Raw genomic sequence first — 72,089 nt, forward strand, 5'->3', positions numbered from 1 at the left:
TACTTACAAAGTCTATTTCAAGGCCCATAAATCTGGGAGCTCAGAGATCCTTATGAGTTTAAGAACTCCCGAACCTGGGCTGCAAGACATAACAGGCAGGCATGTGAGCTTTTTCTTGGGAGATTTGCTAACTTTCTTTAGATCAGAAAAGATGGCCAACCCCCTCACCCACCTACCTGATAAAGTTTGAATGTGTTTCCACCCAAATCTCATGTTGAAATGTAATCTCCAATGTTGGAGGTGGGGCCTGGTGGGAGGTGACTGGATCATGGGGGAGGATTTCTCATGAATAGTTTAGCACCATCCTCTTGGTGCTGTCCTCACAATAGTAAGTGCGTTTTCATGAGATCTGATCTTTTAAAAGTGTGTGGCACCTCCCCGCCTCTCTCTTGCTCCTGCTTTTGCCATGTAATGTGCAAGCTCCCTCTTCGCTTTCCACCATCATTGGAAGCTTCCAGAGGCCTAGCCAGAAGCAGATGTCATTATGCTTCCTGTGCAGCCTGCAAAACCATGAATCAATTAAACTTCTTTTCTTTATAAATTACCCAGTCTCAGATATTTCTTTATAGCAAGAAAGAATGGCCTAACACACCAACCCTACCTCAGAGTTTAATAAAAGATGCCCATTTAGACACGATATTTACTAGCTGCTGAATCTACCAGACTTCTCAGTAGCCTCTTTCTTCTTCAGACTTTCCCAGGAAGAGAAGAAAGGCTCCATCCTCTCCATAACAGCTTTCCCAACCTTTGTGAAGCCAGTATGTCAAGAGACGTTTGGAAGTGTCTGTCCTTCTAGAATTTGTCAATTAGTCTGGTCCATGTCAAAGGTAGGAAAATCAGAAATGATCTCTTGCTCAAAACAAAAAAACAACTTTCTTTTGTATGGCAGAATGTTATCCTTTTGAGGACCAGGACATTGCCATAGGCCTGCTTCTGTGAACACAAGAACCTCAGAGAGGCTTTGGGGAAGATGTGCACAGGGAACATGGGGCCTCTATCTTTCAGCAGAGGCCGTGGCTTCTGGGCCACAGTGATCAGGCAGTGAATGTGTCCTAAAACCTTAGGCCAAAGAAGAGAACATCAGTCGTCATTCAAATGTCTTCTGTCTTCCTGCTCTTCTTCACTTTCTGCAAGATCCTTCTTAAGCAAAAGTGAAATGTGTTGCCTCCTGTAAATAGAAAATTCTGTAAGTGGGCAGCGTCAGACATTGTGTACAAACAAGTCACCAACGCTCTTTCTCTGGCCCTCTCCCATTGCTTTCCTTTCTCCTGGTGTCATTTGCAGGCATGTACTCTGTACATGATAGTTCTGAGCAGTTCTGGATTTGCATGGTCCTTAATGAGGGTGACCACATAGCACAGTTTGTCCAGAATAGGTCCAGTTTACATCTATCATGCCAGCATGTGTATGGATAGCAATCCCTTTCACTCTCAAAAATGTCCTAGTTTGCATGATAAATCATTCACTCATTATATTTTTAATTTTCGTGATCTTAGAAGGAGATATTAAGGTGAACTCTTACTAAAAAGAGTTGCAAAAAGTCTCTAGCCCTGCTAATGTCACTTGATCACCACTGAACCAATTACCATCTCCCAGGGGATGAGGTTTTCTGGTTGGTCAGTTGGTCATGTGCTCATCTCTGAAGTTAACAAGTCATGTCTTTGTAAGTGATGGCCCTGTCAGAAAGGGAGGACTTGTTCTGGAAAAGCAAAGAGACTAATAAGCGAATATGAAATTAACATGTGACCATTATACAATACACACCTGAGGTTCTGCTCATGTTTCATGTAACTAGTTGGCTGGTTTTTTATTTCACATTTTCCCTTTTCCTCCTCTCCTCATCCCCATGATTTTGTATTGCCACCCTCCCAGCCCCATCTCTTTTCTCTGACGTGGTCCTAATTGTTATTTTCTACCTCTAATGAGCTGCAAACTCTCAGAAATCAAAGCTTAGACATAGAAACAGATCTAGATGGCATAGATATTGATATAACTATAGATATAAATATAGATCCCCATCACAGGTAGAAGGCCCTTATGCCCAGAGGAAATGCTCTCCAAATGTCTTCAAAATGAATTAAACTTGGCCAGGCGCGGTGGCTCATGCCTGTAATCCCAGCACTTCGGGCAGCCGAGGCGGGCGAATCACGAGGTCAGGACATCGAGACCATCCTGGCTAACACGGTGAAACCCTGTCTCTACTAAAAATAGAAAAAAATTAGTCAGGCATGATGAAAATTACAGGCACCCTTCTGTAGTCCCAGCTACTTGGGAGGCTGAGGCAAGAGAATCACTTGAACCCGGGAGCTGGAGGTTGCAGTGAGCCGAGATCGCACCACTGTACTCCAGCCTAGGCGACAGAGCAAGACTCTGTCTCAAAAAAAAAAAAAAAAAAAAAAAAGAATTAAACTTTTGAAATGAAAACTAAAACTAGTGTTCAGGTTGCAAAATAATTTTTATATATATCATCTAGTTTGTTTCTCACAGAGATTTCATGAGATGAATATTCTTTTCGTCCCTTTGTTGCACTTCTGGAAACTAAAGCATAAGGTTACATACCTTTTTTAACCAAAATAATGTTACTCAGATTCCAGTTTTATGATTTTAACTTTCATGATTTTCCCCACGTCTATAAAACTGAGTACTGTTTTATTTTTCCCATTTGTTTACCTTTCCCCCCTGCTGTAATACATGATCACTGTAAAAATAAAACAAACCAAAAACAAGGAGGGGATGGAGAGAGAAGAGGACAAGGAAAACCATAAAGTTAAAAGGTTTGCATTCCCATTACTCAGGGATAATCAATATTAAGACTCTATTGTCTGTCTTTCTTCTTCTTTCGCTTTCTTTCTTTTTCCTTCCTTCCTTCCTTCCATCTTTCGTTCTCATCCTTCTCTTTCTTTTCTCCCTTTCTTTCTCTTTCTTTCTTTCTTTCTTTCTTTCTTTCTTTCTTTCTTTCTTTCTTTCTTTCTTTCTTTCTTTCTCTCTCTCTCTCTCTCTCTCTCTCTTTCTTTCTTTCTTTCTTTCTTTCTTTCTTTCTTTCTTTCTTTCTTTCTTTCTTTCTTTCTTTCTTTCTCTCTCTCTCTCTGTCTCTCTTTCTTTTCCCTCCCTCCCTTCCTTCCTTCTTTCTTTTGTTTTCTTTTTTTTTTCTTTCTTTTTCCTTCTTTTTAAGTTGGAGTGCAGTAGCACAATCTTGGCTCACCGCAACCTCTGCCTCCTGGAATCAAGCTGTCCTCCTACCTCAGCCTCCCCAGTAGTTGGGATTACAGGCACACACCACCATGCCTGGCTAATTTTTTGTATTTTTCTTGGAGAAGGGGTTTCACCACGTTGCCCAAGCTAGTCTTAAACTCTTGAGCTCAAGCAATCTGCTTGCCTCAACCTCCCAAGATGCTAGGATTACAGTTGTGAGCCACCACACCTGGCCTCTAGGCTTTCCTTTATGGATATGAAATATGTTGTAGACTGAATTGTGTGCCCCCAAATTGAAGTCCCAATTCCAATGTGACTATATTTGGAGGTAGAGCCTCTAAGGATGATAAAAGAAAAAACATCAGCCAAATTAAATTTAAAGGAGTTTAATTGAGCAATGAATGATTCACAAGTCAGGTGGCCTTCTGAGCCACAGCAGGCTCACAGATTCCAGCACAGCCACATGGTGGAAGAAGATTTATGGACAGACAAAGGAAAGTGACATGCAGAAAACGGAAATGAGGTGCAGAAACAGCTGGATAGGTTACAGCTCAGCTTTTGCCTTATTTCAACACGGTCCCAACAGTTGGCTACATTTGATTGGCCAAAACTCAGTGATTGGCACAAGTGTAGGCTGTGGTTTGTTTATACCTCCACTTATTTTAGTTCACGATGTACAGGAAAACCTTTAGGCCGAACTTAAAATATGTAAGGAGGCAGCTTTAGGCTAAACTTTATTTAACAAGGAGGTAGTTGAAGTTAAATGAGGTCATAGGGATGGGACCCTAACCCAATAGGACTAATGTCCCTATAAGAAAAGGAAAAAACATGGGGCATGTGCCCTACACAGAGAAAAGGTCATGCGAGGACACAGCAAGAAGGCAGTCATCTGCAAACCAGGAAGTGAGGCCTCACCAAAAACCAATGCGGCTGTCACCTTGATCTTGGACTTCTAACCTCCAAAGCTGTAAGAAAATAAATGTCTATTTGTTTAATCCACCAGTCTCTGATATTCTCTTATGGCAGCCCAAGTAGACTAATACAGAACATATATTTTAAAGAAAAGTAAGGTTATTCTACAGATTCTATTTTGTATCCTTCCTTTTTCACCCATTAAAATTTTTCCAAAAAGTTAAATATTCTTGGCATGCTGATGTTTGAAATGAATGCATGATATTTCATCATATGGATATGTCCTTGCGATACTGTAAAATATATATTTGGTCTTTCTTCCTGTTTCCTGATATGTAGCTCCTAAAATGATTAAAATATATGGAATGATGAGTGTCTTTTTTATGCTAATAAGATGACTGGTGGCTGGGGTCCCCTAGATAGCTTCAGGATGGGGGCTTGTTACTGAGAAGACCAAGAGATGAGTGGAGAGTTGGGATTTTCAGCCTTAACCCCAACCTCTGAAGAGGAGAAAGGGGCTGAAGGTTGAGTTAATCACCAAAGGCCAATGATGTAATCAATTGTGCCTAGTAATGAAACCTCTATAAATACCAAAAGGACTAGGATCAGGGAGCTTTCAGATAGCAGAATATTTGTAGGTGCCTGGAGGGTGTTATTCTAGTTGTACATGGTTGGAAGCTTCATGTCCCTTCTCACATGCTTTGTCCTGTGCATCTCTTCCATCTGGCTGCTCTATCCTTCATAACAAATAGATCAACACAAGTAAAGTGTTTCCCTGGGTTCTGTGAGGACCCGTAGCAAATTAATCAAACCCAAAAAGGGGTTTGTTAGAACCTTGAATTCATAGCCAGTCCATCAGAAGCAGAGGTGACAACTACCACTTGCAACGGGCATCTAAAGCAGGGTACAGTCTTGTAGGACTGAGCCCTCAACTTGTGGGATCTGTTGCTAACTCCAGGTAGATAGTGTAAGAATTGACTTGAATGAGAAAACACCCAGATGGTGTCTGCTGGATAACTGGTTGGTGCGTGGAGAGACTCCCCCCAACATATACACATCTAGTACCAGAATTGCTTGGTTGATGTAAAAGAGAGTAGGAAACACGTTTTGGTTTTTCCTTATCTAAATAGCCCTGGACTGTTTAACCAATCCTCTTATTGGACATTTGAGGATCATCCAATTTTCTGTTATAAAAAAATTACAATAAAACTATAATAAATACACCTTATTAGAAACCAATATTGGACTGCACTTCTAATATTTTACTTTTAATATGTTTGTACAGGTAAGGAAACATTTACCATTTTGATATAATGTGCCAAATAGATTTCCAGAATTATTGTATGAAATTTCACTTTCACACGCATTATTTCAGAATCCTTGTTTCACTGCACACTTTCCACTTTTAAGTATCATTTAAAAAATATTTACCAATTTGATAGGTGACAATTTTTGTCTTGTTTCTGTTTTAATGTGCATTTGTTTTGTTCTTAGTAAAAGAATTTTTTATGTGTTTTATGCATTTATTGGGTGTTTGATTTCTTCTTTTGTAAATTGTTAATATCCTTTTACCATCTTTGTAGTTGGTTTTTAATTTTTATTGATTTTTAAGCACTCTTTACGTATTATAGACAATAACTTAGTTTCTCTCTCCTTTGATATAAAATTTTCCTTATTTTAATGTTATTTTAATGTACTTTTATAAGTAACCTCATTTAATTGGGTAAGAATTAAAACCACAAGTATGTCCCCATATAACCAGAAGGGGCTGTATTTCTCTCTCCTCCTTTGAGCAGTTCTAATGTCCAAAAAAAGGTCTTCAATGTACTGTAAAACCTTGTTATAACTTGGTTCATTATCACACAGATTTTAGGTTAAGGTAGGTCAAGGCGTGTTCCCTGAACCAAGCTTTGTTTTGTGAAAGACTGATATCACACAGTTAACCTCTAACCTAGTCCTAATTCTATTCTCAAACTCCAGCATCATATATAAATACTACAAGGGTTTGAAGTGTTGAGTGAGATAGGTCCAGAATTTCCAATTACTGAGAGAGGGACTCAGCCCAGCACTTTCAAAGCCTGACATGAAATAACCACCTTATTTGAAAAGTGCTGTTTTAATCTGTGTCATGGCAACAGTCAGAATCTTTGGCCAAGATAAATAATTAACTTTCTAACTATTGTGGGGACTTTGTCTTTTGTTTTACTAAGGAACTGTGAATCTGTGCCAAACATATTTTGTGTTTCTAAATCATCCAACTGTAATATGAGAATAATATATTTTAACTTTATTGGATAAAATGAAGAAAACTATGCAAACTGGGTCAATCTTCAAGAGGCTTGTAGTCATTTTACATAATGATGTGCCAGGCTTTGTATCACAATTTGAAATCCTGAAGATTCTGCTTGCTTTGCGTGCTTTCCACATATTTAAAAAATTACAGCTAGGCTTTTTTTTTTCTGCCCTATTTATGATTGAACAGACATAATCACATTTGAAAGGAATGTTGTTTATGCAGGCCACATGACAGAGAGGAGTTAAAAAAATAAAGAGGGGTGCATTAGTTGGGTGTATTGCAATGTACCTCAGTTTAGAAATTAGATTTGTGTTCAAATTTGGCAGATGCCATGAAGCCTTGGGGGAGTTCTAAACCTCCCCCTTTTTATTCATGAAGGCATGTTCATAATAATTTTTTTCCCATCTTAGAAGTTGATTGAGTGATAAAATTCATGTGAAAGCACTAACAGCACTCACAACCTATAGAATCTATGAGAACAAAACTTGTCCTGCAATAGGGTTTTCTTTAGGCTGCAGGGTGCTTGAAAACAGATGGAGTCCGAGTATCCTTAGACAGTACACGTGCTTCCCAACTCACCATCCTCACTTCTTTTCGTTTTCTTATCCTCTCCTGGCTTTACTCACATGACCTCTCTGGTCTCTGCAAACACTCCAGTGTGGGACTACACTGTTGTTCAAAATGCATTGCACAGACCAATAGTATACAGGTACTTGTGTGAAAAAGCAGCTTCCTGGGTCTTAACCCAAACATATTGAATCAGAAGCTCTGGAATATGAGGCCTAGAAAGTGGTGCTTTTTGTTTTTTATTTTTTTGAGAGACGGAGTTTCTGTTGTCCAGGCTGGAGTGCAGTGGCGTGATCTTGGCTCACTGCAACCTCCGCCTCCCAGGTTTAAGCGATTCTCCTGCCTCAGCTTCCCTAGTAGCTAGACTACAGTCGTGCGCCACCACACCCAGCTAATTTTTGTATTTTTTTAGTAGAGATGGGGTTTCACTATATATTGGCCAAGCTGGTCTCGAACTCCTGACCTCAGGTGATCTGCCCGCCTTGGCCTCCCAAAGTGCTGGGATTACAGGTGTGAGCCACCATGCTCGGCCAATGGTGCTTTTTAAGTAAGAACTCCTGGACAAATGTGAGATACTGTTATTTTTCATCTTTAAAAGAGCAACATTGACGCATGCACAGAGTCTTCAGGGAAATTAAAAAACACTCACTTTCACAACCACAGGCAGGATACCCTAGACGAAGGGTCCAGCTTGGACTCTTATCTGATTGTACACTTTTTATGAATAACATTGAACATGAATAGGAAAAGTCTTGGGAAAGTTATTCAGTCATCCTTCATTTCCTCCCCTGTAAAAGAGGGGGTTGTATTTTTAAGTTTTTCCTGCCCCAATGCCTATGACTAGATAAGCATTCTCCTTTGGGGATTTTAAGAGATTGTATGCGCAGTCCCATGATCAATATGTGACAAACCCTGTTTGAGTCTCTAGATGCATTGTTTAAAAAATATTGATTATTATTCTCCATAGTGGACATCTGCTATTTTTATCCTCCTAGCATCTATTCTTCCTTCTTGTGGCAATAAAATTCCAGGTAGACTTTGGGGAACCATCAATCAAGGTGGGACTGTTAATTAAGGTCTTGAGGCCCATGCTTGGCCAATCAGATGTTCTCTTCTTGGATGTGGCACATTGGATGGTGGGACTCTAGAGCAGGAAGTAGGCAGAGTTCCCACAGAGAAGGCAGCCCCATGAAGAGACCTTGCACAGCTCCTATTACAAAGGCTCAGATCCACTATGGTTCCGTCCTTCCCAAGACCAGTTATTTACCCTCTCCTTTTATTGTCTGGGCCACCACAGATCTTTTCAGCTAACTTTTTTTTTTTTTTTTTCACTTGACATACCCAGTGACTGCTTCTGCTACTTGCAACCAAAGAAATTTAATTCATCTTCTTGCAAAAGTCTCAGCTCACTCTCTCAGCATTTCCACAGCAGCATTAGTGAAGGCTCTGGTCAGGGAAGGGGCTAAAGAAAGTGCACCTGCAGGAGAATTTTGCCCTCCTAGCTGATGCCTTGATTTAGCCTGGCTTTATAATTCTTGTTTAACTCCCCTGATGCAGTCTGACAGTTTGAGGAGAACTGTTTCTCCATGATAAGAAAGCATTTGCCTTAGGGAGGAGGGAGAAGATTGAATGAAAGTGTTTTATATTCACTTGAACCACAATTATTTTGCTGACACAGGGCAAGGTATTAACAGGGTTTTGCTGTTGGGGAATTAAAAGCCATTTGGCCTATTCCTTGTTCAGACGTTTCTCATTTTTAATATTATGGTTTAAATGCAGTAACGTGTGGTTAAGAAAAAAACGAAAATGTGTGCCCTGACCTGTATGGATATTCAAATCCCCACAGGATTGTGGTGCTTGGGGAACATCCCAATTTGAAAGGCCTCTACCTTCAGGCTTCTAGCCGCCTTTCCTACTGAATCTCCCTTGAACCTCTCATCCCCTCTTTCTTTCTCAGGCCATCTATTCTGTTCTGTAGTGTCTGGTCTCATCCCTTGCTGTGCATTCCAGAGAGAGTTTAAAACACTTGGAGAGTTTCTAAAAATATCGATCCCTCAGCCAACCATAGAGATGCTGGTTAATTGGTGTGGGATAGGGTCTGAATACCAAGATTTAGGAAGCTTTCCAAGTGATTCTAACACACATGCAAGTTTGAAAATCTGTCCTCTAGCAAAAGGGTTGGCAAATATGACCCATGGACCAAATCAAGTCCTCCAGCGTTTTGCAAATAAAGTTTCAATGGAGTAGAGCCATGCTCATTCTTTTACAGATTGCCTGTTGGTACTTTCTGGCTACACTGGCAGAGTTGAGAAGTTATGACAGAGACCTTATTGCCCACAAAGCCCGCTTAAAATATTTAGTATCTGGTCCTTTTCCATAAAGCCTTTTTCGACTCTGCTTTGGAGTGGTGGTTGTCAACTTTGTACATGTATCAGAATCACTTTGTAAGAATTGTTAAAGTGCACTGCTGGGCCTTCCCTCCAGAGATACTCATTCAGTAGGTCTGAGATAGGGCTCAAGAATTCGCATTTCTTTTTCTTTTTCCTAAAAGACAGGGTCTCACTCTGCTACCTATGCTGGAGTGCAGTGGCATGATCATGCTCACTGCAGCCTCCGACTCCTGGCCTCAAGAGATCCTCCTGCTTCAGCCTCCAGAGTAGGTGGGACTACAGTTACATGCCACCATGCCTGGTTTTTAAAAAAATTTGTTTTGTAGAGATGGGGTCTTGTATGTTGCCCAGGCTGCTCTCAAACTCCTGGGCTCAAGAGGTCTTCAGGTTCCCAGGGGGAGGTGATACTGCTGATCTGGGAATCACACTTTGAGAACCACAAATGTAAAGCTGAGCTGCTCAAACGGTAACTGCCTACAAATCACCGCAGTTCTGTCACAATGAAGATTCTGATTCAGTCAGCCTGGAGCAAGTCCTAAGAGTCTGCATTTCTAACAAGCTGCTAGGTCACACCTGTGCTGCTGGTCCATAGACCGAACTTTTAGCAGCAAGGCTTTTAACAAACACACTTCCGATTTCCCACTTTTGTGCCTTTGTTCATCCCTCTGTTCTCTGCTTGAAATGTTTAATATTTACCTATTCTCAAGCTTTATTTTTTTCCTCTGTGAGTGGATGCCCTGAGTTCTTTTAATTTCATTAGACTCTATCCATGCCTTTTATATGGTATCTTTCACCTTTTTACCTTCTATCTATTTCTCTAGTCAGAAATCACCTTGGCAAGTGTTTTAGACATTACGGGAGGACATATTAGAAACGTATAAAGAAGAGGATCACAGGTAATTTGACTGGTGGTATTCTTATATATTTTCTCTTCCTCATTTTCAAGAAGGTGGCAAAACCTTAAGATTCCTTTGTCCCAAGAGAAGTTTGTTATACATTGGAAAGCTGAAGCTGCTTAGAGTCAAGAATGTGTCCTATCTCATATAAAAGCCTAAAATCATCCCAGAGAGAAATGGAGAGAAAAGGGCTCTTGGAGAACATGCAAAGGTAGAGATAGGGATTTTCTTTCCCAGACTGGGTAGGGAGGCAGTGGTCACTGACCCATGTTCTCATCTTGGCAGCACTCAGGTGATGGCAGCAACCCAGAGAGGACCAGTTGTGTGGTGTCCCTGGAGAGACTGGATGATGGGCACTGAGGTCTCAGGCTTGGAAAGTCATCCTGTCCCACAAGTGGTATAGAAGCCGAGAGTTACATGACTTTGAGAGACAACAGGAGTTTGACCACTGCTGTTGTCCATGCTGACTATAGATGCTTAGAGTGATTGCATCCTTCCTCTTCATTCCAGGCACCATCTAAGCTTCTCAGATTCTTAAAAAGTCTTAAGGGTTTAAGAAAAGGGAAGTTGGGATCAAATTTGAATTGATCTAAGGAAACTACACAGGTGAGATATATTTTGCAAACCTGAGTTTATGAACTATGGTCACACACACTTTTAGAAATGTTACATCAGGAAATAATAATCAGAAGTGTGGCAAAGATTTATCTATAAATATTCTTATCATGTAGTATCTGAAATACTTAAAAAGTAAGTATGATACAACTTTAAAATGAACTACTGCTAAAAAATCATGTGCAAAAGAAATTTTAATGACAAGGAAAGTTGTTCTCAATATTTTGTTTAGGGCAAATAGGTTATAAAACAGCATATACAGTCTAATCTCAACTTTGTTTAATTGTAATATCTCTCTACAGGCTCAAAAATGCTGGAAGGATAAAATAAAATATTAATAGTGGTTATCTCTGGGTAGTGAGATTAAGGGTGATTTTTATCCCTTATATCAGAGATAAAATATATCCCTTTCTATGACAGGAAAAAATTTAAGTTTTTTTAAAAAAACAGCTTTAAGTCTTAAAATTAAAAATAATTATCATTTGGGTGCCAGGAGTACTCAAATCTTTATGGCATAATTAAGCCTAATCTCAATTCATATGACATTTTGCTTTTTTTTCCCTAAGGCCTTAGCTAACAAGCTTTAAAGCTATACCTGTATGCCTCACTCACCCTCTGAACATTTTCATCAAACACTGTACTACAGGTTCCTGCCTGCTCTTGCTACCATTAGTAACTCCTATCTCTAGACTCGTATCCACATGGCTGTTACAGTTAGCTTCTTAAAGCAAAGGGGACTCAGTGCTGAGAATTTCAAGCCTGGTTCAAATCTCAGCTTTGCTATTGACTAGCTGTATGTCTTCATTAAAACTAAAACTTCCCCATCTGTAAAATGGGGGTGATTATAATAGAGTACCTAAATCAAGATTGTTACGAGAATTACCACTCTATGAAACATTGAGTGCAGCTATGTTACTTTCAGTCTCAGCTTGTAAATGACTCTGTAGTGTTTGTTTTTTCTTATATAAAAAAATGATGCTTAACTTCTAATCAGGGAAATGAGAATTAAAACCAAAATGAGATAACATTCCATATTCAACAGATTGGTAAAGGACATGAAAAAATGAGAACACTAATAAACTGCTAATAAACTGTAATAAACATCTGGTTGTTATAAATTGATACAACCTCTTTGGAAACAGCTTGGCATTATGTAATAACATCAAAGATAGGCAGCCTTATTAGCCATCACATCAGTTCTACTTCTAATTATATGCTATAAACTTGTGTACCTGTGAATCAGAGCATGTATTGTGTATGTTTACAGTAGCAATATTCTGAAATAGCACTGAACTAGAAACAACACAAATGTTCATTGATGGGAGAATAAACAAAGATATGTGGCATATCCATTCAATGGAATACTCTACAGCAAATAAAAAGGAATGAGCTATAGACGGGTGAATAAATATTATAAGCAAACATAAAAGAATACATACTATGATACCATATATATAAAGTTTAAAAACGAGCAAAACACAAAAGAGTACATACTATATGATGCTATATATATAAAGTTCAAAAGTAAAAACTAAACTACATTTTTTGAGCATACACGAATAAGTGTAAGACCTTTTTAGAGAGACAAGAAAACTAATTACTATAAAAGACAGAATAGCGATTTACGTTTAGAAGGGCAAAGAGGGTATTGTGTTTAATGAGGAAGACACAGGCATTTTCTGGGTTGCTGCGAATATTCTATGTCTTGACTTTGGTACTAGTTACACAAGTATTTATTTTATAATCATTTATTATACTGATATTTATGATTTATGCACATTTCTATATGAGTGTTATATTTCACATTTTAAAACATTTTAAAAGTATTTAGGGGACTGTTGGGAATATGGCACGCTGAATGTGTCACTGCTGTTCTCTAATCTCAATTCCTAACAGCAGTCTTCCTCTCCTGAGTCTATCTGGCAAGCACACAGGGCACTGAAGGGTAAGAATATGACTTTGGGTTCTGTAGATCCAGACACAGAAAGTTGAGGTCAGACTTTTTCTTTTGGCTTTGGACACAGTCTGGAGTTGTAGAGAATTTTGGAGCAAAAATCAGTGTACCATGGTCTTGAAGAGAACATAGGTTTTGGAAATCTGTGGCATTCCAAGAAGAAGAGTGGTGCCGAGAAAAGTATTTCAAGGGGATTTCCTTTTCTCCTTCCTTTCAGAGCCTCAATCAGGTACTTACTACCACCTATCAGCTGGTACTGAACTCGCCACACTGGCAGAGATATATTTGCATCTCACCGGCTTCAAGAGTGAGTACCCCATAAACTCAGCCTTAGTCCGCAGAGTAGTCAAAGGAAAACTATAATCCATGTAAGGGATCCTAGCAGCCAGAGAAAGAACACTCAGAACATCTGGAAAAGATGGTTCTTGATTAAATAAAGCTGTTAAAAGTGGCAGGTAAATACTAAAACAATACAACAAAAGTAATACAAATACCTAGGAGATTCTATGTTTGAAACAAAAGTTTAATTTGTAAATTGAATGAGAGAATTCATTAGTATCCAAGAATATCAAACGGAATGTGTATTTCAAAACCTTGCAAAAAATACAAAAAGATGGGAATCATGAAGGACAAGGTAGAAGACTTGGAAGATAACTAAACGTGAGTAATAGAAGATCTAGAAGGAGAAAAATAAAAAGGTGGCAATATTTAAATTATCTATGCTAAAAAAACTTGATTTTGGAGAGTAAAATACCTTATTTAATTCTAAGTATTATTTGAGAGGAAATGACAATGATCTGCAAAGGAAAACAGTCATTCTGACTATGGAATGACATCTACAGAAGATTGATAGGGAAGGACTGAAAATCACTCAACCACCAGCAGGTTGGAAAGATGTTCGTATATAAGAAAAAGTTCAAAGAATCAAGTTTCCATTAGCCTTTTCTGAGGAAAGGACTTTCATTAAAAAAAAAAAAAAAATGAGTCAGAACAGAGATCTTAAGATAGGAGAAATGGAAGAGGAGAAGAAACCATAAAACTTGCAAAATATCTAGATAGAAAAATTGCCTGAGAGCATAATGTGTGAGCTATATAAGTATTCTTAAAAGAGCCATATTTCAAGGGAAGACCTAATGATGGAATGAAACCAAAAGTTTTTAACTATCTTAGCAAAACCTGAGTTGTCAAAGTGGTAGAGATGGGGGAAAGAATAAGTAATAGCAGACAAACCATTGAGGCAATAAATCTTGAGGGAGATTGGGAAGAGAAGAGTTGTATTTTATTTTCATATAATAATAGAAAAATATGAGTTTGATCAGGAATTTAGGAAAGGAAAATTAACCACTAATGAAATGGTAAATACATTTAATTGCCCTTCTAAATTAATTGATGTGGTGAGAGTACAGGGATTGGAATATTTTGCTTGATCAAATCAGCAGAAACAAAGAACAAGAGAGGCATATGGATACAGTCAGTCAGTCATTAATCTTGTTTTTAGTTTTGCAATGACTGAAATACAAAGGACAGTAAAATTTGAAAAAAGGAAATATTAATTAATAAAAATAAATACAAAATGTGTGCCATAAAATTTGCATTTTAGCATTTTAGAGTTGAGCAAACATTTTGGCTTGGAACTTTCTTTCTTTTTTTTTTTTTTTTTTTGAGACACAGTCTTGCTCTGTCACCCAGGCTGGAGTGCAGTGGCACGATCTCAGCTCACTGCAACCTCCACCTCCCAAGTTCAAGTAGTTCTCCTGCCTCAGCTTCCTGAGTAGCTGGGACTACAGGCGCCTGCCACCATGCTGGGCTAATTTTGTATTTTTAGTAAAGATGGGGTTTCACCACGTTGGCCAGGCTGGTCTTGAACTCCTGACCTCAGATGATCCACCCGCCTTGGCCTCCCAAAGTGCTGGGATTACAGGCATGAGCCACCGTGCCCGACAGAACTTTTTTTTTTATTTCCACCAGCACTTATTTTTCCACCTATCTTATTTTATTTTTTTGAGAGTCCATATAGTTTGTAAATTGCCTCAAATATGTTTTATAACAAGATATAGTGTATGTTTTCAAAAAATCTTTTATACAAGAAACAGCATACATTTTCTTTTAAAAAGCCTACATACAAATATATTTTGAAGAAAAATATGACCCCCAAAAATGAAAAGAAATTTACAAGTGAATGAATGGGCAAAGAGATAGCAGGCAAAGCCAAACAATAAGAAAAAAAGAATGATAATATTAAAATCAGATAATGAATTTGGATTAAAAAGTTCTAAGAAGAATAAGATATAATTGTTGCACACCTTTTTGTATCAAAATACATAGCAGCTGAACAGAAAGCAAAAATGCACAGATATATAAGTAGAGTTTAATAAAAATACAATATAGTGGTACTCTTTAATATGACTATTTCAGTTAAATAGTTGAATTGGACAGTTGAATTAGACCAAAAAATAAGGATATACATAAAATAATTGAAGAATATAATTCTATAACTTTTAAATAGAAAAATACATTGTGTACATGTCTGTGGAATATTTATAAGAATTAATTACATACTTGACCAAAGAAACCATGTAGGGCATGCTCTCTAATCAAAATATAATGAAGTTAGGAATAAGCAATTTTTAAAATAGTCTCTAATAATAATTTATAAAAGACCTTAGGTCAAAAAAAGAAATCAAATCTGAAATTATAAATGATTTATAGAAATAAGTGAAAATAAAAATACTTCATCAAAAATCTAAGCATCACAATAAAAACTGTGTTTACGATAAAATGTATGTTCTTAATGCCTTTATTATTAAGAAAGAAAGACCAAAGAAGGGAAAAGGGGGAAAATGGAATTAAACACTTATTAAGGAACTTTTAACTTATTGAGGCAATAGGAAAAAAACAAACAACGGCCAGGCGCAGTGGCTCATGCCTGTAATCCCAGGACTTTGGGAGGCCTAGGTGAGTGGATCACGAGGTCAGGACATCAAGACCATCCTGGCCAACAAACCCCGTCTCTACTAAAAATACAAAAAATTAGCCTGATGTGGTGGCAGGCGCCTGTAGTCCCACCTACTCAGAAGGCTGAGGCAGGAGAATCACTTGAACCCAGGAGGTGGAGGTTGCAGTGAGCCGAGCTTGCACCACTGCACTCCAGCTGGGTGACAGAGCAAGACTGTCTAGACAGACAGACAGACAGACAGAAGGAAAGAAAGAAAGAAAGAAAGAAAGAAAGAAAGAAAGAAAGAAAGAAAGAAAGAAAGAAAGAAAGAAAGAAAGAGAGAGAGAGAGAGAGAAAGAAAGAAAAGAAAGAAAGACAAGAAACAGCAAATGAAATTTTTAAAATAAAAGCTAAATTTGAGTCAATGAAGATAAAAACAAAGAATGTGTATATTCAAAGCTGGTTCTTTGAAAATACCTGAAAAACAAGAACAAGCAACAACAACAACAAAAACAAAAAATCAGAAAGCCAAATTATGTTAGAAAAAAAAGGAACAAAAATATAAAAGAATTAGAAACGAGATGGAAGACACAATCCTAGATGCAAAAGATAAAGAAAATGCTGAGAGCCACTTGCAACTCTGGCAACAAACAGAGGGACAGGGTGATTTCCTTGTAAAACACAGGTCTTCAGCACAATGTTTGACATATGAGTTTAATAAATATCATCTACCATTATTATTGTTATTAGCATGTCACATTCAAGTTCTTTTGCCAGTTCATCATAAGACAAAGCTCAAACCTCCCTCGCTGAAAAAAATTGCCAGCAACTATCAAAGGATATGTTATTCCCTCATTGCAAACAACATTTATGGAGCACCCATTGTTTCTGGGGCGTGTTCAGATTCAGTGAAATATAAGATATGCCCTCTGCCTGATAAGAACTTAAAATGTTTAGGAACTAATGTGTACATGTGAGTAATTATTTCAGATTTTGGGGAACAAGAGCCGATTGACAGCTGAGATCATACCAGCTACCAGAGGGCAGGGGAAGGAGAGATCTTTTGTGAGGGTTGATGACGGAAGTACTTTATGGTGATGGAATTCCAGTGGAATTCTTAAGAATGGGCTGGATTGAAATAAATTTCTAAGAGGAAAAAGGAGTGCGGGCTGGAAAGCAAATAAGGGACTCAAAGTTTGTAAATTGGCCAGTGTGGCTGAAAGAAAGAAGTACATCTCATAGGGAGCTAAGAGGCAAAGGAAGGAAAAGTATGTTGGGCTAGATGATGAAGAGCTCTGGATTTAAATCTATGGAGTTAAGAATTTGTCCTGTACACAGTGCATAGTCATTACAGAGTCCTGAGCAGGTCGGTGACACCATAAGGTGCAGTCTTGGGAAGGCTGTGTTAGCAGCAATATGCTTAGTGGAAGGGGAGTAGACCTGGCCAGGAGCAGCAGAGCAGCCTCAAGGCAGAGGGACTATTGCTGTTATTTTAGGCCTTGATGAAATCTTGAAATGTCAGTATCCCATTCTGTAGATGGAAAAAACACAAAATGACTTCTGAGCCAAACAGAACAAGGAGGTGTGTAGGCAATAAAACTAAGATGCCTTCAGCAATCCTGGTACAGAATTAGCCACGCTTACCCAACTGCCTGCTGTCCTCCTTTTGACGTTAGAGTGACTCTTATTCTTTGGCAACAATACTCAGTTCCTCCAGAGGTGGCAGCTTGGGAGAGAGAACCTCTTTGTCACCGATAGATACACATTCATTTATCCACCATGAATGGGACAAATTTTCTAAAGGAGTTTCCTCGAGTTTAGCCTGTTGGGGTTTGACTCTCCATAAAGCCGGGTATCTTCTGCCTCTCCCCCACACACCCCTCCTCTGTGGTCTGTATCCTCTCCAGGAACACAGAGAGTTAACCTTTGCAATCGGATTTGCTCTGTGCAACATGAAGTGTCACCCACAAACACAGTGTACAAGGCGTCTGTGAAACGTATGAAAAGAAGTCCAGGAATTCAGTTAATTAACCACATCAGTTTCTTAACGTGATCAATTTTAATTAAACTGAATTTTAATAGAGATCTGTGTAGTCTGTAGAGACCAATTGCTAATTCTACAAAGCATGTGCTGCTTTTCAGTTCAGATTTGCTCCCATCTAATTAATATGGATAGAGCATTAAGCCTTTTTGGACTCTGGTGGTTTTCATTTCATGACTATTAATGATTTTAATGAACTGGACTAATTCAGTAGTTTTCATCCCAGTGTTTCAGGGCTTTGTTCATCACAAATTTCAGGTTTATAATTGGTTTCCAGGTCTTAACAGTGGTCATTGATCAGCTTCAGCAGTTCCTTTTACAACTCGGTAGGCACTGGAGACTCTGTTAACCCTTTGCTGCCTGGAGCTGAGAACAGTGCAGTGCTTCAGGGCAGAGTCCTGGCTTAACCATCAACCTAACACAGCCACAGGGGCAGGGGAGAACTTAAAATTCATATGGTGATGTTAGCACAGGACGGAACAGAAAAGGTCACCCCAGCAATATGGAAGCTTTAAAAAAAAAAAAAAAGAAAGAAAAGACTGGGGATTAGCTTTATTTTTCAGCTTTAATTTTCAATACTCCAAGTGAGATATGCATAATGAAATTATCATTCTCATTTTGGCAAATCACATTTTCTAACCACTCATTGGCCCCTGCCAATCCCTACTGGGCATCTTTATAGACAGCAAAAGAGCTAAGACTAAGGAGTAAGAAAAAAGAACTATGAAGAGCTAATAAAAAATAGAAGGAGGGAGACTGGGCTGAGGAGGGGCATAGCTTAGGAAAACTAACACAGATAAAGAAATGTACACATTGATGAATACGTACTTATTTTTACATGACCGGGGTTGATTTTCACCATTGGAGACTTGCTCATGGTCCTTTGCTGCCCTGAAAATAAACAATGATATTTGAGCCTCTCATTTAAAATAAAAGACAAAACTTCTAAATATTCTGTATCCAAAATGACTATTACATCTTTATGTTGCTGGTGCTGCCTTACTCAGTTCTGAAAAGTGACAGGCAGGATGAATATACAGGAGAGTCAAGGTCACACCACCCAAATAAAGCAAGGTAGAAAAGAGTAGATTCTCTGAAACAGACACCTACCTCTTTAATTATCCAAGAAACAGCGATGTAAACACCCAAACTGCAGTCCACAAATGTAGCTCAGAATCATCAGAAGCTCTTAAAAAGCTTGTTTTTGTAAGCCTACCCAGAAAATTTCCCCCTGCCCCCTCACCCACCAATGGAAGAACATAAAAATCTTTGCAGAGGTACAGAACTGTAATTCACAAATGTTCCAGGGTTGTTTTTTTTCCTGAAAATATTCTGCCAGAGATTGAGTTGATCTAGATTCCAAACTCAGTTGAAATCTCTTCAGCAGTTTAATTTGTAAAAAGATCTTTCTTATTCAGTAATATTCTTACAAAGATGGTGACTTTTTTTTTTTAACATATCATCTCTGTATTTTCAAGCACAGAGGATCTGAAGAATAAATTAAATGAAGATCATTACCAAGGTAGCATTTGAAATGACCCAGGAGAAAAAATATGTATAAAGTTGAGAACGTTCGTTTATTTTATATTTTCTCACTCCACTCCCCTTGACTCACTCATGCTTGGTTTCTTTGATAACGTTGGTTGACAAATTATGTCTCTGGCCAGTTGAATTTATTTCTTCTCCTATAGGTTAATATATTTAAACAAGCTGCTGGTTATAATAGAGTTGATTGTATATCTTTAATTCCCGTTCATCTCTCAATCCTTTTCAGTCTTACTTCTGTCCCATAGAGCTGCAGATATGCTCTCCATCTATAAAATGGCGATAATAATGGCTTCCTTGAAGGGCCATTGTATAGATTAGCACACTTAGCAAGGTGGCTCAGTAAATTATGGCTATTACTAGTGTTCAAATCACCAATGACCTTTTGATTGACAAACAGCTTATGTCCTTATCTGCCAAGCTGTCTGAAGCATTTGACACTGTAAACCACACTTTTTAAAATCCTTCCAAGAAAGCACTCATTTATACCTTTGTTCTTTTAGCAAATATATGTGGAACATCAGGCATTGGCCTAGGCACTGGGGATACCATGTATTTCAGCAAGGCAGAAAGTTCTGTCTTCTGGGATTTTTTTATTTTTTTCTAATGAGGAAAATAGACAAATATGAATCAAAAAGTAATAGCTAACATTTATTGAGAACTTAAATTGTACCAGACAACATTCTTAGCTTTTTGCATATTTTAACTTATTTAACTTAGATGAGTGTATTATCATGATCCCCACTTTACAGATGAGGACACCAAGGCACTGGTAGTTAACTATCTTGGTCAGGGTCACAAAGTTTGTAAATGATGGAGTCTGAATTTAAACCAAAGCAGTCTGCTCCAAAATCCAAGTTTCTAAACCCAATGCTCTACTAAAAATCAGAAAACAAGAATGACATCACACAAAGAAAGACACTGTAAATGGTGTGGTCAGGGAAATCCTCTTTGAGGGGATGATGTGTGAGCAGAAACTCCAATACTGAGAAAGAATAAAGAAAGTGTGGTATCCTGGAAGTCAAGTTACATGAACTGAGTTGAGTCTCCCACAACAAATTCATGTGTTGATGCCTTCATCCCCAGTGTGACTGCATTTGGAGATAGGGCTTTTAGGAGGTAATTTGGAATAAGTGAGATCATAAAGGTGAGGGTCTTACTTTAACAGTACTTTAGAAGGTGGCTTTAGAAGAGAAGGAAAAGAAAGAGCTCTCTCACTCCACATACATGCACTGAGGAAAGATCAAGAGAGGACACAGTAAAAATGCAGTCATCTCTACACCAGGAAGAAAGTCCTCACCAGAAAAAGAAGTGGCCAGCACTTTGATCTTGGACTTCCCAGTCTTCAGAACTGTGAGAAAATAAATTTCTGTTGTGTAAGCACCCAGTTGTTGGTGTTTGTTTTGGCAGCCCAAGCTGACTAAGACACCAAATGAAGTCTAGAAGCCTGGAAGAATAATGTCTCTGATATGTTTAATGAAGAAGGCCAGAGTCCTTGAGAGTTTAGAAAGATGAACTTTGACAAGAGGTATTGCAATGGGTTCAAAAGAGTGATGAAACGGCTAGGTGTGGTGGCTCACATCTGTAATCCCATCGACTCAGGAGGCTGAGGTAGGAGTTTTGCTTGAGGCCAGGAGTTCAAGACCAACCTGGGCAATATCATGAGACCACCCCCATCTCTAAAAATAAAAATAAGAACTCTTAGCCAGGTGTCATGGTACATGCCTGTAGTTCCAACTACTTGGGGGACTGAGATGTGAGGACTGCCTGGGAGTTCAAGGCTGCAGTGAGCTATGATTATGCCACTGTACTCCAGCCTGGGTGACAGAGTGAGATTCCAATTCACCCCAAAAAGTGGGCAGAGGTCAGGAAAAGAAAAACAAATTTAAACAGCTCTTTCATGGAGGTAATTTGGAACATGAAAGCGAGTATTTATTCATTAAGATTTTGAAGTTTAGAGGGTGAGGTATTTGGCATTAAGACTTTTGGAAAGTCCTAGGGTCAGACCATGGAAGGTGGCGGAGGGAGGTACAGACTTAAAGTGTGTAGGAAGCAATGACGTCAGGGTAATAATGGGCAGGGTGTGAACATCGAGATTCTCAGGAATAATGGCAGGAGAACAGTGCAGGGAAAGACAGTGAGCCAGTGCTAACACTTCAGAGGTTGAGAGAAGTGACCGGGTGACAAGCGATTGCAAAAGAGGAGAGAACAAATGGTCATTTAATGTCATCTGCTTCAAAGAGGCCAGGGGTTTTAAGGGTAAAGGAAGGCACTAGGGTCTAGAAATAGCAGTGAAGAAAAATAACACTAATCCTCAATTCCAGATCCCAGTGCAAACCCTTTCCACACTTTCCGATGAGTTTGTTTGCTTCGCTTTTGGTATTTTACTCTACATTTCTAAGCAATACGCATACATGGCCACTTCTTAACTTCACTGTTTTAGGCATTATTTATTGACTTTGAATTTTGGAAAATGAGGATTCTCTTCGACACACATGTGTGTATATATACACACACACACGCACATACTCTCTCTCTAAACCCATTCTGGTTATATGTATAGGTTCTGTTGTTTTCTTTCTGAAAACTTGCAAAAAAAAAATTATTTTGGTCTCTAGTGTTTGAAATTTATTATTCTGGGCACGGGGTGGACTCCTTCAGTCTGGAAACTCATGCTCTTTGGATTGGGGAAAATGTCTTGATTTATTTCTTTGAGGATAGATTTTCCTCCATTCTCTCTTCTTACTCTCCTATTATTCAGATGTTACTTGGTCATCCAATTTTCTTATTTCTTCTCTCTTTATTTCCATTTCTTAATCCTTTTGGTATAGCGGTATAGGGATATAGACAGTCCTAGAGCAATTTTTGAGTTAACCCCTCAGTTTGAGGTTTCCTTGACTCAAATTTAGATTTTAAAAAGGTATTTTCAAGTAAAGATAGTGATTTCACTTCTTAAAGATTACTGTGCACCACCTCCATCCCCACCCCATCTACCTTTTGGGACAGTCAGCAGGCTTCCTTGTGACCTGAATAAGAGGTCAGAGTTTTTCGAGTCCCCTTTTTATAGGCTGGGCGGATCTTTGAGGTCCTTGGGCCCATAGGTGTGGTTCTATCCCTCACGTGGCTTTAAAATACCCACTCCCAGACCATAGGTCCAATATCTGGTCTGATATCCACACGGTGCCAGCAGTCCCTTCTCATCATTTCGGCTCTGATTTCCTGCTTCAGTTCTGGCATCTGGGCATTTGTTTTAAATTCAGCTATGTGGCAAAAAGAGTAGTTTGTTATAATATTTTATTCAAGATTCCATGAGTTTGTGGTGGGAGAAAACAGGCAAAATTCTGCTATATCTATTACCCTTGTCTTAGGATCGTGTAAACATCACCTTCCTTTTCTTCTTTATTTATTTATTTTTTTTAAGGGATGGAATCTCACTCTGTTGCCCAGGCTGGAGTACAATGGCGCAATCTCAGCTCACTGCAACCTCCATCTCCCGGGTTTAAGTGACTCTTGTGCCTCAGCCTCCCAGTAGCTGGGATTACAGGCACCCGCCACCATGCCCGGCTAATTTTTGTATTTTTAGTACAGACGGAATTTCACCATGTTGGCCAGGCTGGTCTCGAACTCCTGACCTCAAGAGATCCACCTACCTTGGCCTCTCAAAGTGCTGGGATTACAGGCGTGAGCCACCATGCTTGGCCTCACCTTTCCTTTTATATGTCCTGCCTGGGTACTGTACTGGGCTTCTACCTGTTCTCCTCGCTGCAAGTTACTACTTCCTTGTTTCCATTTTCAGTTATTGATATAAAAAACTAACAAACAATTTTATTTTGTAGCTCCAGTCCTTAAAAGCCTCCTTTGGCTTACTATAACTTTCAAGATCAAGGCCATTAGCCGGGTCACAAAGTTACTCAAAACTTAATCCCAATTATTAGGGACTGAATTGTGTCCCCTTCAAATATGTATGTTGGAAATTCTAACCCCTGGGATCTCAGAGTGTGACTGCTGAGATAGGGTTGACTGAAGTCATGTGGGTGGGCCCTCATCTGATATGACTGGTGTCCATATAAGAAGGCAAAGACGCCAGGGATGTGCATATACCAAGAAAGAGCCATGCGAAGACATGGAGAGAAGACAGAAAAATGCAAGCCCAGGAGCAAGGCTTGTGGAGAAACAAACCTGCAAATAGCTTGATCTTGGACTTCTAGACTCCAGAACTGTGAGAAATAAACCTCTGCTGTTTAATCCATCCAGTCTGTGATATATTGTTCTTGCTAACTGTATATCCCATTACTTCCCTTCCCAGTAACCCAGATATGACCAATGATTCACCATCCCTCAATTATGCAAGTTGTTTTTCACAACTGGAAACCTCAGGGAATACTGCCCTTGCAGATATATTAGGCTAAATAGGCACCCCCCAAGATATCCAGGTCCTGATTATCAGAACCTGTGAGTGTTAACTTAGATAGCAAAAGGGACTTTGCAGTTGTGAATAAGTTAAGGGTTTTTTCTTTCTTTCTTTCTTTTTTTTTTTTTTTGAGACAGAGTTTTGCTGTTGTTGCCCAGGCTGGAGTGCAATGGCATAATCTTGGCTCATCACAACCTCTGCCTCCCAGGTTCAAGTGATTCTCCTGCCTCAGCCTCCCAAGCACCTGGGATTACAGGCATGCGCCACTACGCCTGGCTAATTTTGTATTTTTAGTAGAGATGAGGTTTCTCCACATTGGTCAGGCTGGTCTCAATCTCCTGACCCCAGGTGATCCACCTGCCTCGGCCTCCCAAAGTGCTGGGATTACAGGCGTGAGCCACCGCGCCCAGCCGAGTTAAGGATCTTAAGAAGGAGAAAACATCCTAGATGATCCAGGTGGGCCCCAAATGTAATCACAGGAGTCTTTATAAGAAGGAGGCAGAGGGAGATTTGACTGCAAAAGAAGAGGTAGGAAATGTGATAATGGAAACAAGAGGCTGGAGTGATTGGAAGAAGAGGTCACAAGCTGAGGAATGTGGAAAGCCTCCAGAAGCTGGAAAAGGCAAGGAAACTGTTTCTCCCCTAGAATACCCAGAAAGAACCAGTCCTACTGATGCCTTGACTCAAGCCCGGTAAAACTAGTGTTTGGACCTCTGGCCTCCAGAACTGTAACTGAATAAATTTGTATTATTTTAAGCCACCAAGATTGTAGAAACTTGTTACAGAAGTCACAGACAACTAAAACACCGCGGACATTTTGAATTGCCTCTTCAGAACCAGATTTTATGCCATTTCCTCTGCAAAGCCCTCCTTAATTCCCTCAAACAGGACCATGTCTCTTTATTCAGTTTTCTTAAAACATCTGTCCTACATTAATAGGACATCATTCAAAAATCTACTCTATTAGGGCCGGGCACGGTGGCTCTTGCCTGTAATCCCAGCACTTTGGGAGGCCAAGGCAGGCGGATCACGAGGTCAGGAGATCGACACCATCCTGGCTAACACGGTGAAACCCCATCTCTACTAAAAAAAAAAAAAAAAAAATTAGCTGGGCATGGTGGCAGGCGCCTGTAGTCTCAGCTGCTTGGGAGGCTGAGGCAGGACAATGGTGTGAACCTGGGAGGTGGAGCTTGCAGTGAGCCGAGATCCCGCCACTGTACTCCAGCCTGGGCGACAGAGTCAGACTCTGTCTCAAAAAAAAAAAAAAAAAAAAAATCTACTGTATTAGATTTTTTAAAACTTTATTACTTTTAAACAATTATAATTACACCAAAAGTTACATAAATAGTATCGTGCACCCTTCTTTCAGCTTCCTCTAATGTTGACATCTTATATGACTATGATAAAAAATCAAAACTAGAAAACTCACTTTGGTACAATACTACTAACTAGACCACACACCTTATTCAGTTGTCATTAATTATGTTGGGTTTAAATTATTTTTTACACTAGATTGTGAGTTCCTCAAAGTCTGGGATCACTTACCTCATTTGTCTTGATATTCATAATGCCTAATGAACACTAGCATCTCAATAAATGTTTTAGAATAAATGAGATGGGAAGCATAGAGAGAAGACTGGAACGAAGATGAGATGAGATAAACTCAAACTTGTTTGTTCACATTATTTTAAAAATTACTGTTGCATCTTTGGGCCGGAAGCAGAATGAAAATGGAACAATAGTCTTGCATGACATTACAATTTTAGTGATATTTCAATGCTGTACTCTGACTTCTTGGTATATATTTTCACATTTGGAAAACAACACATGAATTTTTATTAATGTACTGTACCTCATTCCAATTAAGAAGTTTTTTTAAACGATCGTTTAATAGTTCAGATGCTAAAAACTTTCATTTTACCTAGCTAGTATTTTAGTTAGGATTTTCCAAAAAGAATAGCTTAAAAAAATTATCTAGTATTTATTTTTCTTGCTGAGTTCCACCTCAAAAAAGTCCTATATTAATGAAAAGTTGTCTTACATGGGAAACTGAGAATACAGGAAAACATTTGAAAGGCTTATTGATGAAACTTGAGCAGTTGCACATTCTTCTGTGGCCGCACTTGGAAAATGAAACATTTCTTTTCTATTTGGCAATTTAAAGTCAAGTATATGTTTTATTTCCCAGCTAAGCTACATTTGTGCATTTAAATGATGTGTAAATCATTCTGTGAGGCAGAAAAGTTCAGCCACAGGTCACCAAAGGTGAGGTTATCTGATCCTGGAAGGAACACCAGAGATGAGAGCTCGTGTGTCAAACCTGCCCTTCAGCTATTGCTGACCTTGTTCTATAGATCAACTTAGCGGACTTTTGGAAAAACAGAGGAAAGGGATGACAGTCACTATTTGCCTGCTATGAACAGAGAGATAATGTACATGATCTCTTTTAAACCCCTCCCCAAACCTCACATTGTAGATCATTATTAGCCCTAATTTTCAGATAAGAAAGCAGAAGCTCAGAGATTAAGCAATTTGTCCAAATCACAAAACTATTACATGAAGAGCTGGGGGTCTATCTCACTTTGACTTCTAACCTTATGCTCTTTCTTCTGCGGTTGATGACTTTCTGCAAAAGCAGTGGCTTTCTACTTTGACTGAACATTAGAATCACCTGGGTAGCTTCACAAACTCCCAAAATGTAGGTGGCCCCACTCTGGCAGTGGGGCCCAGGTATCTGTATATTTAAAACCACTCCAGGTGATTCCAGTGTGCAGAAAAGTTTAAGAATGAAGGAGAGGCCTCAAAATAGAATAAATAGAAGGCATCCCAGAGAGTTTGATTTGGGAAGCATAGAAGGACCCCACATCTTATAATGATCTCCCAAAGTGGACTTCTATGATGCCTAATATTCCTATTACCTTCATCATTTATTTGGGTAAAGGTATCTGTTCTCCAGAAGGCCACTGTTAAAATGTAAATAAGTAACTTAATAGGAGAAATGCATTAATATATGATTGTCCAAGCCCGGATTACATGATTCTGTCTTGGTCAACATTTTTAATCACCACCTTGGAGAAAGATGCACAAGGTTTGCTCATTAAATTTGTAGCTGACACAGACCTAGAAAAGCTAGCTCATTTGTTAGAATCTGAGATCAGACCTTCCCATCCTGTCTCCTCCCTCACAAACAAAAGTCTCTAGAGGCTGAAACACTGGATTCAAATGAAGAATTAATATAAAGTCTTGAGAATGCAGATTCAAAATATGAACAGCATAAAAACCTGATTTCAAAATAATTCATGTGGAAACAATTCTGGAGATTTTACTACACGTTAAGCTGTATATGGACCCAATAATATGACCTTGCTGATAAAAATGCTGATGAAATCTCAGGTTTCACAAACAGAGGTATCACATTCAGGTCAAGGGGTGTGACCATCCCTTGACCTGTAGACTATTTAAATAATATTAGGGGAATTATGTTTCCAAAGAGACTGAAAAACTAGATAGTGTCCAGATGAAGGGTGGCAATCAGAATGCGGAAGAACCTGGAAACTACATCAACTGAGGAAAAAGCACAGCTGAGATGTCATTTCGTCTGTGGGACTTTCCAGAATATCCCCATATACTTAACTAGAATAATTTCCTTCTTTTCAATGCATTGTTCTTGGTGCATTTTAATCTCATATAACATTATAGGATAGTTAGTGGTATGTTTATTTCCTGATAAACTGTTATGCTCCTGAGGCCAATGACTGTATTTTATTCTTCTTTATTTTCCAACACCTTTTTTATGGTAGATATCACTGAATCACTCTTGTGACATCCTTTGCTATTTGGCTTTCATTTTCTTGAAATTCCCTAATTCAAATTTGCTAAAAGAAATATATTACTTGGCATGAGCTAGGTAACAACCTCTCAGGGATGGGAATATCTGTTCAGGGTTGGCAGTTAGACTAGATCATGTTTATTTCAACTGAAGTTTCCATGATTCATAGATTCCTCTAACATGGTTGGTTTAACAGCTGGCAAGCAGAGAGTACAGTTCTGAAGCAATGGGAGCAAAGGTGGTATAATTTAACTAGACCATATAGTGGAATGAAGGGAGGGGAAGTTAGAGACCTGTGTGATCCACAAAGAGTATAAGTCTTGATGAAGTGCTAATCTGAGATAGAAGCAGTGGGAAAATTAGTACATCAAAGAGGATGGTATGCAAAAAGATAAAAAATCAATTTTTTTCTAATTTCTCAGGTTAAACCAGACATGACTATGAAATATTTTCTGCATCTATTTACAATCCCAATCTTGTTCCATTCTTTTCTCCAAGTTTGGTTTATCATTTCTCTTATAATGAAAAAAAATCAAGTAAATTATATGTGACTTCTGTGTCTGGCTCTGTTGGAATATCTAGGGCTATTTCATTTTTCTGTTGTATCACAAATCACCCCAAATCTTAGTGACATAAAAAAGCAACCATTTTATAATGCCCATAAACTCTGCGGATCAGGAATTCAGAAAAGACACAGTGGAAAAGGCTCTTCTCTACTCCTTGATGTCTCCTTGAGCCTCAGCTAGGATTGCTCAAACAACTAGAGAGCAAGAAGAGCTGAGGCTGAAGGATTGACTTCCATGATGCTTCTTCTCTTGTATATATGGAATTTGGAAGGGATCTCTAAAGAACAGGCTCAGATTGGACTGTTCACAAGACCACCTCTGTGGTCAATTCAGTATGGCAGTCTCCAAGTAGACTTTTAAGATGATGTTTCATGGCTTTAAGAGCAAGTGTTCCAGCAGCATAAAGCAGATGTTGAATGACCATTTATGAATTCTGCTGTAATCCATTAGTTGAAGTAGTTCTAAGTCTGCAAAAACTTAAGGATAGGGGTCAAAGATCTCACCTCTCAAAAGGAGTAGGATCAAAAAGGATTTACAGCCATGTGTTACCACCACAGTAACACACTAATACACTTTCTGAGAATGATCATAAAAATCAGATTAATTAATTTATTTATTATTTTTTTTTTTTTTTTGGAGACGGAGTCTCGCTCTGTCGCCCAGGCTGGAGTGCAGTGGCCGGATCTCAGCTCACTGCAAGCCCCGCCTCCCGGGTCTACGCCATTCTCCTGCCTCAGCCTCCCGAGTAGCTGGGACTACAGGCGCCCGCCACCTCGCCCGGCTAGTTTTTTGTATTTTTTAGTAGAGACGGGGTTTCACTGTGTTAGCCAGGATGGTCTCGATCTCCTGACCTCGTGATCCGCCCGTCTCGGCCTCCCAAAGTGCTGGGATTACAGGCTTGAGCCACCGCGCCCGGCCAGATTAATTTTTTTAAAGAAGAAGAGGACCCCATCAAAAAACTGCTGATGTAAATAATACTCGAAATGCTAAGATGCCAGTGATAAGGAAATCACAGAGAGATTTTATAACCACTTTTTACTTCAAGGCATTTGTTGATTTTTGAATGGGGAGCCAAGAATTCACTCAGAGGGCCAGAACATATAGCTTCCGTTAAAAGGCAGAGAAGTCAGTGGAAAATCTGGCAATCTCACAGGGCTATAGAGCCAAAAATTAGAGTTTGGAACTACCACGATAGCCAGAATTTGTTGATGGGTGGGGAAGGTGGTGGCAAGATTCTCATTAGATGAAAGAAGTAAGCCCAGCTCTCTGCCTGTTTTCCCTTAAGAAATTTGCTGATTCTACAGAAAAGGAGAATAAGAATCATATAATAAAGCAAATTTTTCTACTTTCTCTTGGTTCTGGGAAGACAAAAAAAGTGACACTTGAGTACTTGGGACACACTTTAGGGAGGGGCCCTACTAGATACATCAGATTATTGATTGAAAAACACTGAGGAGCATGGACAAACCAGATACAGAATTTTGGAAAACTGCAATCCATCTTTGAATTAGCTCAGTGCCCATTTGGCTTAAAGGAGCCTGCTACCATTCTATTTGCTTACCGAAGGATAACATCAACTCTGTGTAGGATAAGATAGCATTATTAAGTGCCTCTAATACTTATTATTAGCAATATCTGGCTATTAGTAAAAAGTATATCCAGGTATGTCAAGAAACAGAACCAAGAGAAAAAAATGACAACAGAAACAGACCTGCAGATGACACATTTCTTAGTGTTATTAGGGATAGACTTTAATGTAATTGGACTTAATACATTCAAGAAAACAGGAATTAATATGGAGAATTTCACTAGATACCTGGCATTTATTTTGAAAACAAAATAGAAGTTATAGAATTAAGCCATAATAGCTGGAACTTGAAATTAAGACTCAATAGATGGGTTTACCAGCAGATCAGACATAGCAGAAAAGTTGGTTACTAAATTGGAATATAAATTGGTAGAAAATATCCAGGCCAAAGCACAGAGAGCTAAAATGATACAGAATAGGAAAGATCATAGAGACATATGGGACATAGTGAAGAGCTCAGAGAAAAATAAAATATAAAAAAAAATTTGAAAGGATAATAGTAAAAGTTTCCCAAGACTGACAAATATGTCAGCCACAAGAATCCCTATGAACTTCAATAGGGTACACAGGCCAAAAACCCAACCAAGCAAACAAAGAAACAAAAATATAAACCAAACCAAAGCAAAAAAAATCTCCTCACCTAAGCTCAGAATAATAACGTTTCTGAAAGAAAACAAATAAGAAAACAAAAAGCAGTCAGAGGTTTTTTAATGTATTGCCTTTAAAATAGAAACATTAAAATTTACAGTTGCCTTCTCGACAGGAATGATGGAAGTCAGAAGACAATGGAAAAACATCTTTAAAGATGTTTTTCTAAAACAAAACTAAAAGAAAAATGTTAACGCAATTTTATATTTGGTAAAACTATTTTTAAAAACTGAAGGTCAAATAATGATGTTTTTGAACAGAAAAAAACTGAGTGAACTCGTCATTAGGAGACTGAAAGAAACACCAATGGACAGATGGAAAATGATTCTAGAAAGAGCCATGAAAATACAAGAAGTAATGAAGAATTAAGTAAATGTTAAATAGTTAGATAAATATAAATGAGTATTGAACATACAAAACAATAAGTATGCCTTTGGGGGGCTTAAGATGCACAGAATTAAAATACATAATAACAATAACAGAAAAGCCCAAAGTGAGTAAATGGAGGTAAAGTATTCGAAAGTCCTTGTATTATCTGTGAATGGCTAAAAATATTCATTTTTATATAAATCAAGGCTGTATGTTACTGAAAGAATGTATAACTAACAAGATTCTACCTAACTAAAGTATAACTAGCCTGCTTCAACATATAGACTGCAAACATTGGGTTTACCCAAAAGAAGTTAAGAAGGAAGAGGAGAAAGAAAATAACAAGTGAGACAAACAGTCAATAAATAAAGATAAACCCAAGAATCATAGGTGTTTTAAATACTACAACTTAAAAATCAAAATGGTCATACTAAACAGAATTAAATCCAACTATATACTGTTTAGACCTTAATTAAAAGGACACACCTACTTTAAATGGGAAACAGAAAAATCAGGTAAAATAATATACCAATCAGGTGAAATAATAGCCTGAAAGGATTCAGAGACCATTTGCTGTCCATGCTGACTCTTTCATTTTATGTATCATGCTGCTGAGGCTCAGAGTGACAGCAAGTCAGGTAGACTAAGGATTCTACAGGATTCTGACTCCCGGCTCCATCATTTTCATCTAACACCATAAATGGAAATTGCCATACTTTCCATGTCTCATTGATTCCCAAACCAGAATGCCATGTTACTCTGAGTAGAGCCCATTCATGCTGGACCGACGGTGTTTGGGGAAAACAGAACTCTAAGAATACGTTTCTGAAATGGTTTCCTTTGTGGAATCTGTGAGAGACTTTTGATTTGCACAGTATGATTGATTTGTAATCTCTGCTGCCCAGCTCAGAGGATGGATGCGTGGGCAGTGAGACATCCCTCTGCATGATACATTTTTTTTTTCTTTCCCTCATTCCCTTTTCACTTTCTTTCCCATTCAAGATTTATGACTGGGGAAAAGATAAAAGAAAAAACAAATGCAAACTCTAAGCCAAGAGAGTGTTCCTGACTATATTTCAGCTCTCCTAACAAATTGCCTGATCAAGTTCACCTAGCTCAGTCAACAAATCAGATGAGAAATGTTAACCCATTGCCCACCAGTATCACATTGGTGGGGAAGATGACATTTATTTGTCTAACATGATCATGTATTAAAATTAGATATGAATTATAATGCAAAAATAAAAAGTTAGAAATAATTGTGGCAGGTGAGGTATTTGTGTGATTATCTATTTGAAACAATCAGATCAAAGCTACCTTTATCTCCAAAGACAAAAATGATAGTGGCACAACATAGAGCCCTGACTTGGGGTCTGCTTTTGACTTGTCTGTCTCCTGCTTTCCCTGACAGACCTGAGAAGCAGCCTCAGGTTTTTCCCGGTGTCTGGGTTAATTAGAAGTAGAGCAGGAAGTATATATAGCCTGAGGCTTTAGAATCAGATTATATGGTCAATCAAGCTCATTAGCTGTCATAGCAGGGATAACACAAGAAGTCTTTAAAGCCTCTGAGTTATAATGTTTCCTCCTCCAAGACTATAGACTTAAGGACCTACAATTATACCCCTTTCCATAGTCTTCCCCACTAATATAATAGCTAACATTTCTTAAACACTATGAGCTCGGTATCTTAAATGCTTCTTTCATTTAATCCTCATAACAACCCTATGAGGTAAGTACTGCTGTTATTACCACTTTACAGATGAGGACACTCATGTTCAAAAGGATTAAGTAGTACCAAAGCCAGTCACCTAATCAGTGGCCAAGATGGAGTTTGAATCCAGTGGCCTACAGTCCTTAGCACCCATCTGTCTCTAGGACAAAAACTCTGACTTGGATCTCGTCTGACTGTCTGGGTCCCTGATAGCCTGCTAACTCCTTCTTAGACCCTCGGCCTGAGACTGGAATCTTTCTACCTGCTCTACAATCTCAAGATCCAGGGAAGAATTCTGTCTTCCCTGGCAGTTACAACTTCCTGAAAGTTTCAACTCTGGCCTCCCTCAAACAGTTCCCTCGCTGCTTCTAAGCTTACAATATCCTTTGGACACTGTGTTTCAAGCCGTACAACTGCTTTTATGAGTACCAGCTGCCAAATCTCAACCAGCCTCTCCTGGTCAGTCCCAGCGCTTTCGCTGTTGCCAACAGAAACTTTGGCTCTCCCGTTCCCAGCATGCCTGGCTCCTGAGTGTGTGCCCGCCATCGCAGTCTGCGGACACATGCAGACTGTTTAACTGGAGCATATAATCATTTCATAGTAAACTCCTAATAAGGCATTCCCAAGAGTATCAGCCTCTGTGACAGCTTGTCAGACCCATATTTCAGGCTGCCTTAGGCTGCCAGGTAGAATTATGAACTGTTGCTGTTTTCTCTGTTTTTCAGTTAGTTATCTTTTGCCATTCTAAATCATTTAAATGATTTGCAGATTTTATTTCAGCTTTTTTTTCTTGATGACATATTCCTCCTCTCCTTTCATTATTATTTTTAAATAAAATTCCTCAGACTTAGCAGGAAAGGCCACTTGAAAGTAAAGTCTCACAAAACAAAATAAATGAGAAGCATAGATTTCCCTCTGTGACCCTTTTGTCATTCTCTATGCATTAAGCAACTGTGCATTAAGCTTAATAACTTTGGGCTAATGTTCAAAAGGGACAATGGAAGCCTTGGAAGTGACACTGTGAATATTGAAGTCCAAAGGGTAAAGAGAATGTGATATCCTTCTTATGGCTGATGAGGGAGTGGCCTTATAAAAGGGAAATGAGGGTGTTAGTCTAGATGATCACCAGGGTTCCTTAAAGTTGTAAAATTCTAAGTGGTCAAGGGGGACAGCCCTAATATGATGGGTTAAAGTGTGAAGGTAATCACTAACACCATACTTGGCCCTAATAATTTGTCTACTTCTTATTGATCTGAATGGATATATTGCTGTTAATATCCCAGAAATAATTTGCAGAGGGTCCCTTGAAACTATGTTATAGATTTCAGTGCCATGTAAAGGTTCTTGGTTATTTTCTGGCCTGTTACTGAGTCTAAGAAAACTCGTATCTCTTGAGACTCTTGGTTGGAAACCTTAGAAACCAACGCTGGCTACTTAGCAAAAGAGGATTTATTGGAAGGAAGAGCAAGTTACAGAATCAATGGGAGGCTGGAGGACCTAGCATAGAAAATACACCATCATGAAATGACTCTGGCGGCTGGAGAGGAAACTATGTCTTATCGAAGGAAATGTCTGGTCCCCAAGCCACACCTACTGCTGTGATGCACACAACCTCTGAACATTCCCTCTGACTGAGTCACCAAAGAACCAAAGTTCTGAGAATAAGAATCACAAAGGCACCTTGGTCACTGTTTCCCAGGTGTCCCGGGGGGATGAAAAGGAATATGATCTCCTAGACTTCTCTAGTGGGAGGTAATAAGAACTGCCTTACCATTAAACTGACATTCAAAGAGGACTTCCACCCAAAAGGAAGTTGGGGAGGAGTATGATCGAATGCGAGACAGCCAAACAAAGCTCAAATGTCTGCGACAATAGTATATTGCAATAGGGTGTACACCTACATATGTTACTATGTGGTATGCCTATTGTATTCAAAATATCATTAGTTTTAGGGTCAGATAGACTTTATTAAAAACGTAACCCTGCCACTTTCTAGCTGTGTGACCAGGCAGATGTGTTTTTAGCTCTGGGATTCTCAGACAATTCTTTCTCCTTTTGTCCTTGTAGGCTTAAGGACATGATTCATACAAAAGCTAGCACACAGTAGGTTTTTATTATTTTACTTTTCTTGGAGGAAGACACGTTCCTCATTTTGTGTCTTAAATAGTGGCTAGCCAAGCAAAACTTTTCTAAAAGACTTTGACAAAGAGTCTTTGAAATGAGGAAATGGAATAAAATGTCATAATTAGTAGCATACAGACAGCTTGAGCCCTGTTCCACAAACAGAAAACCTGTACCAAGATCTGGGAGGACACCTTTTCTCAGCGTTTATACCAAACGGCAAAGTATCCTTTACCTTGATAATTGGATGTCTCTCCCTTTGATTGAGAAATTAGATCTCTTCCCCCTCGTGCCGCCACCCATATATTTTACTTGACAATTTAGAATGCTGGGGTGTCTCTGAATTTTGCTGGTGCATTTGCTTAGAATTAATACTATTATCATAAAGGGCCAAGTTTTTAAATTTATTTTCATGCTAAGTTAGCAGGAAAGATCAAAGTCCTTTCATCTTATGACTGAACTGCTCAAGCATCTAAAAATGCCTTCAGGACTTCAGATAGAAGCCACCACAGTATGTGATACATTCTTTTTATAGACTTACAGGTCTATGAGCCTTTTTTTTTTTTTTTTTTTTTTTTTTTGGCAACCTAATACAGCTAGCTACTGCATTGTGTGGCAAATGAAACAAAGAGGTCTGCTTTCATTAGCCACACTTCCTTAACTAAAAATGCTCAGTCTGCCGTGTGTAGTTTTTTTGTTTGTTTGTTCGTTTTCTAGCAGAAAGATGATTCTGACCTGAGCTTGATTAAAACAAAATTTTAGGGTCTTTAAGAAAATTATCCAGTATTAACTTCAGTTAACTAAGAAAGAAATTGATATTTTTAACCAGATTTTAGAGCATATATTAAAGCTTCTGGGGTATATTGGTGAGCCCAGCCAATTTCATTAAATTATCTCAGGCCTGTCATCCTCCAAATCTAACTATGTAAGACATCCAAATATTAAGGAAAATCCCAGTCTTTTGGTAAGTGGTGTCTGGAATGTTCAAATAGAAAAAGTAACTATAACTTCATGGTTATATTCTCTACAAGTATATATACAAATGTTTGCTTGTGAGCATGCTGTTTACCATAAAAACTGAAAGCAGTCTAAATGTCCAGCAGTAGAGGGTTGAGTAGATAAAATGTGGTCTATCTCTATAAAAGAAAACCTCATTATTGGTAATATCCTGAGGAAAAATGGCATGCAAATTTCATTTCACTATAGGTAAAATACAATTGAAAGCAATACGTTCAATATGATCTCAACTTTGTAAATACACAGAGACACAAACAGAAGAAAGACTAGGATGACATTCCAACCACACAGTTATTTTTTCCCTAAGTGGTACAATTGTAGTTGGTTTTTATTTTTTTCCTTTTGTGTATCTGTATTTTCTAGAATTACAGCAAAAAGAATTAAAAACAGTAAATTATTTAATATAGCAACAAGATACGATTGATGTTATTTTGTTTTCAGACTTTCGACTCTCAAACTTACATCAGATATTAGCCGTGTTACTCACTTCTAGATAAAGTATCGAAGTCGTGGGACCAAAGGGATGAATATGAGACTTACAAACCTTGGATGTGTTATTTCCTACTACTTAAAATTCTTTAACTCCATCCCTAATATGAATGTTTGGCTAGATGTTGCTGACACACTTGCAGATATTTTTCTTTCTGAGTTAAGCTTCAACTACATCCTTCATCATCCTGCCTAATTATTGTTCATATATTTGAGTATGGCCACTGCAGTTAGTAGTTAGTAACCCGAAACATCAACTTATTGAAGAAAAAAATCCTGATGTATAATAATAAATTGTGTTGTTTCCTCCCCCGCCCCCCAAACTCTAAAATATTTATTCTAGTACTGAGAAAAAGTTTGAGTCTGTTTCTTCCAGGCCCCCTGCACTGGTGATTTGTTCCTGGCACAAGCACAGCCTTAAATCTTCACCCTCAAATTAGAATTCTTCTTCTGAAGTCTCACATGCTGGTGAAGTGAATGGCTCTGGCATCAGAATGCCTGGGTTTAAATTTTAGTTTCACCACCAACTAACAAGCTGTGTGGCTTTGGGCAAGTTAGTTAACCTCTTTATGTTTCAGTTTCCTCCTCTATAATAGGGGGAAAATATTGGCACTTACCCCATGAGGTTACAGTGAAGACTGCTTGAATTAATACATGTAGAATTTGAAACAGTGGCACACAGTAAGTGCTCTATAAATAAAAGGCATGCTGGCCATTTTCTCTTTGCCCTCCTCATCCCTTCATAAATCCATCCTCATACTTCTCTGCCTTGCTCGGGGCCCACAGAAACTGACCTCTCTAGACTGCATTCCCCAACTTCCTCACCTCTGGCTTCTAGTTGGGTTTGCCAGTAGATTGTAGGGCAGGAAGAAACAGATGTTCCAGAATTTATTCCTCCCTGTCTTTGCTGCTCCTTTTAGGGATCGGGTAGTGGCTGCATTCTTCTATGGCTACAGTTGGAATGGCAACAGTTCCTGATAGGCAGCCCCTCTCTAGAGCACCCATTTTCATAAGATTTCTCTAACACCATTCCTTTCTCTTGCTTTTCCAGGCCTTGGGACAGTAACAGCTCCCAACTGTTGCTAATTCCTGGGTGCTTCACCATGCTTTGTTGGTTCCCTGAAGCCTGCCCATGTCTCTCTAAATTGTCTCTTCATTAAATGTTCTCTAGTTAATACCTTTTGAGAGAGCCAAGTGCTTCCTGTTGGGACCCTGACTGATGCAACTGAACATTATTAATATATGTGTCCTTTTGCTCATAGCAGTATTGCAGTCAGAAGAAATTGTTGAGCATAAAAGTGATCCTTTTATTGAGCATGCAAGGTACCAGACAACTTTCAGATTCTTCTGAATTATGAATGCTTCAGGTTTGCTAAGCCATCTAAGAATCACACTGGTGAAATCTGAAGGATGGAATTTTTAGTTACTGTTTTATTTGTGCATCAGGAAATCTGCTGCTTAGAAATCACACTAAGCTTTGGATTCTTTTAAGATTCTTGTCTGCTTATACACTGTCTTTGTTCAAAGTGTTCAAGAAAAATGCCGGATTGTGATTTCTACTAAATTTATACCAGGCGATAGTTTTGAGTCAATTAACTATTCATTTACTTATTCATCAAATATAAATTGAGGGCCTGCTCTGTGCCAGGGGAACACACTGCTGGGGAAAATATTGAAAGCAGAAAACAGAGGCAAGGCACAGTCCTTGTGGAACTTAACTTTCTAACTAGGGGGAAAAATTTAATTCTCTGAATGAATATAAACATACATACACACACACACAAACACACACGTGGTAAAATTATAGGTGTGACAGTGCCATGAAGGGAGGCACATGATACCAAAAGAGTCTTTAATAGAGACATATGATCTATCAGGAGATAAGGGAAGGCACTCTCAATACGGTGACATGAGATAAAACCTAAAGAATAAGAATGAGTTGATAAGGGAGAGAATTTCAGAAAGGGGAAAGAGCATGTGCCAAGGCCCTGTGGTGAGTGTGGGCTGTGGTGACAACTGAAGGGATCAGTGTGGCCAGAGGGCAGGAAAGGGAATACATGATGAGGCTGAGAGGAAGCTGAAGGCTAACAGGATGGGGCCTTAAAGACCATGTTCAGCAGTTTGTCTTATTTCTAAGAGCAATGGGACACCATTGGAGGATTTTTAAGCAAGAAATGATGGGACTGGGTTTTGAGTTTTTCAAAAATCATTTTGTCTCTACAGGAGTTGTTGTTCTAAACTCTAGGATTCCAGACCATAAAAACAAGTTGAAATAAGAATAGAGAATGTTCACTAGTTTCTTTGCAGGTGATTAGATAGGAGCTAAAATAATTCATCCTAACCAAAAGGATTCTTCTCCAGGCCTCAGTAGTGACAGGTAATTTCAAGATGTGATCGTTATACGTGTCTGTTTCTAATCAATCCCTGATTCTACATTTTAGCAAGTCAACACTGCTCCATATTTTTGTAACTTTCTGGTAATTTTCATGTCACAGCTGTCACTGGGCTCCCTGCTGGACCCAAGTACACATAACTAATTAATCAATCAATCAAGGAGAAGAGAAAGTCATGTCTGATGCTACAATGAGGATCTTTGCTTGCTAAACTCAATGACTAGTTTAGGGTAGGATTAAAAAACAAGGAGGCCTTCTTAGGAAGCAGAACTTTCAGATTTAAAGATAATTCCTAAGACTAATGGTCTTGTAATTTAGAGTGTGTGCACTGTGGTTACCTTGCTGGTTATTCCATACTATCAAGGGAAGCAAATCTATGGCTGGAACTCCCATTGCTACCCCATCATCAATATGGAGGGAGGCGGGAGGCAGAGAAAGGGAACAACAGGGAGAGGGAAGAATTCCTGGGTTAGGAGTCAGGAGTCTGGATCTAGCTCACCCACTAATCCACTACCTACATAAACTTGGGCAAGTCATTTTAGCTCACAGGGCCTCATTTCTTCATCTGTGAAAAATTAGTCCTATTGAAAGTAAAGAGAGGAATCCATCAAGGGAAGCAGTCACAACTTCAAGTATGGATGGACATAGGATGCCTGCAGACTTGAGTCCTTGGCACTCTGGATGCAGAAAGCTGACTCTGTTTACCCACAGCTGACCATGTTAATTAAAGTTTGCTGCTTTACCTTTTCAATAACCAGGAGGAACAGCAAAGAAGGTCTATCTTACGTGTTTCACTCATCAGATTAGGTCTGATTCTTCTGCTCCGATAGATAAAGCCTAAAGCTCAGTGGTGCTTCCCATTAGAGGAGTATCATGTAAAATATTTGCACACATGAGGCAGTGTACCTGCAGAACCAGCCTAATCTGGTTCAATTTTGTGTAATAAAATGGTGACTTGTTTTTCAGTTGCCATGGAACCCACGTTGCAAGTTATGTAACCTGAGCATACCCAGATGAGTGAAGTGCACAGCCATGGGCAGAACCTAGGTACTTGGACCAAAGAACAGGGTTTGAGTTAAGACGTGAACACCACATGCTGGCGTGATCCATGATCCAATCAGATTGAGCCCTGGCATCACCCTCTGGTATGATCCAGTCAGATCACACCTCCCAGCATCACTTCATTGCAGGATCCAATCAGACCATATCTCATTACCCTCTACCTAAAAAACCTGCTCCACTATCCAGCTCAGGGGGACAGATTTGGGTGTTGCCTCCTGTCTCCTTGCCAGTCAATCCACAACAAGCCTTTCTACAAAAACCTGGTGTTTTGGTGTTGGACTTTCTGTTGCATGTGGGTAAAGAGACTGAGTTTGGTTCAGAAACAGCAGCCATCTTCCATTTTAAGTCATGCATCCTGGAATACCTGACCTCTAAGATTGTCACAATAAATAAAGAGTAGATGGGGGAAGCACATCAGCTTTCAATTGCCGTTGCCCAAAAGTGACACACATCACTTCTACTCATTATACATTGGGTAGAACTAGCCATATGGCCCAGTCTTTGGTCCATGGGAAGCTGGGAATAGTAGACTAAATGAAATTTAGGTGAGCGTGGTCACATGACAACTCCAATCAATTTGTAGAAAAATACCTGGATACCTGGTGGAAAAGGTACTGAGTCTGATCCAAATTCAGCAAGGAAAAAATGCCATGCATATGCTAGGGCATGGTGGTATACTGTCTGTGTGCACTGTGGTTACCTTGCTGGTTATTCCATACTATCAAGGGAAGCAAATCTATGGCTGGAACTCCCATTGCTACCCCATCATCAATATGGAGGGAGGCGGGAGGCAGAGAAAGGGAACAACAGGGAGAGGGAAGAATTCCTGGGTTAGGAGTCAGGAGTCTGGATCTAGCTCACCCACTAATCCACTACCTACATAAACTTGGGCAAGTCATTTTAGCTCACAGGGCCTCATTTCTTCATCTGTGAAAAATTAGTCCTATTGAAAGTAAAGAGAGGAATCCATCAAGGGAAGCAACACATTTTTTCTTCAGCCAGAATATACTTTTTATCTTTTTGATGTCTCTGAGAAATGAAATTAGTCAAGAAGAGGTTGTGTGATTGGTATAAACTAATGGGAAAGGACATTGGAAAGTCTTTGGAATATTTTAAGCTGTCTACGAAAAACTAGTAAATGAGTAACTACTTGAGAGTTAGATGGAGTTCTTAACCCAGTATCCGCAGGCACTGAGAAGTCATCTATGGGGCTTCTGGTGGATCTAACTAGCAATATAGATTGCAGATGTGTGTATGCTTGTAAAAATGTAAAGTTTCTGGCTACTGTGGTCACATATAGAGCTAGGAGTGCACATAACCCAAAGGAAATAACAGAGATAAGAGCAAACATTTTGCTCCCTGGAATCCGCATCCTCAGGTCTGCTCACCTTGGCTTAGGGAAGGAGGATTTACTTCAGCAACCGGATGCTGCCCACCTCCCGATGCTGCCCACCTTCCCCAGCCCTGCCTACGTAACTCCCTGGACTTGATTCATTGCTCATCCAGATCTGTGGCACCAATTACATTTCACATAACAGCTGGTCTGCCAATCCCAGACACTCCAAAAACAGTCTGTCCTATTGTTGCCTCCATCTAACAAGACCCAGGAGATGGGAGAAGAAATCTTCTAACTCTGATCTTGAGGGTATGTCCAGGGGTGTCAGTTTTCTCCACTGTAAAACTCATACATTGCACGGCGTGCTTTGTTTCCCAGATTTTTAGGATCCATTTCACTAGTGGTAAGTATTTTAATTTAAATCACAGGACATGCAACCTGTGATTTCATAAAAACACAAATAAAATTAAAAATGGAGGAAGAAAAGAGATCAGAGGAAAAGTGCCTGAGTAAAGATTAATTTCTACCACATATGTTTGTTAAAAATATGTGAGTATGTCTTGTACTAAGCACTTTCCACATCTGAGTGCACCTTTGCTATGAAGGAGGAACAGTTACAAATGGAGAGACGGAGAAGGCAGAAGTTCAGTCATGAAGCCGGGATTTGAATCCAGATGTGTCTGACATCAGAGCTCATACTGCCTCCAAACCACACAGCTACACTTCCCCACAAAGCACTGAGAGAAGATGACAGAAAAAAATCACAGAGAAAGCGAGTCAAAGTTGAAATGGGTGGGGGGGGGACAGGGGAACAGAGGGGCAGGACAGTGGTGGGGATAGGGATTGGAAAAGACAAAAAGTAAAACCTTCCTTGTGGCCCCAGTGGGTCGAATAGATTGAAAAAGCCTCTCAGCAAGGAGGTGTTTGAATGACACATTTCTCCTCAAATCTGAAGGGCAACAGGGTGGTGGATTTGTGAGTCTCTGAGAACCTGCACTGTGAGATGGAAAATGATCAGATGAGTTTAGCGCTTTGGAAAACAGACCAGAAGCTCCTGCCGGCAGAGCCAGCAGCACAGGGAGGCCAGGCAGGCACTGCAACCCGTAGTCATAAAAAAAGATTTTCTGGAAAGCAAAACGCTGAAGACAAACAAGGGTGGAGAAGGAAAGGCCCTACTACTAAGCATTCTAGTTCCTTCTTTTATAATAAATGTTCATGAGTGCATTTTTGACCTAAAAATTTCAGTCCTTGTCTCCACATATCCCCACTGGGGGTTGAAGACCCAGACTCTGGTGCCCAATGCTGTACCAGAAGAGTCTCCTTCTGAATGCAGAGGTTTCATCCTCCTTTCAGAAGAATTAGCCATGCTTTTAATTGCTTCAGACAATTTCGGGTGGTGATAGAAAAATATAGACAGTTTATCAGAATGGAAAGGTCCTTCTTGAAATCACAAAAAAATTTTTTTCTCATGACAAGTTTCTTAACTCAAGACAAAAGAAAAAGCTGAATGAAGTGACTTTAAAAGAAAAAGGTAAAGCAGTTTTTCTGAAACATGGGGGTTGAGACACTCCAGTGTTTCCAGTCAAAGAAAAACGTGATATATGCCAGACTTGTGTGATGCTAAGCCTAAGTGACTGCAAATTAATTGAAAAATATCCTGGATAACTTGAGTTGCAGTGAGCCCATCAGGTCGCTTCGAAACAAAGGCAGAGAGAGTGCTTTTGTTTGGTTGCAGGTGCAGATGACCTTGCAAGAAGCACACTATAAATTGCTGTAATTGTGGGATGATAAGCCAGGTTGATAGATTTCTGTCACTCTCCCTCAGTAAAAAATGGGCTCACCTTCCTGAAGTCTACAGAGGCATATACATCAAGAAGCACATCATTGCTTCTGAGTTTCTGAGGCAAGACAGGTTTCTCTGTCCATTTACAAACATCCAGAAGGAGTATCCACATTTTGCCTATCCACAGGAATTCACCTTTATTGCAGCATCATTTTCGTATCTTTTTCTTGAAGTTTTATTCCATTTCTCTTTGTTTCTAAACGTGAATGTGGCTTTGGACAATAACATCCTGGTGTGATTAGGAAACAGGGCCAGTAGGGGAAAACCCCCCAACAATGGGCTTATTTCCCCTTTGTTTTTTAGACCAAGTAAACATAACCAAAAGGGACATAAAAAAGGGAAGGAGGATGCTTATTGATCACTTTGTAGGAGCAAAGCAGAAAGACTTAAGGAGTCCTGCTGTGAAGTCTCTGCTGCTGCAACATAAAGTAGAGTGTTGTGGCTCAGGCAACCCTAGACTCGGCTGTCAATAGAAAGACCATGTTAGAATTTATAGCACATATTCTGTACTTTATTTAGGAAACATTTCTGTTTTTTTTTTTTTTTTCTTTTCCATTCAGAAAATAGCATGCTGCAGCATAGAAACCCTTCTGCTGTTTCCTTGAGCCAGTGAGAAAAAAAATTCAACAACATGGATGTTCTTTTGTCTGAAAACCAAGGGTTATGATTTAGGGGTACACACTGACGCAGAATCCTTAGGAAATGTGCACGAGGCGTAGTATAGGAGTTAAGAGGCTGGATTTTGGAATCAGATAAACCCGGTAGTGAACCCCAGCTTGGCTGTGTAACCTGGGGTCTGTTATATGATTTCTCTAAGCCTCAGTATCCCTGGGTGCTTCAAATAGAAGCACTGTTACCTCGCTGACAGGGTTAAAATGAGGATTAGAGATGATACAGGAAAAGTGGCACAGTGCCTAGTGCATAGTAGCTCTAAAAAAAAGGTGTTTTTCACTCTACAAAGGAGCACTTTAGTGTACAGATGTGCTTCTAGCAGTATCTATCATGTCACATGAGAAAACAGCATAAAAAATAGAAAAAGTACTCACTCAAATAAACATAATATATATAGACTTTGGAGTCAGACATCTCCACAGAAGCTCCACACTAGCTATGTGGCCACTGGAAAGTAGCTTAATTCCCTCAGGTCCCCTTTTTCTTATCTATATGTTAGAAGTAATACCTTCTTCATAGAAATATTGTGAGGAGCCAATGGTGTCTCTAAAAATAAACAAACAAGTAAATAAATAAACATAATGTCTGGCACATAGTAAGCACTCAGTATATACTTTCTCTTATCTTCCTTTCCCACTGAAAAATAATAACAAGAGACTATGAAGAGTGTATTATTCCTGACTTCCAACATTAACTCTATAAATTACATCCACTATGTTTTCTAGAGTTTTAAGCAACAATTTACTTTGTACATTGTATTAGTCAGCGTTCTCCAGAGAAACAGAACTAATAAAATGTGTGTGTCTGGAGAGAGATATTTATTTTGAGGAATTGGCTCATGTGATTATAGAGGCTGGCAAGTCCAAAATCTGCAGTGGTCTGGCAGATTGGAGTCCCAGGATGAGTCGATGCTACAGTTTAAGTTCAAAGGCTGTCACATGAGAGGCCCAGGGAAGAGCTGATGTTGCAGTTGAAGTCCAAAGGCAGCCTGCCAGAAAATTCTCTCTTGCTCAGGGAGGTCAGTCTTTTGTTCTATTCGGGCCTTCAACTGATTGGATGAGGTCCATTCATACTATGGAGGGTAATCTACTTCACTCAAAATCTACAGTTTAAATATCAACCTCATCCAAAACACAAAAACAAAGAAAAACCTCAGAGCAATATCTAGAATAATGTTTGACCAAACATCTGTGTGCTAAGACCCAGTCAAGTGGATGCATAAAATTAACCACCACACGTATCTTTAATCATTTCAAAGAGACTCCTCTTTGAAAACAAAGAAGGGCAACCAGCTGATTAAACCAGGTTTGAGAAATTAGAAATGAAACTGTTGATGGAGAAATTCCTTTCTTCTATTAGCCTTGGATCCTTGGGGTTAGGGCTGGGACACAGGATGGATGGTAGTGTATCCTGATTTTTGTAATGCAAGATTTCAGCATTTTGTTCTACCCCACAAAAGTTCCTATCCCCCTTGGACTAAAAGATGAATGTCTCTATCACTAAAGTAGAGTGTCCATCACTGACTTTGCTAACATAGTTCATGTTTGTTACTGCCCTTCCAACATGATTTCTATAACAAATAGTAAGAGAGATCTAATGTTATCTGATTCTAGCTTAAAGATAAAGGGGAAGTCTAATCTTCATGTGACACGGCATATTCTTCTAAATATGGGAAGCAGTATGCATGGCATTTTTTGGTGTTTTTTCTGTAACTGTATACTGCATTTCACATGCACCAATTGCTTTGGGACTGGTGGTAAAATAGCTATGTAAGTTGTTTCTAAAGGCTGTATTCTGAAACACCTTTCTAAATGCTCCGCTTAATTTTTTTCCCACACTGTAATTCATTGGTGGCCTTTTCTACAATGAATTGTTGGAATTAACCAATAAATCAGCAGGAAAAGACATGCCAATTTCCTTCCCAGTTGATAAATTACAGTGTGGGCTTGGCATAGTACGTTTTATTTTGTGAGTGTGTCCGTGTGTGTGTGTGTATGTGTGTGTATTCTCCCCTTCCCCCAATTTTCTTTTCAAGAAATTCTGGAATATTGGAGCTTCTATTTTGCTTGCCAATTTTAATAGGCAATACATAGTATTCTATTTCTATCACGTATTATAAAAATCTGTTAATCTATGGGTGATAGTTATTGACAATTAGAAAATAGTATTATTCCAGGTTTGCTCATATGCATTTGCTATAAAAATGATTTGCTTTTCATTCTTATACCCAATTTGTTTATGTTCATCAGAATTTCTCTACCTCTCAGGCCTCAGTTTTCTCAGTAACTAACATGTTATTACTGTATTTAAAGAGCAGTGTTTCCTATTAATCCACAGGTCAGTAACTGTAAATAATGCTGTAATCCTCTTTCTTTAACAAAATATTAATGTAGTAAAGAAAATAACATTTCTTCAGGGTGGGAATGTTTAATAATCTATTCTCATGAAATATAAGAAATCAACCCTGTGCCCAAATATATTACCAATAAAACCCTCAGACAAATCTACTTATAAAATGACAATGCTGGTCAGTAACAGCAATAAAAGTAGCTTAGTGTCCCTCTTGGGAAGCCATTCTACTATCTACATGTACAATGTGTTTTCTTTACATTCCTCTCTTATTACTGTGTGGTGATATAAACAGAGAGGTCATTGTGGATCACCCAGGCCAACCTGCCCTGAGAGCCCACCATCTACATGGTCTGGCTCACTTCTATGAGGTAGAACCTCTCACTTCTTAGATTCTTCAGGGCATAAGGTCAAGTTCTTAATTGATCAAGTAAGAACACAATATTTCAGATGGTTTTGGAGATGATTGATTGGAAAGTGACTTACCCAGTGCTGAGTGCGAAGTAGCCCATTGGTAGGTGTGCATTCTTTGTTCTGCAAAGAAGTGACAAAAGCCTTAGAGAGAATGTTGGGAAACATTGAAACTAATGGAGGAGAAAAAGGAAAAGTAGTTAACAAAACCCAAGATAATCAAGAAAAGACAGGGCCCAGGAGAGACAAGGCCATGGAAAGTCAAAGGAAGTTAATGTTCATGAAAATTTCATGACACAGTCTCTGAGAGCAAACAGAGTCTAGGACAAGAGAAACTAAAATGTTCTTTTCTAACAGTTTTTTTAAAATAGTGTGCCCCTGTGCTCTGTCACCATACAGGACCAGCATGTTAACACCAGGGCCAGACCTTTTGAATAATTCAGTCTCCTGACAAGGAGTAAAATATGGAATATGAGAGAGACCTGGCTTAATAGAAAAATCACATTAAAAAAAAAGATCTGGGAGTTGAATTGAATGCAAGCTCCAGGTGAGGCACCAGTGTAAGACAGAAAAAAAGAGAAAGATACAACATGAATTAATAGAGAAAGGACATCATTAGCAAGGGAGATTAAAGTGATGCGCTAATAGATTAAATATGAAATGCTCTGGCCCACATTACAGGTGAAACTCTTTAGGAAGGACTTGTACAATTAGACTGTGACCAAATGAAAGCAGCCGAAATAATGAGAATGTCCAAAAAACATATTAATTGAGGAGAAGTTCCAGAAACAGAGAATGCTTCTTTAACCTGTAAGTTCCAGAAACAGAGAATGCTTCTTTAACCTGTATATCAACAAAAGTCTTAGCAGGAAACAGAATCCAGCTCAGATAATTCAAGGGACTTTAATGAAGTGGCAGCTTACAAAGGTGTAGACAAGGTTAAGGGATTCATGGAGGAAGGACTATTGGACAGGAACCATAGTCACAAAAGGACATAAATACAACCAAAAATGTAGATACCAGTAAACAGCAAGAAGGAAATTCCCTACCTCTTTTTCCTTCTGATCTCCAAGTTCCTCTTGGTCCTTTCCTTTGACCAAACCGAAATGGGAATCAGGTGGCAAGAGAGCCTGTGTTTCTCTCTATAAGGTTTAGTTTCCTGGGACCTATACTAGGGCATACAAGGCAGAGAATGGATCACAGACAGTGTTCAGGAAGGAGAACCAATGGAGAAAACTCAGTACAACTTGAAAAATAACAGACCTCAAATATTTGTAGAACTGAACTATAGAACAACAGTTATTCATCAACAGTTATCATAGGGGAGCAGTATATTGACTCAGTGTACTGAAGAGCATGCTAATGATACAACCTACCTAACAAGGAAAGGGCCTGCCACCTAAATTAATGAGTTCCCTATTTTTATGGAGTTGATCTGTAGTTGGATGGTTATTTGCTTGGGGAATTGTAGATGTAATTTCTGCTTAGGGTTCTTCAAATTCAGACACTATTATTCATGAGCCTTTACTATTTCCATCTTTCTACCAAGATCAACCTAGTGTTTCCTTAAATATTATAATTCTTGTCACTCTTTTTTTTTTCTAATAATATAGCCATCTAAGCTTCTTGGATTGCTAAAAATGTGGGAATTGATATCTCATGTTGAACATTGGCTTAAACATTACAGATAATAGCAAATTCTGTTGCCCAAAGGTGAATTATTCTCCTTCTGGATTACCTATGACATTTGGCTGCCTTCCTCCATTGCTTTGCATATTTAATAGGCTGTTTTTTAAAATCACTGTCACCTTCCCAAGAAAGCTACACTAATTGTTCCCCTTGTTTTATGTCTGTCAGATAAGCAAACTTGCCTCTTGTTTCTGTCTCCAGAAAATGCTTTCAGCCAATGCAATGTTAGAAGGAAACAGTCAACATATCCATGTGGTTTTATAGCAGAGGTACAGGAATTAGGAGAGACACATGGGCTCCCATCCTGGATCTGCCACTAATTAGCTTTCTTAAATTATTCAAGTCACTTTAATTCTCCAGAACTCAAATGTATCATCTGTATAGTTAGGGGGTTGAATTTGCTTATCCTGGAGGAAAAAGGTTAAAGTCTACAGTTCTAGCTCTGTTTTAGAATCTCATACCTTACGAGAAAGAATTTGGGTTTCCAATTCCCCAATCTCCTCACATTTGATCCCCTCTTGATTCAGGGCTTGCTAAAACAAGCCTATAAAACATCACTTAGTTTACTGTTCTTGTATTATCCTTGCTAATCTATCCCTTCAATTCACAGGGTGGATAATGGAAATTCTCTTTGTATCTCTGTAAACTAATCTATTATTGAAAACTATTATTGAGAATTTATTTTAATTTGCAGCCATTTGCCTTCTTAAGACAAAGGAATCTATCGAGACAACATATTGCTCACAGTACAGGACCAAAAATCTTTTCCCTACCCTACCATCCATCCAAGAAGGGCTTGAGTAACCTATAAAATAAAACCTAGTTTTTGGATCAGTACCACGACTGTCTCTTCTACCCTAAAAGCATCACCAAACACCTGTTCAGATCTCCACAAAACATAGTAACCTCTTTTGTTGAACTGAAGGTCACCTGTTTCAGAAGCCATTGTTTGTCTTTGACACCTAGTGGAAGAATGAGGATGAAGCAGTAAAGAGAGCCTCAAATAAGCTGTGGAGGAGATATTTTTCAATGGAGATTAGGACACATCAAACTGTGGTCACTATGTATTGAGACCAGAGTTAGTTCAAGAAGTTTGAGCTAAGGAGCACATCTCTTTTCTTGACCTTCCCTCCAATACTGGGGGCTCCACCCCAGCATGGAAATCTTCCTGGGATGTTAATTTATTCCTCTTTTTGATCCAGCTCTATTAAACAGTCCTTGATGGCTATCAGTGAGTTAATCTAGTAAATCATACCTGTGAGCTTAATTAATGTTTATAAAATTCCTCAGTATCTTGGAACGAAAGGAGGTAAATGCTCAAATTAGAAAGTGTAACTATTATTATTGTATGTGTGTGTTTTCCATTGAACCTAGACCTCAGTTATATGGCATTGACGGTCCTGAGACTCTGAGATTCATTAATTTCAGCTGACTCTTAGGAGGACTTTGCAAGACTTTGCAAATGATCCTGGGAACACCTCATTTCAATTTCTGTAGAGTACATTATCTTTACTCATTAAAAAATTATCACAGTGATGGATTCTGCTTAATTTAAATTGACTTCTTTGTGGGGGGAAAAAGGCAATTAAAGTTAAGAAAATTTAAAAGGATTCCTAGGTGGGGGAAAGTATTTCAGTGGGACAATAAAATGGCAACTTGACACTCACACAACGTGATTCTTGTTTTCTCTGATTAGAGAAAACATTCTCTCTGAGCTACTCTCTGAAGGCTTTTAGGCCAAATTGGTGAACTTGTGCTATATGGAAACGGTTTTGTACCAACCCTTTAAAAATAACCAAAGCAGATACTTACCTCTCAAAGTAGGAAATTAACGATAGTGTCTCAAACTGATAAGCAAAAATAAGGTTTATTGTTTAGTGAGATGGAAATATCTTTAACATAAGAAATGGGGTGACCAACAAATAATACACATTTGTCTGAGACTACCTTGGTTTTACCACTAACTGTCCCCCCACCTCAGGAAACCTCTCAGTTTTGGGGAAACAGGAACTGCTGGTCACCTTTGAAATAGATATGAAGTTTAAAAGTGGTTTTTCAAATATTTTTGCAAGACAGAAATCTTAGCATGGCATATTTGACTTAGGCTAGGTTTGACAGATAAAATGCAGGATACCTAGTTAAATTTGAATTTCAGATAAAGAATCATTATTTAATATAAGTACATTGCAAACATTGTCCCAACGATTGCATGGAACATGTTTATATTTAAAGGTATTTATTGTTTACCTGCAGTTCAAATTTAACTGAGCATCTTGTATCTTTATTTGCTAAATTTGGCTACCCTAATTTAGGTGCCTCAAAAGAACCAAGAGGTGGGGAAAAGGACTAGAGCTTTTCTTTCTAAGCTTTTCAGTACTCTTCGAGTTTTAAATTATCTAAATATATGGCTTTGACTTAAAATTTACAATTTAAATATAATACAATTTTAGCAGAGAAGAAGGAAGGTAGCTGTACATGGCAGGGAAAGTAACATTGAAGCAGGAAGAACAAGTGGTGAATGGGGGACAGAAGAAAAATACGGTAGGTTGAACATTATTTTGTCAAGCTGATTCAGATAAAGGCAAGACCTTCTAGAGGGTCTGTTTTTTTTTTTTTTTTTTTTTTTTGCCTTCTTCCTTTTCTTCTTCTTTCTTCCTTGTTCTTCTTAGGTTTCATTAACTTCATTTCTAGTCATTGATTATTTTCACCTGAGTTCTTCCTGGCTACTCAGGGTTTTTCTTTTTGTTCTTTTTTTTTTTTAATTCCACTTAAGCCAGATTCTAACTTGACAGTTTCAAATATTTTTCAGAAGGTAGAAATTTGGCATTGCTTATTTGATTTAACTAGGTGCCAGGTGAAATACAGGATGTCCAGTTAAATTTGAATTTCAGATAAAGAATAATTATTTAGCATAAATATGTTGCAAACATTGTCCCAACTATTGCATGGGACATGTTTATATTTTTAACGTATTTGTTATTTAACTGAAATTCAAATTTAACTGGGCATCCTGTATTTTTATTTGCTAAATCTGGTAACCCTGGTTTAAGTGTCCCTCTCCCTCTCCCCGCCCCAGATGATATTTAGGGTGGGGAAATGATCAGGGACTGGAATCTAGAAGAGTTGGATTTGTTATTTAACTTCCCTGAGCCTTGACTTTCACATTTGAAAAATGAGAGTGTAGATCCAGATGTTCTCTCCATTCATTTCCAACTCTAAAATGTATACATTGAACGTACCTTGTTTGAGAATGTTCTTGACATAGCCAAAGATACCTCATTAACCACAGTTGAGAGATGCTGATCGGATCTGTCTCTTTCAAGAGAGTGATAGAGGAGAGGTTGGGCGATTTCCACTCTGAGTCCTGTCTGTGGCCAGATTCTCTGAGGTAACGGAGAGATTCCTGAGAGGCTAAGAGTGCAAATCACATTTTATGGCTGTTTCGGAATTTGGCAGCCAAGAGAATCTGAACTAGACTTAAAAGTCACGAGTTATTTCCCATAGTGTCTGCGTGCTGAAGAAAGACAAATCGAGTATTACATGGCAGCGTCAGCCACAGGATATGCTGGGTACGTCATGTTTACTTCCAGAAACATGCACCCAGCTCCCATGGCCCAACAGAGATGACTCACCTCTTGTGACTGACTTTGGAGATTTCATATTTTAATACATTGAGCAATTTCCATGGATGAGTCGAATACACCACTTCAAATTTACAGCTGGGAGGCGGTGCAATGAGTAGCAAGTTCACAAGCTTTGAAGTCAGTCGGGGTGGAGTGCCAATCCTAATTCCACCCATACTACTATGTGACCTTCAGCAAGTCACTTTATCATTATATGTAACACATGGAATGGCTCAGGTTTAATGAGTGCTTACCATGTTCCAGTGCTACATGCTTTTTTTGTTCACTTCAAAAACGCTTACCATGTCTGTAAAAGATAGGTAATATTATAAATTACAATTACAACATAATTTTCTCATATAATTTTATATTTTCAATTATGAATGAGGAAACTCAAAGAGAGGTATAAAATCTGGCCAAGGTCACATGGAATGGAGAAGTGAAGCCAGGACTCGAAATTAAGTCTTATCTGTCCAAAACTCATGTTCTTTCCATTGTACTCATTGTCTCACACCTATAAATTTTCTTTTTCCCATGAGGGTTTTCTATCTCTACATAGTCATCTTTTCTGGTGGTGTTGTAAGTACTCAAGGATGTCGTATAAATAAAACAGACAGCACAGTTCTGGCACGTGTTAAATTGTTATTTTTATACTCTCTTCATTTGACAATGACTAGTAATCATAGTTAGCACTAACTGGAAGAAATAGGACGTTTGATTCGGGTTATTTGCTTTCTTCCCCAAGTCAAATGATCTGGCCACATGAAACCACTCCAACTTAGGGAACAAGAATCTCAAGGTTTGAGGAAACTTCTCAACACATCTAAAGTAGTAAAATGTTATTTTAGATAAGGTGTAGACAGACCATGGCCTCTGAGCCAAACCTGGCCAGCCACCTGTTTTTGGAAATAAACATTCTTTGGAGAACAGCCATGCTTGCTTGTTCGTGTGTTGCCTGTGGTTGCTTTCAGGCTACAACAATGGAGTTGAGTGGTTGCAACATGACCCATGAAGCATAAACTATTTACTATGTGGGCCTGTAGAGAAAAACATTTCAAACTCCTGTTGTAGATCATACCAAATCAGCGACTGTAATAATTGGAAAGTTTAGAAAGAAACTGGGCTTTGGCATCAGTTGGGGAGGGAATATTACAGTTATTTAATGCCCTGAGGATCCATATATAGGATATGCATAACTGTGAACTGAGCCGTACATCCTTACGTGACTAATTTCCAAATGTACATACATGCTATTGTGATAGATAAAATTAAAAATGACTTAAAGACTTTATTAAATTCATAGGCACTTTGGGTCATTTGACCAACAAATAATAATTTCTGCCATGAAAGGGTCTCTAGAATTATTATTTTTTTTTACAAAGAAGGCCTAATGGTGTAACAGAATGCATCTTAGCCATCCTAACAAGTAAACCCAGCAAGTTTTAAAATGGTGTTTGAACAGTGTTTCTTGTATTCCAACAATGTCTAAAGATGCCAGTTAGAAATAATTCTTAGCCATTTGCTTTTTAAAAAAATGTATAGCAGGTTATTTAAGATCTACAGGATGCCTCTCTTTGCAATTAAATACATTTTTAGAGATTTCTCAAAGTCGATGAAATATAGTTGCTTTTTTGTTATTTGTCTTGCTGTTTAATAATGTTAGATTCAGTCATTTTGATAATTCAGATTGATCTTCATCCCTCAAGCAGAAATGAATAGTTTATTTCTCTCGTAGATTGTTGTGTGTTTTATTGTTGCTCTTGTTCATTTTGTTTACTTTTCCATAGGTTCAGACTTTTTTTTCTTTTCTTTTCTTTTTTTTTTTTTTTTTTTTGCTGTAGGTGACAGGAAAACCAACTCAAAATGGATTGAGGTAAAAAGAGAAATTAATTGGCTCATAAAACTCAAAAGTCCACAGGTACAGCTGCCTTCAGGTGTGGCTTGATTCAGGGTTCAAACAGTGACAGTAGCATCTGGCTCTTGGTTTTGCTTCCTGTGGGTTGGTTCTATTTCAAGCTCTGTGAATTTCCAGCATGTCCCTCAGAGCTTTAAGGTGGCTGCAGATGCAGGCTTCACACTCACACTCTGCCAATTACAGTGGTAGAGAAAGAAACCTTCCTTTCCCTAGAAACACCAGCTAACCTATCCTCACACTGACTCTAATCCCCAAACCAATCCAAGGGAGGAAACAGGCTGGCTGGTTTAAGGCAATCCAGATGTATCCTTAGGGCAGGACTTGTGTCAACCCCATCCAAGCCATGTTGACTGAAAGTGGAGGAGAGGGAATTACTCAAAGGAACCAGAGTACTATTGCTGAATGCAAAGGGGCAGGTAGGAGAGGGATGACTTGCATGAGGAGGAGGTGAGCAATCTATATTCTCTACAACTCTGAAGCAGCTTTTGTGCTCCCAGAATTGGTTTAAGTTTTGAATTACACAGAGGAAGTAGAACTTTGTAGTCAAAGGTAGGCATTTGGGAATCAGACTCCTGAAGTTCAAATTCCAGCTCCCCTTGCTTATTAACTGTATGATCTTGGGCAATGTAACCTCTCTATGCTTATTTCCTTCTCTGTAAAAGGAAGATAAAAATACCTTATTTACAGGGTTGTCATGAGGACTAAATGGGTAAATATTCATAAAGCATTTTGAACAGTGGCCTATAGTAAACACTAGATGTGTGTTGTACTATTGTTATCATATTTTGGTTGGAAGTTGAAAGATAGGTCAAATATGAACAGTTGATTTGGTGTTTCTGGTCAGGCTATCTGCGACTAAATCATTTTCTATTGCAATAAATGATATGATAGGACTGTCTCCGCTTAGCATTGGTTCCTTTCATATGAACCAGGATAGATTAGGTTATGCTGCAATAACAAGCAATACCCAAATCCTCAATGTCTTCAAACAACAAAGGATTATTTCACAATACTCTATGTCCCCCACAGGTCATCTAGGAGCTTTGCTCTACATTGTTGCTATTCTCACTTTGGAGCCGCAGATGACAGAACAGTCACAGTCCGGAGTGCTATTGATTTCCATGGGAGAGGGAAAGACAGGTAGCAGAGAAACAGAATTTTAATAGTTCCTCTCTTAAATAACACACATCACTTCTGATTCACATTCTATTGAAAAAATAAGTCATGTGGTCATAAGCAGGTGGTACAGAACAGTCCTATCATGTGCCAGAAAAAAAAAGAGAATATCTGTGAACAGTCCTAATGCCCACCACACAATGTATTGATATGTATGCTTATAAGTGCCATGTCCTCAGAGCATGTACAAACTTCGTGAGAAATTTACATCTTGTGACTCTTCTCATAGTATCTAGTCCTCTGAACAGTGGGTCTTTAATCAATATCGTTCAACGTTAACCAATCATACTCTTGAGTCAATGGACCATTCAGATTCTTTTCTTTTCTAGAAAAGGGAATGAGAGAATAAGAATTCAGCTAAAACAAAACTGCTAAAAAAAAAAATCTACATACAAAATTTCTGTCAGAATTAAATGAGATAATGTGTATGAAGTTCTTAGTTCAGTTTCTGGTGCATAGTAAACGTTCAACATATGATAGCTAGCCTAGACCTTGGGAAATATATCAGCTTTAGACTATTTTTCCTTCTTTGTTTCCTATTATTAACCATGGAAACAAAGATCATGGGTATTTGTACAGCCAGTCATCCACTGCCCATGAAGTGGTCTTTGTGAATGAGGATGGAGAGATTTTATCTTTTGAGGTATCTGACTGGTAGGTGAAGGTAGGTTAGAGGGACTATTTTTGAAGAGGCAAGAGAACTCACCACAGCTAAGGAAGTAGGCTAGGTGCCAGAACCAGCTTCATAGATGTGTGATCCATGCAGTCACACAGGGCTCCACAATTGGTTCATAAACAAAAAAACTCAATGTTTTAATTTTGCATGGAGCCCCACATATTATGTAACCAGGCCTGTCAGGTGCAAATAATTCCACAGAACCTCTAGTTTTTCCTACCCTTCCCCTGACCCACCCCTCACTTCCGTAATGGGAACTAGCAGTGATGACAACAGAGGTGGGAAGCCACAGCCTCAAGGAACACCTAAAAGTAGAGAAGAACCAGTACTCACTTGCCCACAGTGAGAACAGGGTCATTTCAGGGATCTTGGGATCATGGCAGATGAGAGGGTATGGCTGATTTCAGGCACATTGTATTGCTACTGAAGCTGTTCCAGCATGACAGGAAGGGAAAAGGGTAGACCTATATGTTACGTAGTTCAAGGCCATCATACTTGGAGCCTGAAATAATGAATTTTGGCTATAAGTGCTCATCTAGGAGTGAAACTGAGGGATGCCTGTCTTCCTCCCAACTAGGAAAACTATTGCAGGACTCCATAAAAGCAGCAAGGATCAGGACCAACAGGCTTTCAGTTTAGACACCTCAGCAGGTGCTAGTCGAGGGTGGGAGGTGAGAACCAAATAGCCCAGGAAACCTACAGAATGATTGAGGTCAGCACACTTGCAGCTTTAGGGTCTGGCTCCCTCATGTGGGACACTAGACAAACCCTTGGAAAATTCTTGGGATTCTAGAACTTGTCACAGACTGGGGACATCAGAGACAAAAGATATTCTTGAGGTTTTTACCCTTATGAAACAGGAGAAACATTTTAAAGAATGCAAAAAAGAGCACAAAACAGAATCATGTACCCATAATCAGATTTGACACATTTTGACATTTTGACATATTTGCTCTAGTCTCTTTTTTTCTTAAGATAAGTATTTCTAAACAGTAGAAACCTTCTTGTATCCCTTATCTACCTCCTTTCCTTTCTTCCTTTTCCAGATGAAGTGGTGGTGTGGCTTCTATGTTTATTGCAAATTCAGGTGTTAATAAATAATATACAGTAGTAGTTTTGAGGTTTTCAAATTTACATCAGTGGTAATATACAGCATATATCCTTTGGCTACTCAGTATTTTAATATATGTTCGATATGTATCAGTGTTGATAGGTAAAGATCTAATGCATTCATTTAACATTTTAATTGATTGATAGCATGTCACCAAATGAATGAATATACTATAATTTATTTGTCTATATTTATATATCATATATGTAGACAAGTACAAATATATAATATGTAATTATATATTAGTATATTTATCAGATATAATGGTATCCTCCTTTTGTTTCTTACTTTAAAGATAATATTTCTAAAGTTTCAGCACTAAGTGTGGTTTGCTAGAAGTTTTTCACATATGCTCTCTATTGTGTTGAGAAAATTTCCTGAAATTTCTAGTTTGTTAGTAGTTATTGTTTTACTAAATGCTTTTTTTTTGCATCTAACGAGATGATCATATCAATTTTCTCTTTTAATCTGTTAACATAATGAATTTCTCTGCTAGGTTTTTAAGGCAGACACTACTTGTTGACTATGAAACAGTTATTCTTCCCCATTTCTTTTGCTAACAAAATCTTGATTTTGTTCAGGCCATCAGTGGTGGAGGCTAATTATAATTATATTTTCACTGCTTTTACAGCCTCCCTTTCAGCTACAGGTGGCATTCTGGCCAGTCTGGCTGGTGATCTGTTAAGTGGAATTCTGCCAGGAAGACTCCAGGAAAAATAAAAGAGAAAAACATGGCAGATGGAACCCTTCACCCATCCTCCTTTTTCCTGTTTCTGACCTCTGTCTAACGTCAAAGCTGCCAGCAGCCCCTGTATAGCCATGGGTAAAAGAGTAAAGAATCATCACTCCTGATATTGGTGAGCCACTGAACCAATACCAGCAACTGAATACCTCCAGATTTCTTTTTATGAGTAAAATAAATGCCTACTTGTTCAAGCCATTTTAAACAAGTTTCCTGTTGCTTGAACTTGAACATCTTTCTAACTGACAACATTTCCATGATAACCATGTTCTTATATTGTTGAAATAGATACTACTTGGTCACCATGTATCTTAAATACAATATTGTATTTATTCTGCTAATATATTATTTAAATTTTTTGCATCTGTATTCATTGATGAGCGAGGTCCATAATCTTCCCATTAAATGCTTTTTTGGGGTCTAGTTTTGATAGATGCATAACAGTGGATGTGCAGCTTTTCTTCTCAGTCTAATTTCTGGAATAATTCATATAAAGCTTATGTGTCAATATTAAAGACACCTGTCTGGATCTGATACTTCCTTTTGGTGAATAAAGTTCTCATTAATAATTTAGGTTCTTCAATTATTAGATGTACATTACAATAATCTGTTTCTTCTTGATTTAACTTTGGTAATAACTCATGCAGTTTTTTTTTAAGTAAATTATCTGCTTTATGTAAGATTGCAATAGTACTAGAATAGAGTTGCTCTTATTTTCTTGTGCTCTTACCATCTTTAATGCATCTAAAGTTTTCCTCTTTTTTCGTTCTTAATACTGTTTGTCTATGATGTTTCTTTTCTCCATGATCAATCTTGTCAGTTTATATATTGCATTAATCTTTACAAAGACTCAGATTTTAACTTTCATTTCTTCTCTCTTCTTTTTTTGTTTTCTATGTTATTATTTTCTGCACTTACTGTTTCTTTCCATTTACTTCAAGTGTGCAATACTGTTTTCATCTACCTCCTTGAGCTGATAGCTTTACTCATTTTCAATCTTTCCTGTTTTAAAATGTATGCATTTAAGACTACAATATTCCCTTTAAGTCCTTTTCTAGCTGCATTCTGACAGTTTAGCTATGTAGTGATTTCACTGTCATTCAGTTCCAAGCATGTCGCAAATTCCCTTAAGATTTCTGTATTAACCCTTGAATTATTTATAAGAAGGACTTTGTGTTTCCAACTATTTGGGATTCTTCATTCTTTTTATGGTTGATTGTTGATGTTTTTGCGTCATACAATGTGGACTACAGGATAATGATTCTTCAGTATCTGTTGAGATTCCTTTACCAAGGATACTGTTCAATTTTTGTATATGCAAGTGGTCTCAAGAAGAAAACATATTCTCTGTTGAGTACAGGATTATATATGTCAATTAGATCAAAGTTGTTGGTTGTGTTGTTCACATTTTCTATATGCCTAATTGATTTTTGTTCACTCCACTTACCAATTTCTAGAGAGTATAATTCAAACATCTTTATTAGGATAGTGTATTTGTCTGGTTCTTTCTTTATGTATTTTGAAACTGTATTTTTAGAGCACTCAGAAACAGGATGGGATGGTTCTGTCTCTATTGTTAAAAAGAATTTAATGGTCAAAAAAAGATCATCTTCATTTTCTTCCCGAAAGTCTATTTTATCCAATGATAATATCATAGTACCAGACAGCTTTTTTAAGTGTATTTTTAAAAGTGTATGCTATAAAAATCCAAACATTTTATTAAAAGACAGTGTGTGCATAATGTAAGTTTCCACCCTACTCCTGTACCCATTCCCTTGGTTTCCCTTTTCAGAAGTAAACTGTTGTGTTTGTATGTACCCATTTGCAAATATTCTATGAGTTTTTAATTTCAATGAAAATAAATTATATTGGAGTGTTTGTGAATTCATCTCTTCCCTTCAGAAGTGCTAATTCTTTTGTTTGTTGCATTTACTGGCTCTATGATACTTTCATTTCATTTAAAAAATTTTTGTTGTGAGTTCATCTTTTTATGAGATTCTTGTTGCTTGGTTTTGTAAGTAGAAATCTGTGAGTACTGTGTTTAAAAAGTGTTTCTAAAGAACTCATTGCAAATGACAAGGTATTTGTAACTGCCATGGTCTCAGGAAAGCTCTCTTAGAAATCTTTTCCTTAAACAGGCATTTTCTACTAGAATGTTGTTGTTCTCAACTTCTAACCCTCTACCTGCCACTTTGATCTTGCCAAAAGGCAGGGTCTTAAATTCTCCTTAAATGATAATTAAACTGGGCATAGAGTTCTAGGTTCATAGCTATTTTCCTTTAGCAACTTTGAATATATTATTCTACTGTCCCCTATGGAATTTACCCTTCAGAATTTTTTTTTTCCCAGAACAAAATTCTCCTAACTTCCCTCAGTTGTTTTTTTTTTTTTTCTTTTTTTGACAGGGTCTTTCTCTGTCACCTGGCTCACTGCAGCCTCGACCTCCTGGGCTCAAGCGATCTTCCCATCTCAGCCTTCCAAGTAGCTGGGACTACAGGTGCACACCACTACACCTGGTTAATTTTTTGTATTTTTGGTAGAGTTGGGGTTTTGTCATGTAGGCCAGGCTGGTCTTGAACTCCTGACTAAGATGATCCACCCTCCTTAGCCTCTCAAACTGCTGAGATTACAAGAACCTATGTTATCTTTTCTGAATCTCAGAGTCTCTCAAAATCCTCTAAATGCTAAGATCTTTGAGTCTATGTTTGACAAAACCATATTTTTAACAGATGTACAAAATTAGTTGGGAAGCAATAATATCAGTTTCCAAGCCAGGTTAGAAATTCCACTTTCAGCACCTAGGGTCTGTATCTCACTTTTTAAAAAAGTAGCAATGGTGCCAACATCTGTCTTTCTAGAAGTTTTTCAAGTTGCAGTCAGGAAAAGCTCTTATCAACAAGACAGATGGTCAAGTTGTGTTCAAAGATGACTGCAAAGTACTGAAACATTACTTTGTGAGCTCCATAAATAGCCTCCAAGGACATGACTTAAAGACAACTTCAAAAAATATTTTAAACAATGGCATAACTATTAGAAGAAGGATATGAATTCTCGTTTGGTGAGCTAGTTGTTTGTTAGGCAGGCATTGTCCTATAATAACGGGGTTTGATAACATTAGTTTTGGAGTCAGACAGAACAGTCAGACAGTTTATACTCCAACTTCATCATATGTATGTCCTTGGGCAGATCATTAAACTTGTCAATATTAATTTCTTATCTAGTAAAATGAGAATAATTATACTTAGAGTTTGTGCCTGAAAATACCTTAAATAACTAATTATGAGAAATAAGTAGAATCCCTAAAAATTTCAAAAAAATAAATTTTATGTATTCTGAATGCTAACATCGACTTATCCCAAAAGAACACCAAAACCTATAATAATGGACACAATTTCTTCAATAGTTAATACTGATTAGCATTATACAACTAACAAGTTACTGCTTTCATTAATTGTTTTAAAATTTTGCCATTTTTCTAGTTAAATTATTTCATAGCCATTGTACACCATATTCATAAGATTACACTCATATAAAACACACATAATAATGTTTAAGTAATCCACATTTAATGCATAAAAAATAATCAAATGCATAGCTGTACAAAAGGAAATCATGAATCAAATGATGTTTATGGGTTTATGGAATTGCCTGGGATACTAAACCAGAGCTTTCCGGAAGGAGAACTTCACATGATCCACCTTTAGAAGAGTACAGATGTGATGGTAGCTCCTCTTCCATCCCTCAGCACTTTGTGGGCTACACAGCATTCAGGCTGGTCTTTGTCAATGCAAATAACATACATACTTCACATACTAGAGCAAGGATATTAAATGAAATGGATCCAGAAGTTGAGATATTATTATACATCCCAAATGGGCTTATCTCTGGGTACAGCCGTAATGAGATAGATACTATATTTAGCTACTATATTTAGCAGATGCCTAACACATAGAAAGTGTTCAATAAATAACAATGGTGTTATCATATTGCCATGGTTCTACTAACACATCTTTCCTGTTATACTAGTCAAGTTTTTATATTTGATTCTATAAAAGATAAAACCCCCTGTTTTTTGTACCTTGTCACTTACAATTGAGTTCATGTTTAAATGGTTCTTATTCTGTTTTCCCAGTGAATTTTTAATTTTATTTCTATCTTCTTCTACATGTTCCCATCCCCATCACTCCATGAAAAAAAAAAAATCTATTTGGAAAGATATGTAATTGGCTTGTGACTTCAGCAAGAGTCAATATGTCATTAAGCGCTTACATTTCCAAAAGAAGATAAACCAGTAAGAAGTTAAAAGACAATATTTTGTGAAATGAAAGTTTACTGGTTAAGAAATTTTCCTTGATGGCTTTAGTTTTCCTCTAGAGAAAAAGTAGTCAAAACTCATTATATTTACAACAGATTTATAGTTGTTGCCATATTCAAATTTTCTCTCCAAGTTGTCTTTAACATGATTTTCTCTTCTTTAAATGACCTTTGTCCCAAAACTCAGAGCCAGCATATAATGAGCATGATACCCTGTTGTCAGTGGAAACTATGACAAGGCAGCGTCAGAGATTTTAATGAGAAGAGAAAATACCAGGAAAAAAAAAATAAGGATAGAGTCCAATGTTCATTTAGATCAAATTAAGTAAAAATATTTACCTTAGGAGCAGTGCAGGATCAAATCTTCCTTTCCCTGGTACAAGAGCTACCCTTTAAACATGCCTGAGTCAAATCACATGGAAATGAGAACAATAATCTTTTTATTCTTCTGCCTCTCCAATCTACCAAACAGAATAATGAATAAGCCACCAAGTGCCACCAACAGTGCATGCTTCGTGATTTTTACATACAGGCACCATTCTTCTTGAAGGGAGCAAATGCAGGCTGATTCACTGGTAGATCACATGTTGATGATTTTGGCTTTGCATGCTGGGTTTTAACATTTGGGTGCTGCCACCAGACACATGCTGCTGTCTGCTATAGAGCAGCCACAGGTGTCACAAGGTGAACTAAAAGCATATGAGCGTCACTAAGAAAACACGCATGTGTCTTTGATTTCTTATAGAACCCATCTGTAAAACTTCACTCTTCAATCTTCCCTTTTGCTCAGTAGTGAGAACATAGGCACCGGAATCTTTCTAAAACAATCTTCAGAATGTGACTTTCCCCCAGAGACAAGGGGCCCTGGATGTTAACCAGAGATTTAAATTAAATATAGTTGATGATAGTAGTGAGTAGGAAAAAATACAGATTTGCCTATAAAGAACAAATAATGTTCCTGTTTTCAAACACCCCAACGTTTTAAAAAGAACCATTCCTTACTATATCTTATCCATATGTGTGGAAAACTTTTTTTAAGTTTAAAATAAGGGAATAATACATATTTAATTATTGTGTTGGTTTAGATGATTTATGTTAAAAATATGTTAAAATGATGTTTTTAAAGCTGCTGGTAATTTCTAAAAGGTCACAGAGAGATATATACAAAAAGATAAAATTTACCATTAGGGAATTAGTACATCAAAGAGGAAACTGTATACATTCAGTTATTTTTAAGACATAATCACTGTCTCAATTGAATTACCTGGTGATTAACAGAAAAATATTTTAGAGGGCAGATAAGGCAGTCTTGATACTGATTGCATCAAGCAGATTGTTAGAGAGGTGGGAGATAAAAGTGAATATGGAGTTTCAACATTGTGACCCTAACGTTTGATAGTCAGATAAGAATGTCCACTCTACAGGAAGTGAAATACAACAAAGCATGATTAGATCACAATGTTCAAGGAGAGATCTCATTTTTGTTTTTTTTATGATGCAAGAATAAAAGCATTGTTTGCTCTCTCAGATGATATGTACTTCACTAAGTGTAAAAATAAAGAACTAAAACTGAGTCTACTTTTGTATCTTACCTAATTTCTTCCATGGAATGTGAAAACAAATCAAGAAAGACTGAAATAGCCATAACTTTACTCATGTAATTTTGTAAACACCTATAATTTACAACATCTTTTTATGTTCATCATCTGGTTTGATTCTCATCACAACTCTGATAGATAAACTGGCTGAGATGATTATTATTTCCACTTTATAAAATGAGGAAAACTGCTTAAAGAAGTTAGGTGATTTGTCCAAAATCAAATTATCAGTGTTTGAGCCAAGACTCTGTCTTTGGCTTGTAAATGTACAGCAAGGACATTTTCTCCCTTCACTCACATTCTCCTTTCTTTCTCTTCTTCACTTCACTCAGTTTTTCTTTTTCTTTTTTTTTTTTTGAGACAGAGTCTTGCTCTGTCGCCCAGGCTAAAGTGCAGTGGTGTGATCTTGGTTCACTGCAACCTCCGCATCCTAGGTTCAAGTGATTCTCCTGCCTCAGCCTCTCAAGTAGCTGGGATTACAGGCACCTGCCACTGTGGTCAGCTGATTTGGTTTTTTGTGTGTGTGTTTGTTTGTTTTTTGTATTTTTAGTAGAGAAGGTGTTTCACCATCTTGGCCAGGCTGGTCTCGAACTCCTGACCTCGTGATCCACCTGCCCCAGCCTCCCAAAGTGCTGGGATTACAGGTGTAAGCCACCATGCCCGGCCTTGACTCAGTTTTTGAGTCAATCACTGTGGTAATCATCAAGTCCTATGTTAGCAAACAATTTTTTTATTGCAGCAGATTCAGGAAGCTTTTAGCCAATGTAACTGAAGTCAGTCTGGTTTAAGATTTACATCAAAGTGAATAGTAAAAAATTCTCTTTTCCATGCCTATTTTTGTCTCGTACAAGCATATATCCAATGTATGTGATAATTTGTGATATGTACGTATGGTCTGGCAAGAAAAGCATCAAATGTGCTGTCATTTGTGCATACAGAAAAACAATTTGAAATATTTATGATAGTCCTTTGCAAAACGTAGCAAATTTCTTATTTCCTGAAGTCTGCTTTAGAGTAACATCTTGACTATGCTATAGGCCTAATAACCACACAGCAAAAAAGACAAGAGAGAGGAAAGGAGGATGTCTGAATTTCTCTAAGCTCTAATTATCATGTTGGGAAATCAGGATGTCACTTTTCTGTTTTGTTTTCTTTGTTTTAGCTTAACAATGCATTTAAATGAAAATCCATTAAATAAACCAATTTTCGTAGCAGAAATAATAGCATTTTTTCAGCAGAGTTCATGATCTTACTAGTCAAGACAAACAAGATTTCACTTTTTAAAAACAAACTGTTTATCAGCCTGCAGAGAGATAGAAATGAATGATGCAAATTCATAGCACATAGTTGTGGGAGAATAGTTAAAGGCAATTTATTCCCACAGTTTCTTGTCAAATAAATTCCCATTCTTTATGTAAATACCCAAGAGGCAAGGTTAGTTGATAAGTTACAGAGAGGGAACCATTTCTTCTCCAATCAAAATGGCAAGGCATTTCTGAAGCCCTGAATGATATGGGGCTGCATTAGGTAACTGAAGAATTGATAAGCAGAGAGTCCTGGCAGATAAATTGTAAAGGTTTGGTGCACTTTCATTTGTTTGTTATAAAGTCTAAAGCAAAGATGTTGTGGAAATGGAAATAATCAAGATAACAATAATGAAAATAGCTAACATGTACAGAGCACCTGCTCTGGGTCAGAAACTGGGCTTTCAGAGGAAGTACCTACATAAATTACATAATTATTCACTGCATGGATTAGGGTATTGAGGCTTAGCAAGGTGAGGTGACTTTCAAGATCACAGTGGTAAATGATTTAACTCAAGCTTGTCCAACCCACAGCCAGCAGGCCACATGCAGCCCAGGACAGCTTTGAATGTGGCCCAACAGAAATTTGTAAACTTCCTTGAAACATTATGAGATTTCTTTTTTGTGTGTGTGTGATTTTTAAAGCTCATCAGCCATTGTTAGCATTAGTGCATTTTATGTGTGGCCCAAGGCAAATCTTCTTCTCCTAATGTAGGGAAGCCAAAAGATTGGACACCCTTAGTTTAGCTGTAGTCCCAACCCATCTCGGGAAAGAGCTTTAGAGGAAAAATCAAGTGCTCTGGCTCCAGTTTGGGCTCCTTTGCTAATTCTATGGTTTGGATAATTCACATGACTTTCATGCACTTTAGTTTCCTCACTGCTAATGTTATAAGCTCAGTAATTCCTAATCTGTAGTAGACAAACTCCTGAGGTGGGAAAGGAGCAAGCAGTGTGCTTGGAGTTCATTGCAAGTGATCCACTAACTAAATACATCATGTGTTTTGCTTATATATGTGTTCCTATTTTACAGGTGTGTAGGTTTGTTTTGGGGATATCAAAATAAACTTAAAGAATATTTCTGGATTCATAGATTCATTGTCATGATTATGTTCTCAAACAATAAACTAAAAAAGTTTATTATTAAGTTGGGACTCTCAAAAATATTTTTACATCAAAATTGGGCCTCTGTTTCTTCAAAGGTAAGAAATCATAAGTCAAGATGATATCTCAAAACCCTTACAGTTGTAAATTTCAATGATTATAAGAGGCAATTAAAATGACTTATTAATTTTTAAAAGTTGCAGGAGCAATGCATTTAGATTACCTTTTCCCCAGTCATACAACGTATTTATGTGCTGCTTTTTTTTTTTTTTCCTTTTTTTTCTGGCAAAAATGGTGACTGCCCTGAATGTTTTGTTGAGATAGTCATTGAAAAGCAGAAGCTGGTAGATTTACCAATAGCTGTTCCTTTGAAGTCTGAAGTCTCAGTGATTTTTTTTTGCATAAATTGTCCATTTCCTATTGAAATTGGTGATCAGTTTGATAAACCTTAGGAACACTTAGGTTTTTTTCTAGGTTAGATGCTTGAAGACCACTGATAGTTAAATCAGAAATCAGCCATGTCATGTTTCAGTAGATGGAAATCCTCTCATTCTGTCCACTGAGAATAGTGTGGATGACTTTTAACAACTTTAAATGGCTAAGGGCTGCACCTACAGTCCTGATGATTGTAGAAACAGCTAGTGCTGGAATGTTGTCCTTGAAGGTTTCAGATGGCTGTTCCAACCACGTTGGTGGCCTTTCTTGGAACTAAGTTGCACAATTCTCCTTTTGTTCATATGATACAAAACAAGCTAATTCTAATCAGGCATCTAACCTCCACTTGCTCATGGTGGGATAGTAAATGGTTACAAACCTTCTGCAGGGCAAATTGGTCATGTGGATGAAAAATATTTGACTCAGTAGTTTTTCTCCTAATAATTTGTCACACATGCCAAAAAATCATGTATATACAAAGTATTTACAGTTAAAGATGTTTACCCTCCTATTACTTATGAGAAGTTGAAAATGATATAAATGGACCAAAATAGAGGTTTGATTACCTAAACTATATTATGTCTATGTAGAAATACCATATAACTATTACAAATTTTTGTAAAACAAATTTAATGACAATAAAAGATATCAAGTGAATAAAGGCAAGTAGGTTACAGATATGTATGTAAAGTATGATTTCCCTGAAATTTTAAACTTGTTTAAAAATATGTTGATGATTTTGTTTGCTTTGATTTTTTTACAATATAAAACCTGACATGGCATTTGAAAATAGAGCTTAGGGTATATCATAGGCTTCTTCTTATTATTTGTTTATTTTTTTTTGAGATGAAGTCTCACTCTGTTGCCCAGGCTGGAGTGCAGTGGTACGATCTCAGCTCACTGCAACCTCTGCTTCCTGGGTTCAAGGGATTCTCTTGTCTCAACCTCCTGAGTAACCGGGATTACAGGCACCTGACACTATGGTTAATTTTTTTTGCATTTTTAGTAGAGACGGGTTTTCACCATGTTGGCCAGGCTGGTCTCGAACTCCTGACCTCAGGTCCACCTGCCTTGGCCTCCGAAAGTGCTGGGTTTACAGACATGAGCCACCACACCCCGCCTAGGCTTCTTCTTCTTCTTCTTCTTCTTCTTTTTTTTTTTTTTTTTCTTTCTTGCTTGCTTGCTTGCTTGCTTGCTTGTCTTTCTTTCTTATTCTGGGACTTGTAGTTAGAGTATCTGCCTGGAAACTTTTCTCTCCTGTTATTATGTTACTGGTTAACAGACATCTTCTCTAAGCACCTTTCAGAGATCGCCACTCAGACTCAATCAGGTTATTCCATTTTATTGTGGTCACAGCCATGTGAAGTTACCTTATTCACTTTTTTGTACATTTAATTATCGTTTGTTTCTTCTCAAAAGAATGTAATATCCATGAGGATTGAGGCCTGTCCACCCTATTTCCTGCTATGTCCCTGACACTTGGAACCATGACACATAATAGGCACTCAGTATTTGTTAAATAAATGATTTCATAAGCCTATGAATCATATTTCTGTCTTTTCTGGTGGGCCTTTGGGATTCTTTGATTCTAACTCAGAGAGGAATCATGGCATCTTGATATTCATCAGAAATAAGTCTATCCACCAATAGCTGTCAAACACTTCCAGTCATCTCTGTTATCTCTGTTATTCATTTGACAATCATTAATTGAATCTCTATCATGTGCTTATGATTATGCTAGGAGCAGACAGAGATATCAAATAAGAATTAGATGAGTTTTTGGCTCTCAGGAGGCCCATGGTTAATGGGACATACAGATATACAACATATGGTGGGATGGATCACAAACATATGGTGAGATAAGAAGAAAGAATGGGGTCAGCAGGATGCTATGAGAACAAAGTAGGGGAAGTGATGAAACCCCTCACCAATATGGAAGCCTTCATGGAGGTGAGCTGGAAAGATATTCCAGGCAGAAGGAAGGGAATGTGTTTTGTCATCATGCCATGTTCCCAGAAGAATGAGCAGCTCAGTGTGATAGATGTAGGTGAAGAGATGAGGCTGGTCATTCAGGCAAAGACTTATTGAGGCCGTTCCTGTGCCACGCTAAGTAGTGTAGCCTTTATAATAGGGAATGACAAAGAGTTCTAAGCTTGAAGATTTCACAATGGATAAAGCTCATTTAAAATTAATAGGAGTTTCAATTACTTAGGAAAGAATATTCTGCATTTAGTGGGCATTATCCTTGATTCTTTCTTTTTTCTTACCCCTATACCCCACATATAATGACTAAGCCCTGTAACTTGAACTCCAACATATATCTCTAATAGTCTATTTCCTTTCATCTTAATTCCTTCTATTAAGGCAATAACACCTCTTGCTTGGACTATTGCAGTAGTCTCCTAGTTGGTCTTCTCATTTAAATCTTTCTCTTCAATCTATTGTCTACATGGCTGCCTAGGTCATCTTCTAAAATCATGAACAAAAGTATGCCACTCCCCTGCTTAAAACGCCACACACTGCCCTTTGTATAAAATTCAAACTCCCTCAAATGGGGAGGGATCCAGCCTCTACTGATTATTCCAGTCTATTTTGAATCTCTCTCTCTCCTTTACCCAATAGAGAATAGCCAAGTTTGGCCTCCTTCTCATGCCTCAAACACACCAAACTTTTCCTGGTCATAAAGTCTTTACAAGGTGTTGCATCTGCCTGCAATGCTTTTTCACCTACTTCACCTAGTTGGTTCTTTGTCATTTTCAGTTATCAGCTTAAACTTTATCATATTCCCTAATTACTCCATCACAGTAAGTTCCCCCCTGCTGTGGTAGCCAGCCTCCAAGATGGTCCTCAGTGATCCCCACCTCCTGGTATTCATGCCATTATTTAGTCCCTGTATCAGTGTCCGAGGGCTGCCATAACAAGTTACCACAACCTGAATGGCTTGAAACAGCAGAAATTTATTTTGTCACAGTTCTGGAAGCAAGAAGCATAAAATAAAAGTGTTGGCAAGACCATACTTCCCCCAATGGCTCTAGGGAAGAGTCCCTCCTTGCTGCTTGTAGCTAATGGCCACCTACAATCCTTGACACTCTTTGGCTGATACATGCATGACTGTAGTCTCTGCCTCTATCTTCACATGACTCTTCCCTGTGTGTCTGTCTCCAAATTTCTCTCTTCTTATAAGGACATCAACCATTCGACTTAAGGCCCACCACATCCAGTATGGCCTCATCTTAACTTGATTACATCTGCAAACACTTTGCTTCCAAATAAGATCACATTCACAGGTACTGGTACTAGGACTTCAACATATCTGTTTGTCAGGAACAAATTCAATGGACAACGGTCCCTTCCCACACTGAATACGACTAACCTGTGCAATTATTATGATATGGAAAAATGACAGTATGTGGTTTTCGAGGCTAAGTATAAAAGACATTGCAGGTTTCCTGCTTGCTCTCACTTGGCTCACTCACCCTGGGGGAAAGGAACCCACACTGAGAAGACACTCAAGCAGCCCTATGGAGAGTCCTCGTGGGGAGAAACCTCCTGTCAACATCTGGCACCAACTTGCTAGTCACATAAGTGAGCCATCCAAGCTGATCCTCCAGTTTTAGTTAAGCCTTCAGTTGATGGTAGCTCAAACCAGCATCTTCACTGCAACTTCATGATCGATCTTGAGCCAGAATCATCAGCCAAAGCAAGTTATGAATTCCTGGCCCATAGAAACTTTGATATTAAAAAAATGCTTATTCTTTTAAGCCACAGCAGTGGAAAATTAATACACCTCTTATTTTCTGTTTTATGCTCATTATAAAACATGTATTTAATAAATATTAGCAATTATTGTTGTTAAATTATTTAGAAAAAGAAAATTATCTTAGGTATCATATCACTTAAATCTATTTATGATTCATCCTTCCTCAGTTATAACTGCAAAATATGATAATGTCTAAAGGCCTCTAGAAATAAATAACTTTCTTGCTGATTAGTAAAAGAAGACCTACCACTTATTACAAAGAAACAAACCACAGATACACACAAAAACATGAATGAATCTCAAAAATGCTCAGCAACACAAGCCAGACACAAAAAAGCACAAGCTACATGAGTCTATTTATATAAAACTCTAGAAAGAGACACATCTAATCTATAGTGACAGAAAGCAGATCAGTGCTTACTTGGAGTTGGGGGTGAAGGGGTACATTGGCTGCAAGGAGGAACAAGAGAACCTTTCAGGGTGACAGAGGTGTTCTATACATTGATTGGTGTGGTCATATGAATGTACACATTTTCCGAAACTCATCAAACTGTGTCCTTAAAATGCATGCATTTATAATATCTAAATTATATCTCAATTCAGTTGGTGAAAAAAAAGTACAAGTTTTTGATTATTCATTGAGCCAAGTGCTTTACATAATTATCTATAGTAAAAAAGCAATGGCCTCATTTTTGGAAAATGGAAATTGATCCTCAGATTAAATGACTGCTTCAAAGCCACACAGTCTTAGTTCCAAACATTTTGCTTGTTTCAAAATGCTTTGTTAAAGTTAAAAAAAAGTTATGTTATCTAATTCAGGAATGGCAAACCCTAATATTTTTGGAAGCTTAGTAATATACATATATAGGAGGGGGCCAGGGATAAAGCAATAGTGGAAAGTTGGGACTTTTTTTCCCCCTTGGAAGTTGAGGGACTAGCCAAATAAATCATGCCCCAGAGTCAAAGTCAACCTTTGAACATTCTATAGGTGTGGAACCTGAAACTGAAGAGATTAATTAACTTGCCTATGGTCACCCAGTTACCAAGTAGCAGATCTCTTGGGGAGAGAACCAAGTTGATGTAGGTGAAATAGGAAAAAAGATGAAAAGTAGAAAATCAAATACTTAAAATAAAACCCCACTATGTAAGAGGTGATTACATTTACGTATTTATTTAATTCAAAAATTTGGTAGAATACATAGTGGAGCTCATCTGAGTTTTCATGACCGATTCATTTGCCTGTTCATTTTGCCTTTCTCAAAGTATTTATTGAGCCATCATTGCATGCAGAATAGTAGGCTTGGAGACCTACCATCCTGTGCACTAAGTGTACCATCCTCCTAGAGTCCTCCACATCAGCTACCATGAGCGTCCGCAAGTCAAGCAACCATTTTCATGACTTTTGTCCCGACTGTACATGTAGAACCTTGTTCCACTTTCCTTGTCTCCAATTATCTATAATACACACTTTAGACTTTCTAATATCCCTGTATAATGCTGCCTGGTCCACTAATTGTTTTAAATATGTATGTCTTATCTTCCAACATAATTTATGAAGAACTTATCCATGTAACCAAATACCACCAGTACCCCAAAAACAATTGAAATAAAAATTAACAAAATAAGAGATTTCTGAGCAGAGTAAATGTGAATATTTAAAACGCCTTAATAGTCCCATAGTGCATAGCGCAAAGTTAGGCACATAGAAAACTCTCCATCAATTCTTATCACTTGATTATCCTGGTGTCAGAGGATGTCTGAGGCTGTATTCCCCAGAAGCCCAACCTGAGATAAGGATTTGAGTGCAAGTAGTTAATTTGGGATGTGATCCCTGGAAGTGCTGATGGGGACACAGGGAAGTGAGACAAGAAAGGAAAGGAAGTGAAGACAAGGACTGTTCACTCCTATGTGGGTAATCGGAGTTCAGTTCCACTGGGGACTTCTGGAAAAAGTCTGTAGAATACACCTTTGAGTTGTCTGGCCTGAGGGGTATTTATCTACCAATTTCCATTCATCACTGGTTGAGAGCTGTTCTTTGGGCATTAAGTCCCCAGGGCCCCCTGTGCAAGTGGAGCCTGCAGTAGTGGTCAGGGAAAGCACCTTCAGTAAGTACCAGGTGCCTCAGTAGACTTCACTCGTGTTCATGGGAGTGAGGAGTTCTAACACAACACATCAGGGCACTAACAGCTTCTGCTACACAGCACATTTCAATCAGAGGAAAATTTTTTTCATGGAAACATTTATTCAGTGCCAACATTGTGATATACTCTGGAATATAAAAGTAAATAAAACATGTTCCTTATCTGCTAGGAACTTAGATCTGTCACTTCTCATTGAAGAATAAGGACAAAAGAAGAGAAAGAAGAAGGAAGAAGGAAGGGAAAATAGCCCAGCCTCCATTCCCATTCAATCTGTACTCTCTGATGAAAATTTGATGCTGCTCTGCCCACCAATTCATTATAGTCATCATTACTAAATAGCCATCAC

At 38.2% G+C, this 72,089-nt stretch overlaps 1 long non-coding RNA gene across 1 annotated transcript; it reads right to left on the minus strand.

The window, feature by feature from the left end:
• Positions 1 to 18,337: 18,337 nt before the first annotated feature.
• LOC107127294 (uncharacterized) lies at positions 18,338 to 49,952 on the minus strand. The gene is made up of 5 exons (XR_001484958.4): positions 47,208 to 49,952; positions 46,234 to 46,281; positions 43,907 to 43,944; positions 19,833 to 19,946; positions 18,338 to 18,689 (listed from the first exon to the last, which is right to left on the minus strand). It is a non-coding gene; the product is annotated as an uncharacterized lncRNA (long non-coding RNA).
• Between the last annotated feature and the right edge of the window lie 22,137 nt (positions 49,953 to 72,089).

The sequence above is a fragment of the Macaca fascicularis genome, chromosome 14 (assembly GCF_037993035.2).
Source record: "Macaca fascicularis isolate 582-1 chromosome 14, T2T-MFA8v1.1".
Taxonomy (NCBI): domain Eukaryota; kingdom Metazoa; phylum Chordata; class Mammalia; order Primates; family Cercopithecidae; genus Macaca; species Macaca fascicularis.